At 40.3% G+C, this 72,089-nt stretch overlaps 1 protein-coding gene across 2 annotated transcripts; it reads left to right on the forward strand.

Annotated features, from left to right (window-relative positions):
• Nucleotides 1-16,907: 16,907 nt before the first annotated feature.
• On the forward strand, nt 16,908-60,076 carry ITGB1 (integrin subunit beta 1). Of its 2 annotated transcripts, XM_082285216.1 has the most exons (17): nt 16,908-17,085; nt 36,537-36,606; nt 36,869-36,954; nt 38,419-38,641; nt 40,662-40,832; nt 41,147-41,385; nt 42,581-42,736; nt 43,752-43,847; nt 44,670-44,759; nt 45,414-45,554; nt 45,674-45,876; nt 46,852-47,090; nt 48,554-48,776; nt 49,570-49,802; nt 51,964-52,130; nt 52,869-52,949; nt 58,852-60,076. In XM_082285216.1, the coding sequence occupies exons 1-16, from the start codon at nt 17,077-17,079 to the stop codon at nt 52,941-52,943; spliced, it is 2,421 nt and encodes an 806-aa protein (XP_082141342.1). In that variant the 5' UTR covers nt 16,908-17,076; the 3' UTR covers nt 52,944-52,949; nt 58,852-60,076. The 2 variants fall into 2 exon arrangements, with proteins under 2 accessions (XP_082141342.1, XP_082141343.1); XM_082285217.1 differs by lacking the exon at nt 52,869-52,949.
• Nucleotides 60,077-72,089: the final 12,013 nt, after the last annotated feature.

Below are 72,089 nucleotides of genomic sequence, written 5' to 3' on the forward strand. Positions count from 1 at the left end.
GCCAGTTCAGATCATTTTTCATTTAACACTAGTTACAGCAGTAAGCAAAAGACAGACATACTCAGAATAGCTGGTGATGAAAACCAAAATAATTCTGAATAAAATAATTGTGAGCTGAAAGAAAGAACAGTACACGTTCAACAGGAAAATTGTTATAAGTCTTATTTAAAATATTTGTTAAAGATTTAGAAGAGGGACAAACACTACATTTTGAAAGGAAAATTATACTGATTTAAAATGTGTTGCATATCTACAGCTCATATAAAACTCCATTTATTTCTGGAATGTAAAAAATATTTCAAGCAGAAATATTTACTCTCACAATCCACTCTGAGAACTCAAGTTCTTATCTTGTTTACTGGAGTAAACTTCAGTTCAAAGGTTACTTCTTGATGTCCTCCAAAAATAAGCATATTATACACATCCTTTTTGGTGTAGGCTAGCTTCATGGGGTTTTGTGTTTGTCCTGATCATTAACAGTAGGGATAAAGGCCAAAGTCCTCAGTTCAGCAAGGCAGAAGCTAGGAAAAAGCAGAAGAGGAATGGCCCCAGTTCAGGCTAGATTTGAAGCATGCACATTCTTTCTCCCTTCACCACATTCTTTTCCCCTCTTGCCGATAATGCCACACCATTTCATGAGTAAGAGCTTCCTTTTTGTTTCTGCACCCTCATTTCCTGCTGCTTCCATCCTGTAAGCCTCCTTCAGGATTTTCGAAATATTCTTCCACTCATGCTGGGAGAGTGCACTGAACTGAGCAGATGATGCAGGAACCATGATGATGTGCAAGAAAAACAGAAAAGGAAGCAAGAAAGAAAGAGATGTGAAGATATGGAAAAAGGGAAGAAAATATGTCCCTCTGTATGCAGAAATTCTAAGGTGGGTTTAATGAATAACTAAGGAGTACAACTGTGAGTGCAGGTTTTGAGAAAGCTTCATTTGATACAATTTCATGTCTTTAAAATAGACTATTTTATGGTGTGGCTGCATTTCCAACACTGTGTGCATTTATGATCCCTCAGCAAAAAAAATTCAGTGATTGCCTGTACTAAAATTCATGTAACACTGCCTCAGAAAGCAGTACAGAGATTGCTACTGATCTCATATCTTCATCACAAGAGTGCAGACTTCATAGAACTTCAAATATGTTCCCTGAGTAAGTTATAGGGTTGAGATATTCCAGTTACAATTTTTAAAAATAGAAAGCAAATATTTTTTGTACATGAGAAAGTAAATGTCCAAAACTAAAATAATGTGCTCCCAAGCAGTTTTCTGTAGGGTTTCTGTACATAAGTCCCATAACAAGACAACAAACATAGGTTTGGGGCTTGTTTTGTGTGGTCCTATAATCATCCAGTCTGCAAAAGCTTCTCATTTTCCTAAAGAGGGACTAAGAGGCCAAGCCACAAAAACACCTTCAAGAGCCAACCATTTTCAGACAAGTTACTTGAAAAAATTAAGGGGAAGGGCAGTTTCTTCTCTACTCACACAGCAGGTTAGTCAGACAGACAAGTCCATTCTAGTATCATGTAAGGATGTCTGAACATGCACCAGCAACTTGTGTACCTGATCCTGGGCTGGAGAGCACTCTTTGAAACTGCTGGGACTCTCTTTTACCAGCATTTAAAGAGGGTAGCATCTCTGCCACTTTAGAACAGGACAAAGGCATCAAATGGGAGAGTTGAAGCAGATGGGTGATTCCCATCAGCAATTAAGTTTCCCAGAGCTCCAGATCAAACACCTGAACACCCAGGATGGTGCTACCTGCACACTTAGTGGATACAAGCTGAAATTGGGTCTCTTGACACAGATCTGACTCTGCAGCCAGGTATATGGCTCTGCAGAGCCCTCCAGGCACTGGAATTCCACAGTCCCATGTCTCCAGGGTTCATCTCTACAGATCCAGTTGCAGCTCAGAGCTTTCCTCCGCACTTCTCTCAGGGCATGCGTGAACCTTTCCCTTTAGTCTTATTTTCTGTCTGTAGACTGCCATCACTTAAATGACACCAATAACAAGTTTATTTCTTCCTAGAGAACTTCAGTCATGACTCTTGGGTCACCTTTTCCATCCTTCTACTGCATGCTTCCATCCACAGAATTCCAGAGAACTTTATAAATTATGAGACAAAAGGGTTTTATTTCTGGAGTCTCTTCCACAAAGCAGTAAAGCTGGGAGGTTGTTTCCTTGTGCTTGTCCAAAAATACATTTTTGCTCTGGTTTTAGTTATTCTTGAGTCTAGTATAAGGTCTTGGATACTCCTAACAAATTCCTCTCCTTCCTTGATGTCATTGTCCTCTGAATACTTGTAGAGGTTAATCCTTCTCCCTCCATTTGCCTACCAAATTCTGCATATTCAGATTGTTTAATTTTCTTACATAGATTTGAAAGAAAACTCAGCAGAGAGACAGAAATCTCTTTAGAGAATTAGGTGCCTATAAAAATGTGCAGAGGAGAGAAATCTGTCAAATGTCCTCACAGAGACAAAGGCTGCAAGATCAGCTGATGTCCTTGTAAGCAGCAGAAAATGTATCTGGAAGCAAGTCTACAGGAAGAGGGAATACTTTATTGCTCAATATCAGAAGAGGTTTCAGTAAGGCTTGCACACCTTGTACACTAAAAAAGTAACAATGATCATAGCACAGCCACTTGATCTATTTTGTGTCTCCAGCAATGATCAATAGCCTTGGGAAGAACCAGAGCAAGCAGGCACCGCCACTTCCCTCAAAGTCCTGCTCCAGAGCCATCTGGCCCAGGGTCACAGTTCCTGTTCTTAATCCTGCCAGGGAAAGGATGCTAGCAAGTTCCAGCAAGCTGATACCTGCATCACAAATTTTATGAAGTCTCAGAAGAGTGAAACTCTGCTTACAAGCTACATTAAAATTATTATTTAAGCTAAAACTAGTCCAAGGTCACACTAAAAGATAGTATCTCCTATCTCTGTGCTTGGTGCCACAGCAAAAGATAAGCCAGAGCTATTTACAAGATCACTTCTGCAACCAAGTTTTGTCAGAAAAAATCTGCATTGTTGAATGTGAAATGGTCTATCTGGAATATCTCTTACTTGGCAGACCTTCAGCAGAGCGGGAGTTTCTGATGAAGCCCAGCGGATGTGGGCTGGACACCAGAGGCAGCAGAACTTTACAGCCCTGTGATCAGCTCTGAGCTAGGAGACAGGCAGGTCCAGCAGCTTCTGGTTCACCAAAATGTTTTCAGATTAAGCTGAGGAAACAGAAAGCTGCCTTTTTTTTTTTCTTTTTTTTTTTTTTATTATAGATGCATTGCAAATGGGAAGTCTTCTTTTTAATAAGTTGCAGTAAACTCAGTCGGTGCTCAGTCCTGATGTACATCTCTCCACTCCTGTACTCAATTTGGTGCAGCAATGAAGATGAATACTAGAGTTTCAGGTCTGTTGGCACTGTTTCCATTTTCAGAAAACTATGAGAGAAACATCTTTCCTTTCTTCTTGCTCAAGAAAACAAGAGACAGAAGGACAGCCCACTGCTAGCCATGCTTTTTACCCACTCTCCAGTGGAGGATTAGTGTCTCTGTATACTAAACTCAACTACTTGTAATTCTCTTCAAAAAGTTGCTGCCTTTTTTTCCTAATTATTTGTGTGTGACAAAGTCTGACCTGTTTTAATGAAATCCAGTTTTAAAAAGATTTTGGCAATATTCAGTGGGAAAAGAAATAATAATGCAACAACTCTTTTAAGAGTCTTAAAATGAGACAATCCCACATGAAGCAACGCTGCCCTGCCTTGCAGAATCATTACCCAGAGGAAAAGCACACCACACCTATTGTACAGTTTCTATCTTCAGAAGCCTCTGCCAGGACCTTCAGGGTATTATTTTCTCTCACTGTCTATAGAACTGAGGAACATAAAAAATAAGAAACTAGTTCTGTATTATGAAAACAAAAACTCAAAACAAAACAGAACATCGAATAATGTATTTAAGGTAGCAGAAAAAAATTGAGTTTGTCATGTGAAATAGAATTGTTCTAAAGTCCTCACATTTCCCTTTTTTTTCTTTATGTAGCTATTATATTAAATACATACTCTGACTAAGATACCAAACCTCATAGGGAACTCTAGATTTAGGAGCTCAGAATAAAATGAGCCCATCATTTGCAAAAAGAGCTGCACAGGATATCTTGCAAAAATCAAAACCATGCTTGATTTTGACTAATTTCCCTTTTTAGTATGGTAATTTAAGTGAGTCTGTGAGGCCAATGGGCTCTAGATTAACAGGTTTACCAAACGATTGCAACCAAATTGGTAATTACTGACAGTATCCCTTCTGGATAAAGTTCATGGACTTGTAAAAGACCTAACAAAAATTGTCCACCCAGTAGAAATGTGAAGGAAAAGACTTGGAAGTCTGTCAAGGAGGAAACCACAAGATTTACACTTTAATAGATCCAGTGGTTACAATAGAGATGTGGATGAGGACAACAGATGGAAACAGAGCTGACAACTCCACAGTTTCCATGGAGTTTCCACCACGTCCTATTATTTATTCAGAAGCTATTTTCCAGGAAAACAGCCAGCCAGCTCACAAAAGTGTTTTCAATAAAATAATTTTCAAAGGATGGTGGAACAACAGAATAAGCAGGCCACAGAGAACAGGTGGCTAGGCCTTTCTTTTGGGCTACCCAATTTGCATGTTTGAATAATAATTTCAAGCTGGTGGTAGTATATTAGATAGTAGTATATATGCAGTTTCTCAACTTTGTACAGCCAAATTATATTTTTACACTACTGGCTCATTTTTTGGCCCAGTTAACATGGAAACATGAGAGGGTTTTTCATCACACTAGGACCAGGTGTATCTATGTGTGCCCCGTAGTGTGTGGACTCCATTAGTGGATCTCTAGCAAATGCAGAAAGAGCTGAGACATAAATATTTTTGGTTGCCTGAGAAATATTTTTAACAGAAGAATGTATTTTCAACTGGAGTTGGCCAGCAGCAGCAGTAGCCAAAAGTACTGCAGCAGCTGAGCAGCTGGAAAAACACTCAAGGACAGGCCCAACATTTAGAGCAGGACCAAGGCTGACAGCAGCAGCCTGGGGTGAGGGTTTGTGGGGAGGCTGACCTGAGGTGGGGACTTGGGGCACCGGTAGAAAAAGGGCTGTGAAACAAAAAGCTTTGGCAGTTAACATGGGACACTTCCTTGCTGAGATAACTCGAACCAGGGGCCTAATACGAAGCAAATTGCATAAGCCCAGGGCTGCTGAGCCATGCCAGCAGCACAGCACTATCCTTCATGCTGTCAGAAACAGGGTGCAGCAACCATAAGTATTGCAGTCTGCATGCTGCTGCCCAAACACCCCACAGGAGAAGGGAAGAACAGTTTAGCTGCACAATAAATTTTGATATCAATTGAAATGTTGCCACAGCTCATTTAAAAAGCAAGGAAACCATAAAGATACAAGCACTTAGCAGAAGAGGTTCACTAGTTTCTCACAAAGTCACGTGCTCACTAAGGTTCATGTTTTCCCTAGAAAAATCATGAGCAGCAGTGGCACCTCAGGGTCATACAGCAGGCTATTATCTACCCAATTATCTATCCAAAATGAAGAGTGACAAATATTACTTATTTCTAGAACAAATAGGTATACCAGTGGGGGTATGAAACATGTGAACTTAAATGTTAATATGAAACTTGTCACTCTTCTCAGAGAATATTGTAACAACACTGCTAAAGAAATCAAAAGCGGAACTATTTTTGTCCTGAATTTAGCCCATACAATTTAGCCCATAAAGTTTTAAGAAATCAGTAAATAGCTACTTCATCTAGATGAGTTATTTAAATGTTCTGAATCAGTTTACAAAACCAGACAGTACAGTACAGTTTAAAAAAAGATTTTTAGTGCAGAAGAGAAAAACCTTTATAAATCACATACATGCACACATATGTATATGCATCTACGTGTATGCATATATATGTACAGACATAAATAGATCAAGACTCAGATTCCACTCAGACAATAATTAATCCATCTCTTTCACTTCAAGAAATGTAACATAAATTTTTGTCTTTTATTTACTAGTACTGGAAAGAAAGGAAGATGACAGTGGGGGCGACATCTAAAATTTAAGGAGCCAGACACAAGAATTCACATTTCTTCCTCAGCCAGGAGAGTGCTCTGTGTCATTGAGGGGACACTCTATCCCTGAATATAAGCTTAAGGATATGAAACCCTAAATACCACATGAGAGTGCCATGAGAAATTAACTGCATATTGTGTAGTTGGTGGATGAGATCTCCTCTGACATACAGCAAGATATTTAATACAATCATTCTGGGATTTTCTTTGAGACATAAATTATAACTGAGCATTTCTTTTAGTAGGTGATTCAATGATTTACGTGAGAAGATAAAATTATTAAAATGACCTAGTGAAAAAAAAGGTATCTTTTACATTAGCTCACTTTCCTGTATTCCAGGAAAAAAGCTTATTTCCAGAAATACCACAGTGCTCTTAAGACAGTAAGTCCAGTAAGATAAAGAAAGTAAGGTGATACAAGTAGCTCAGTATATGGATTTATCAGTGGTGTGTCATTTGGTTTTACTTCAATATGTGAATAAGAGCAAAGGACAAACCTTCCACAGACACAAGCAAGTCTACACCTTTTCCCACAAGTGACTCAAGTTCCTGTTTGCACTTGGAAGTCAAGGCTGAGAGTATGACTAAAACAAAAATGTCCAGATAACAAAAATTACAACCTTCATTTTCACTTCAGTCCCATCCTTTCCCAACACAAAATAAGAAAGCCTCCAAACAAAAGTGACACCACTTATATTCAGCTTACCTCCACTAAAAGGATGAGGTGTAGCAGGTAAAATTGTTACAGAAATACCCAAGGCCTGCCTGGTATAAAATTAAATTTTAAATAAGGAAGAATAAACAAGTCACTTGAAAGCCTTAAACATGTTGTATAAATAACCTGTGATGCTATCCAGAATCAGCTGAGTTGTAGGCATCATCTGCCCCAACCATGAGTCAGCTTGAGTCAGTCCACTGTACTTTTATGGTACTTTCAAAGTCAGAAAATACATCTCCTGGCAGCATGAGAGAAATCTCTGAAATGTGAAACAAGTATTTGGCGGGAAGGTATTCTCTACTGTAAGATGGCAGTGAAATTAGTGGAATAAATAAAATACCAGTATACTTAACATTTCTGTCTCCTTATTTTTAGCCCAAACAGAGGACTGAAATCAAAGTATAAAATGGAAAGCAAAGCATGTGCTCTTGAGGCCAAACTATTTTAAACTCTTCATGAACTGCTCCTTCTGCACAGCAATTCTCCAACTCCGCAAAGCAGCGCTATGGCAATGTAGATTCAGTAAACAGGGAATGCTTCCAGCTGTTTGCATCCCTCCCACTCCCAGTATGCATAGCATCCTGGCTGGTAGAAGCTATATTTGTGTTTAAACATGATAAGGCTGATTTACATTAGAGGAATGTTTCTGATCAATCATTTGTGCTGAATAGCCAGTGACTAAGTGGAAATGTTTCACAGAGAGTACTGAGAATTGAATAAGAACTGAGTAAGAAGTTTATGAAACTTCAGGACGTGGTTACAGTCTCTAATCTACTTAGCAGAGAGCTCACAGCTTCCTGCAACTGCTTGCACTGGGCACGCACACATTTCTCCGATACTCAGATCCAGTATCCACAACTGTGGAACATAAAGGGGAGGGAGGGCTCTCCACACTTCACTTCGCCCATGGAAAGTTAAGTGCCAAGTACAAACTGGTTGTTACAGTCAAGAAAGAGAGATGCAAGACTTTTCAAGCACTTCAGGCAGCATGAATCACTCTGTCCACTGGCTGCTATCAGCCCAGGATCTAATGAGCTGCCTCTGGCTGAGACAGATCTCAGGGAAGGTTTGGTGCTGGCTGCTTGCAGAATGGATCACGGGCTGGGGTTCTTTGTCAATAGCAATGGGTCCGGTGGAGCTATGGAAACCAGCCGAGGTGAAGAGTAGCTCTTAACTTTACCAAGTTGAGAATCCAGTGGCTGAGTATAGCAGATCTGTTGTGGAGGACTCCTTGAAGAACAGTTTTATAATGCACAAATAGATATTTACACCAGTAAAACATTTCTGCTTTGATATTTGAAAAATAATAAAAGAAAGTAAATTAATTTAAAATAAAGTGTTAGCCTTTTATGATGTTTTCATTAAAAAAAAAACCCCAACACTAAAAGGAGGGGGGTTTGGACAAAAATGCTACATTTTTTTTAAAAAGACTTATGCTGTCAAAAGATAAACTATCAAAATGGACATGTTTCAAAGCTAACTTAATATATACTATTGATCATGGCTTTTAAACTTACTCTGATCTGCTTAGACAACAAAATGACAGCACAGACCAATTTTAATTTAGGATTTATATGTTATTTCAGAGCTATGTCATCTATGAGAAATATTTAAATTGAACAGCATCTTCTTTTCATTTTACAGCTTTTTACAAAGCTCAGTTCTAAGATATTTATTAATATGACTCCAGCAATATCCCTGCAAACCTACAAAACTAATGTGTAAGTATTACTGCCTTCAGGCAAGGCCAAATTTCTGTTCCATAAGCTCATTTTATCTATTATACAGCTTTGCTACACTTATGCATCAGGCTAAAGACATGTAAGAAAATAATTTTCCTGAAGTTGTGGGTTTTCCTTTGGAAAATAAACAGACCTGCCATTTTCAATGGTGTAAAACTAAGATACAAAAAATTAAGTTAAAGTAATTCCTGCAACCTCCCATCCTCAGGGCAAAGGTCTTAAAGCCATTAGAGGCATGCCTGACCTTTCTTATGACATAGCTTGGTAAATTGGGCAACTTTATGAGACTGGACACATATATTTGATAGAAACTAGGATTTGACATTTTCCAAAGCTTTGTTTATAGCATGCAGACTCCAATCTGGAAAGTAGCTTGGCGGAGCTTTCTTGGAACCTGCATGTTCATTTTCAAAGGACAAGATGTGACTCGACAGCTCTTGGAATTCATCTTTTCTGAATGGGAATTGGGGACAGACCAATGCAGCAGGAATGTGCAAGCACAAGGGTGTAGGTGCTACTGGCAAAAGGAACAGCCCTGAGCCCACACTGCAGACCAGAAAAAGAGTACTGTTCAAAGCAGATGAGAAGATTTGAAGGATCACAGATGAAAATGGGGATAATAAAAAGGAAGGACAGGGTATGATGGAGGATGGATCATATATGGTACAAGATTTTTTGTGATACAGATACCAGACAAGCAAAGAGAATTAAGATTCATGTTTACTAGTCTGAAGACAGTTTAATTTTAGCTAAACCTCAGCTACAGCAGAAAGCCAATGCCACATACTCAAGTATGTGGTTACAGAAAATACCACAGATCCTGAGTAAGCTGAGGCAAAAGGCTGAAAGCCAAATGCCTTTCTACTACCTGAGCAATGGGACATCCAGGATGGCCTACATGAGCATCAGAATCATAATAACTTTAAAATACATTTTTAACCTGTACTAGAGCGATCAACTCACGTCCTTGCAATGTTCAACCTTGTTCTTTTTGAGCTTTTCTCAAAATTGCTTGAGAATCTCTCTGTTGTATATAAGTTCATCAACAACTATCTTTTCACTTCCACTCCTTCTTGGTTCATTACACCCAGCTAAAATCAGGACTTTGTTTTATTAAATACAATGTCAGCTGTGGCCAGAATATCCTACTGCCAAGGATGCTAGCAAACTACAATACTCCCTGCCAGATGATGAATTTCATTTAAGAGCCTGCATCTGTAGACTGACAAACTCAATTCTTTGCTTGCTTGAGTCCTGTGAGTTACACAGCTTACTGCTGCAAAATAACTGCAACTGCTGCCAGAACCATAAAGAAGGGAAGAAAAGCTGGTTGAACAGACAACAGAAAGTCAGAATTGCTTTGTATTAGACTCTGCATAGAAGACAAGGTAGTGGGATAAATCAATACTCAATCAAAACTGCTATTAACGTCCAGACATAACCTCTTAAGAAAACAAGAATTGATGACACTTGTTCTAGAAAGATGGCATCATATGGGGATCATTGGGAGTGCACAAGAGAAAGATTTAGGCTGTAAATCTCTGGCATCTTCATCCAAACATCATTACTGCCAAAGCATTTTAGATATGAGCCTAAGAAAAAAAAATTTTTTAAAAGCCAATGAAACAAATTATTTGAAAAAACACAATTATGAAAATAATTCTCAGGTGTGTACTAATGGGGAGGATAAATCTAGGGTTTCAAAACAATCTCAATATAGGACTCTTCTACTTGACAGAAATAGTTTTAGAAAAATATTCTGTTCTGCCTTTTTTGCCATTGTTTTCTACTAGAACAGCCAATCACCTTATACAATCATCATTCTATTTGTCCAAATCTCATTTCCCAGTGGTACCAATACTATTTATTTCCTTCAGACTATTTTTGTCCTTTTTCTTGCCTACTGGTCTTGCTTAAAATATTCTGTTTTCCACATAGCTCCTCTTTCCCCTACATATCAATGAATACGAAATCTGTCCTTGCTCCCGCTCTCATGACAGACTCTCATTACTAGTAGACCGTGACCATCTCCTACTTTTTCTGTAGCTGATGATATCAAAATCCTCCTTTCTCATTTCTATCCTTCCTCTCCTCTGCAAAAGTCTAAATTTCAGGAATTTTATAACTACTGCATTGAGCTTAAAATGTTGCAGGATGTCCCTCTGGGCAAAACCGAAGCAGAAGAATTCTTCAAAGAAAGCTCTTGCAATCTTCCTTGCACATTTCTTTGGGGGCAGTGGAATTCATTTTTTCCCCCAAATGAGCATAAGCTGCTTGTCTAAACAGTGGGAATCCCCTGAGAAGGAGGGAACAGAATATGTAGGCATGTGATCTCAAGAGTCTCACAGAATAGAAGCAGCACATGGTAAGAATTAACTAAGTGCTGAATCTCAGAAACTTATTGTGCATTCAGAATTATCATCCTTTGGGGATATTTTTAATCTCCCACAGGCACCTTTTCTTGGGTAATTAAACACTAAAATATCTTCAAACCTGAAGTTTTTAATCTAGTTCTCTAGAAAACATGCTTCATTACAAGCAACATAAGGAGCTGGTGCAGAAGTTCTCTGCTCTGTGTTATCATGAGCATGAGTGTTTGAACATAAATCTCAAAGACTTTATTCTCTTCATTTAACTCCTGCTCGCTTCCTTACTTTGGAACACTGGGGGAACCTGTGGTTCATTCCGAAGGATGAAAAAACATTCCTGCCTTGCTTATTGAGAACCAAAGTATCTTATAGAATTTCTGCACTGTGAGAAATGAGACAACTCTTAAAAAGATTAATTTATTGAAAACAGAAAAAATTGAAAAATTACAGAAATCAGAAAAATATAAAAATTTGGGATCCTATGGCTCGGTAGATGGTATGCCCCAGGAGCGCAGGGATTTGAGATCTTCTGGCTGAGACAGCACTAGACCTCAGGTAGAGAAAAAAACTTGCAGTGCTGGGTTGACTTAAAAAAATTACTAAAAGCCCCTTAAAAGGGGTAAGGCTTTTAATGCCCAGCACCAATGTCTCCCACAGCTAGTCTGGAGAGAGCAAGAGGGGAAGAGAGAAGAGAGCCCGCCTCTCGGCTTCGTCCTTTTTATAGTTTTTGCTCCGCCCCCAATCTGCCCACAGCCCGCCCCTTCTGTCCAAGGCGATTGGTGCTTTCCCTTTGATGGATCATCTCTGTCCACCAATGGCTCATCGTTGTCAAGGGGGGGGTGGTATCAGTTAGAGATAAGGGAATACAATGCCTTCATTAAAATTCAGGTATTCAGGTTGCCATGGGACTTGCCTGCAGAGTAATGGCTCTGTAGCTAAACATAGCTGCTGGCTATTAAGACTGGGTGGGGGGGTTTTGGCCTTGGAATCAAAATGCAAGTGAAACACCTACAAAAAGTATTAAAATACATCCAACACACCTCAGAACACTTGTAAAAGTATACAGTAAACACAGGAAAGGTAACTCTTATGGTGTACCAGTGGTTTGTAGCTTGAAAAGGGGCAAGTTTGTGATTTTTTACTGGGAAAAATTTTAACTGGGAAGGGTGCAACTCTATTAATAAACTTTAAACAAATAGAAACACTGATAATGGAACTGGATTTTTGTACCTGGGCTGATGGGTTAATTGTAACATTCAATTTAAAAATAATTAACTCAAAATTAATTATTTAAAGCACTTAATATGCAAAGACCAAGCACAAATAGGGATTTCATGTATGACATGCACAAAACAAATGATCTTCACAACGACATAGAAGCCCCACAAAAGTGCTTTGGAAGATACAAATCCATGTGACAAACAAGAAGGAATGTGTATGCTAATGGCAGCAGGGATTGCAACAGCAACAGCTCAGCCTATCCGATCATATGCACAGAGGAGAGAGCAGCTCCTCAGCTAAAGGAAGTGCAGAAAGAGTCAGAGGAAAGATCAGAAGGCACAGTGCAGCTGTAACAAAAGCTGTCCCCCAGCCCCTCTACCCCAGCCTCTGTGCCTGTGCCAGCAAGGGCACAGTCCCACCAGAAGGGCCATATGCTCTGGTGACCTTTCCTTTCTCCTTGACTGACTGCCAAAAGAGGACAAGCTGCATTTTAAACACTGGTGAGCTGAAGGAAGGGCTTGCTGGACTCTGACCTTTTCAGGCTCATGTTAGACACAGGACTGTTGATTGAACAAAGCAGAGATCTAAGCGTTGATCATAAACCAGGTGTTAATATATCAGCTTTATTGCGCCTGAGTGCCGCACATTGCTCCCGCGAACAGCAGGCAGACAATCCTGTAGAGCAAACCTTTGCCCGCAGGATACAATCTACAGCAATCTCCCGGCTGAACATTTGTGACTCACTTCACTCCTTGTGTGGGGCAGAACCTGGCTCCAGCATAAACACAGCAAGCACTCCGTATCATGGGCACACTGTACATGGCTGACAAACTGCCGGACTTGCTCCCTGCCTGTCTCCAGAGAAGTGTTGCTCATTCCTCATGAGGGGACAAAGAGAGGCTGTTATCAAAAGCAATTACCACAACCATTTAGCACCATCACTTCCTGTTCTAAGTGACCCTTCTAATAATACTTTCTGTATTAATCTTGGGTCCAAGCCCTAACATCTCCTCCATCCTCCACACTGGAAGCCAGAGCCCAGTGCTGACCAGCTGCCAGAGAGGTCTCAGTGCTTACTGTGCCCCTTGGCGACTGCACAGCTGCTGCTGGAATAAAACAGCAGCTGCAGCTGCTGCTGCTCTGCTCCAAGGTCAGGCCAGGAAAACTGGGTGCTCTCGCAGTCAGCTCAACCCAGGTGGCTGCAGCCTGATGTGTTCCCAGGAGATCTGCTTTCTTTTCCTGGCTCCATTGCTATCCTTGGGAAAATAATTTTGACTTTGTTTTCTCTCCCATCCTTTATCTATCTTTTGTGATTAGACCATGATTTTTTACCTCAGGTTTATAGTTTGGTTTCCTTTAGTTTGGAAAGGAAAAATATCTTAAGTAGGGTAGGAGCATTTTGAAGAGGTGGGGAAAGAAGAGAGGTGGAAAGGGAAAGTACTCTGCTGTCAGTAACCAAGTTTGTTGGGAAAGTGGAGCAGTACAGACAAATTACCACTCCCTGGGGCAGGGGTGGATGAGATATCTAGTACAGTATGAAGAAGTAAAGGTGGAAGGGTTAATCGCTGGTCAGATACGAAGTTGCTTAATGGATGCCCTGATGGGAGGCATTTGCATTTGGGGATTGAAGTGCAAACCATGGCACTCCTGTGTTTGTTATCACTGAGGCCCCAGTTGAAAAATATCAACCTCTAAACCCTCTGCAAGCTGCAGGAGTGGAGTAGATGCTGGAGAAAAGGGTGAGAGTTCCCCAGCTGTGTGAGCTTTAGCAACTCAGAGTTCAGCGGCTTGGCAGCAACATGTGGCAAATGGGAAACTGCAGCCAAGGAAATACCCTGATAACTGGTTAGGAGCTGCTGCAGCTTCTCCTACCATCCAGTTCCTGCTTCTCTGGAGGCAGTGGCTCCTGAGGCACACCAATGACCCCTCACCCCAGAGGTTTCCAGCCAGGAACTGGGAGGTGTTGCAGTATAGCTGCCTGGCACAGGGATACTCAGCCCCAGCCCTGGAGCTGCAGCTGGACACCCCTGAGTTACAGAGCTGGCTTCTTTACACGGGCAACACTGGATACACCAAGACCTGGTTTGGATTTTTTTTTGATGTTCCTGTAAAAGTTGTAATAAAACTGCATCTGCAAGGTAAGCTAACAGTGAACCAAGCACTTCCCAGCTTCCCATTCAGTCCAAGAAAACCCTGTCTTTTCTTGAGCCCTCTTGTGCAAAACTGTTTACTCACACTCCCAGATGTCATGTACACTGCAGCATAGAGACACTACATTAAACATTTTGACAATTGTGTCTACTGGCTCAGACACCTCCATCACTTTTTTTTCTGACATCTTTAGTACTTCAGAAGCGTTGGAAAATAACAAATGGTTTTCATACCCATCTGTGTTCTCCATGGGAGTCCAGAAAACAGACAAATAATGCAGTGATTTTTTTTTTTTTTTTCAGTCATTTGGGAGACTTTTTCCTGCCGATTTCCTAATGCTCAGTATAGCCAGCCACTGGCTGTTGCAGTGGTTGAGTCCACCACGGGATTGGCCAGGGAGCCTCAGGACCCCAAAACAGTGGGGGTCCACTGGTGGGCAGGCTCAGAAGTCTAAGACCACCCCCTTTTACCCCTTTTAAATCCATGTTCTAGATAATTCTCCTTTCCTTAATACCCCACTGGTTCCCGGTCCCCTTGTTCCACCCCTCGCCTTCCCCAGTGGTCACTATCCTGTCACCCCACGTCCTCTCCACCCCCTGCCCCCCAGATGATAGGTTCCTGATGTTCTGCCTGCCCTCGGTGCTGCTGCAGATAAAACCCCGGACCCCTCAGTGTTCTGTGTTCTTTGTCCCTGGATCCCTTCGAGCGGGGACCCCAATAAACCCCTCAGAACTCCATACAAAGGACCCCTCCCGCCTCTTTGTCCCCGGCGACGCTGCAGGAGCTGTCCGGCTCCGTGTGTGTGTGGGTGGCTGCGAGTATCCACCAGCTCCAGGTGCCAGGGTGTGTCCGAGTGCGTTTGGGGGGCACCCCCGGAGCTGCTCCGGCAAGGACGCGAGCGGGAGGGACGCAACGCTCTTTCCACCGCCCTCACTCACATCGTGTCAACTGGCTACTCGACACAGTAAGATCTGAGCACAGCACTGGGTAGTACTTGAACCAGTCTGTTGAGCACTTTTATTTACTCCTCAGAGCCCCAGTAATCTCGGTCGCGCATTTTTGCCACCACTTCTTTGTGGACGGCTGCTCACTATTTGCATATTCTGGGAAAATCACAGAATCACAGAGTTACGAGGAAACCACAAGGATCATCGAGTCCGTTTTTAAACTGAATAGCCCATACAGAGATCAAGTCCACAACTTCGTCGTAATTAGCACCAGATGTACTATTTTTCCCCTTCAATAAAGAAGCAGAGAAGAATATCTTGGATAAATATAATTTTTATCTTCCAATACTTACACTTCCCACATTTTTGGCAGATCACTATCCCTCCGGCATTTGCTTTTACTTTGCATAGCATTAATTTTTACCATTTTTTAAACTTTGGCTTTCTGGTGGCTTTCTTATTTCCTGGCAGTATTAGTATTATATATTGAATTACCTGTTGAAATACATAGTCCCTGCTGTCCTTATCTCTGAATGTCAATGTTATTTATCTACCATTTCATTTGTCCAGTGGTTGCTTTTGATGCAGCTGCTTGGAGCAGCGGTCTGTCATTTCAATCTAATTTTCCAACACCACTAAAGCAGTTTTGCAATTACAGCTGTACCAGCATTAAAAGCTTCTGCTAACACAGCTGTCACGAGACTGCACCCTAAACCACTGCACTGCCCAAGTGGAACACGGGGTTGAATCACAGGCCACGCTTCAGTAAAGTAGAAATATCATTCCTTTTTTATTTCAAAATGCAGCTAGAAAGCAAGCAGGAGAAAAGTGATTAAAATTATTAACAAGCTGCAGCATTGCTTATGTAGTTAACCATACAAAAACAAGAACTGACACAAGCTCCAGTAGCCACACATAAAGGCACAGTGCTTAGAGCTCTGAGCTGTGAGTTCATAGCTTGTGCTTCCCAACACGCTACCTTCAAAAAGGTGTCGAATGGCACGTTTTAAAAAATTTTTAACTCGGTAATTTCCCAAGCACCTGCTTTAAGGGGCACTTTAAAATACCAAAGGCATGCTCCCACCACCATCAGGCTCCGGCCGAGGGACTTGGGTCAACCCACTTTTTAGCTTAGAGCGTGCGTTAGCACCACGATAAGCCCACCCATCGCTTTTAGTGACTTCCACCGCTTTTGGAAACAGCTGCCAGCAAGAGGGACGGGCGATCCCCCTCTGCCCAGATCCCCTGCTGTCTCGGTGCGTGGAACCGGGCAGCTGCTCCCCTCCAGTGACAGGAACAGGACAAGGCGCAGCTCTGGAAAAGGGCTCGAGCAGCCTTTCGCTACCGGCGGGAGCGAGGCGGCCGAGGCCGAAGCCCGAAGCCCCAGCGCCCGGCCCCAGCGCCCGGCCCGGCCCCGAGGCTGCGGCGCTGGTGCCCGGCGGCCGGGGCGCTGGCAAACCCCGCCAAATAAGGCGCTGGCGGGCGGCACGGATGGAAGCGGGAGAAAAGTGGGCACCGAGCCCCGCCTCGAGCACAGCTCCCCCGTCCCTGCCGCCGCGCCGCAGACGCCTCCCCGGCCCGCTTGACGGCAGCGGGGAGGAATGTGTTTCCGGGGCGGGTAAAGCGCCGGAGTGCGGACCTCCCCTCCCCTCCCCCGCGGGCCGGGCTCCCGCAGCAGCTCGAAGCAGGCGGCGGCGGGCAGCCAGCGAGGAGTGAGCCCGGGCGTCCCGCCGCGCCCAGCCCAGCCCAGCCCAGGACGCCGGGGCAGAGGGAGCCGCAGCGAGCCGGGCGGGCCGGAGCGCGCCCGCTGCCCGCAGCCATGGCCGAGGTAACGGGAGGACGGGCGGGGGTCGCAGCTGGCCGGGAGCGAGACGAGCGGTGCCTGTGGCCGCCCCGGGGCTTAGTGCTTCGGGCGGGCTCCGGCGGGTGGTGCGGGGCTGCGAGCGCCGCTTCCCGCGGCCGCCCGCGCCGGGCGCTGCCGCCGCCCCGCGTGCGGGTCCCTCGGCGCCGGTCCCGGTCGGAGGAGGGGGCGCCGCCGTGCCCGCCCGGCGCTGTGGGCGGGAAGGTGTCGGGCCCAGCCTGCGGCTTCCTGTGGCGGCGGGACGGCGGCCTCGGGCCTCCCGTGCCGCCGGGTCCGGCCGGGCCTTTGTCCGCTCGGGGCCGGGCAGCGCCCCGAGCCCTCCTTTCCGAGAGGGACGGAGCCCGTGCCGGTGCTGTGCCGTGTGCCGGCCGCCGCCTCCCGCCGGCGGTGCCCGGGAAAGGGGCAGCACTCGGCTGGGAAAGTTTCGGGCGGCTTCCTGGGAGTGCGGGCGAGGGTGGGCGTCCGGAGGGGAAGGTGCCTTCCGCGGAAAGCGGGCGTTGGAGTTACAGGAATGGGAAGGAAAGGAGTGAGGCAGTGCAGGAACTTGAGTACCCAGGGTTTTGACCTGCACATGTCTGGAGAAAGAGGGCACTGAGGGGGGGGTATGTGCGGTTTGAATGACGGGATGGTCGCAGTGCAGCGTTTGACTGCTTGATCCGTCCAAACTGGCTCTGAGCCTCTATAGCTAGCTATAAACTTGTGTCGCGATGGAAGTGAGAATGTGAGGCCTCTCTGCCATGTCCCGCATGGGGACTTCTGAAAAATCTTACAGCAGTAGCTCTGTGCTTTGTCTCCTGTTACTGCCTTCATATACTGGTGGTTAGAAGGAAACATGAAGCGATGGGAAATTCATTCTGACTCACTGTTTAGGCCCATGTCAGATGTCTTTATCTTATGGAATAAGTATCTGACTGCCTGTTAGACTCATCAGGTAGTCTTTGTGACTATTTATGAAAAAAAGTTGAAAAGCATTTATGTTTGCATCTTCATTTGTCCTTAATTGAATACAACAGTCCATTCGTGCCAACACATGTGCGCATAGCTGTTGGGTGAAAATGTTGATTTTTCTGGTAGATTTGCCATTGCTGCTACAGTCCTGTTCGTGCCAAGATACACAAACCTTTAGGAGTAAGGATTGTCTCCATTTAGATTAGTGGAACCACTCATGGCTAATGTTACTTGTGTGCTAAGGTGTTGAAATGAAGCAGGACTTTATCTATGTGGAAATAGATTTAAATAACTTGTACTCCTGGCGCACAGGTCATTTGGTAGGTGATGGTGGTAGCATAGGAAAAAGTAGTTTTGAGAAATGAGACAACTTGGTAGTGAGGGGGTTTTGTTGTTCTTGGTTGTTTGTATGGGGTTTTTTTAAGAAGTATTACACTACTAGAAAGATGTAAATTAGACTAAAACAAGACTAAGAGTAGCAAAGACATTCATTGTCCACATCCATCCCAGTGATGAAACCAATGATTCATTCTCCTGTCACAAAAAATACTACTTGCCTCTGGCAAATGATTAAGTAGCATTTTGCAAGCTTGCCTAAGGCTGTATTTATAAGGGTTACAAAAACAGTGAGCCATCGGCAATACGTTGGCAAGACAAGACAAGTTTAAGATGTGAACACCTTCAACTTTTGTCCTTTTCAAAGATGTTTCAGCTGAAAGGTGAAAAGCTGACAGGCATGCACAATCTTACCTTAATCAAAGTTGGAGCTGGTAAGTGGTGTATCTGTTTGCCAGCCACAGGATAAATGAACCATATTTATTTCAAAATGAAATGTCAGCAGGTAAAGCTCTGGTGTTCTTTGTGGGTGCAACCAGGGAGCTCGTTCTGCTCTCTGTGTTCGGTTGTCTGATCTGTGCCATGTTCCCAGTAAAGCCTACCCTTGTGAAGGACTGATTTGGAGGGATGCTTGTTTCTCTAAGAATATGCATGAATTTCTGATGGGAGTGCAGAATTTTAGTGTTTTGTCTTGAGTGTTTTAAATGACTCAAGTTCTTAGCCTTATACCACTTCCTTTGGGAAGTGATTCCCCAAGCTGAAAAAAAACTGTCTGAGAACTTTTCCTGCTGTTCTTTTTTCCTGATTCATTATTTCATTCCTCTCTCTAAACCATCTTCTCTATAGCTCTAGTTGGGTAGCTCTGCTATAGTTCAGATTTGAAAAAAAGCTTGTTTGCTATAACAGCAGCTCAGGAAGTAGATAACTTGAGTAGCAGAAAGGCAAACGTGGGGAGAGCCGTGCACACATGGGGTGGACACGTGCTGTGGCCTCCCTTGCCCTGAATATTATTCCCTCGCTGCTGCTGGTATGAGTGCCCATCAGTTTTTTGTAGATTGTTGTCCTGCCTGCCTTTCCGCCCAGTCTTGATTTAGTTGAGTGATGTGATGCACACCTAGCTTGTGGTTCTCCCAGCCTCTCATCAGTCTGCTACAGCCTTGGTGGTTGGCTGCGGCTCTTGGTACTGCTGCCTTCAGAAACAAGGTACTTCGGTTGTGATTGCTCAACAGGCTATTAAGTACCTTCTCTTGATGGGACCCTTTTAGTAAGCCATCAGCAAGGGCTGTAGTTCTGCAACGGGCTCCTTTTCCAGTGGACAGACATGCGGATTCCCTGTTGTTCCCCTCCTGCACGTGGTCCCGCGGCCTGGGTTTCTTCAGTGTGGACCTGCTCGTGGTGCCTCGTGCAGCATTTGCTTGCACTGTTGCAGGGGAGGTGGATGTGTGAGCTGTGCTACCTTCTCTGGTAGGTCTCCCTGCATGGTGTGGGGAGTGGGTTTTGTGAAGGAAGGCTGGATGCAGCTTGCTGGCCATTGGTACAGCTGACCTTCCTCTTCCTCCTCATTCATTTTCAAATGTGTTTAGTAAGACAGACTATTGTAATCAGTGAGACATTGCACAAATGAAGTTAAATCAGTATTAATCACTAGCTTTAAAATTGCTCATGCCACCTTACGTGGCACTTGGAAAATATATTGATTAGATAGATCCAGAAAAAACAGAACCCGTGCTTTAGAGTAGCAGAGCCTATTCCGTCTCCTTTGCTTTTCTGGAACTTCAAGTGATTTATTTTTTCTAACTTTTTTTTTAGGATGGCCAATCCCCTTGGCATCCTTTTAATTCTTAGGAGCTGCCGTCAGGCCTCTGAGAGGGAATCCTTGTTGGGAGTGCCTTTTTTTTCTTCTTTTTATTTTTTTCTTTGCCTTTTAAGCTGCTTCTATTGATAGAACTCATAAAGCAATTACATAAATTAAATCAATCTTAAAAATGTAATTAAGGCAATATGTAGTTAGATTTATTTTGGAAGTGTCATTAAAAAGTACTTGCCAGTATGTGTACTATTCCCCTATGACTAGATTTTTAAGTCAGCTGCTATACTGTGTGCCCAGTAGAAAATTTCCTGTCTCCCAGCAGCAGAAAACTCAGAGTTCAGTTTGTTTTCCTGCCTCTCATCGCCCATCTGTCTTTATATTGCTGATTCTACAAATTGTTTCACTTGCCCCACTCATGTTGCTTTGAATATGTTCTAAAAGCCACGTTCTCGCTGTCAGTTCTAGTGTTGCTGGTTAGAGACTCAAGATTTCTCAGGCTTCTGCTCTGGCGTAGGTGTGCAGGGATGTTTTTTAGACAAACACATCTCAAAGCTGTACACGACAATAAGTTTTTGTTGTAGGGGAGAGTTAGCTGTTTTTTCTGAAGAGGATGTTTGTTTGCTTTTCAAGAGGGAGGTGGTATCACAGATCTGTGAACAAATGAATAGATGAACAAATTCTGCGGCTCTGTCTCCTGGACAGATACTGACAATATCTGTGTCTGATTTAATGCTCCTTTTGTGTCAGAAAACTAAAATTTGTTGTATTGTTCTAATGCTGATGAATATTGTTATTTATGGTGGCAGATGCGTTCTCCTTTTTTCTGTGTAGTTCCTCCTTGCTCTTCTCTGCTCTGTGGTGTATTGCGTTGCCAACTTTCTAAAAAGGATGATGTTTCTTGTCATTCAGTAACCACAGGGGACCACAATATTGACCAGTATCTGTCAGTTTTTGTGGTTGTGGAGTTTCTGGGGTAGCCTACAAAGCCATTTTTGTGTTTACCCACAAATGGGAAGACAAATTCTACTTCTTTTTTTTTCCTTTTCTTTTCTAATTTGTCCTGCATAGGTGTGGTCCAGTAACTTAAACTCCTAAAACCGTAAGTCAGAATAAATTTATGAGAAGACTTTTTCTCTGAACTTTTTTCTCTCCCACCATGTGGATTATTAGTGTAAGTACCAGTAAAAAGTATATACAGTTTCACTGTAAGAAATTGTTGTATGCTTTAGCTGCGTGAGTTTGTAGCCCAATTCAAGATACATGTAAGCTTGCTGAACAGCTTCTATTGGGAATGTTACACAGAAAATGAAAATTCTGACTTCTGTGAATGAAAAATGAGACATTAGGCACCTTATTCATCACTAAATAATATGATTGCTTTTTTCAGAACTAAGGGTTCTCTCTTTAGCAGATTGTTGTTATTAAACATCCTGTATTTTTGTAATAACCACCTTATCTTACTTTTCTATTCACAGACTAATCAGAACGTTTAGTGGGATTCCTGGGCTATTGTATTCCCCCATTAATGGACTGGATATGTTCAGAGAGATGGTAAAGTCTCTCTAACAAAATTTGCGCGTAACCAAGCACGTGGAAGGGGAATTAGCTTGATGAGACTATAATATTAATGTTTTCTTTTGCAAATGGTGGTAGAATTCCTACGTGTAGTTCTCTTTGGGGTGTCACTGAGCAGAGACTATTAAATATATTAGTGATTTTTTTTTTGCTATATCTTTCTCATTTCTCTTTACAGTCAGCTGCAAAGTGGGTTATGAAACATACTTTCTGTCTTAAAAGCAGTTTCATGTGCCTTTTTTCTTTTCCAACAGCAAAAACAAATACCATTAGTATTCTTGTGGTTTTATTAGAGGGGAAAGTTTTGAGTAACAAAGCTGAGACTGGAATCTTAACTTTTGTTATTGCTAGTAAGAACTAAGAAAATACTGGTCTTTTCTCACCATCTTTTTCATTCCTTTCTTTCTACCGCAGAAGAACGTTTTGCAAATCTTTGTTAAATTAATGCATTTCTCACATTTTGTCAGCAAATCATTAGACTATAAAAGTCGCTTTCTCTAAAATTTTAATCTGTAATACCACGTTTAAGTGCAGATTCATCTTTATAACGCTCATAAACTACAACATATACAATATCTAATGCCGTTATTTTCTCCCCCAAATGATTGGCATCATATTGGCAATTCTCTTATTTCTCCTTCGTGTTTTGTATGAGATCACTTACTTATGCTTAACTTAGTCCTGATTTTTACTCACTTAGTTTTAACTTCTGCTCTTGATACATTCTAGTGCAAAAGCAGGAAGAAGGGCTGTTGTTTGTATGAATTCTTGTTGGTTTAAACTATTAATTTCTCTGCAGTATTTACACTACAAAGAAGTACTTGCATGTAGTTAATTTTGTGTTATAGCTATTCATAAAAATTTTTTTAACTTTATAGATGTACAAGTAGAAGCACTTTTGATGTGGAAGCTGAATGGAAAAAGAGAAATCTTTCTTCTTTTCTCATCCTTTGTGGTGGTATGAAAAACAGTAATTATATATTGGGCTGAACCGAAACACTGAATTTATCTTCATTCAAAGATGACTGATTTGTGGTTATTTAAAAGAGAAGAAAAATAATTGTATTAGATTAATTTAGGAGGAGTCAGTATTTCACTTAAGAAATGGTGATGAGTCAAAGGTAGTATCTTGGATATTAATGCATACTTGGTCTCTGAAAAAGAAACCTGAGACTGGGATGTGTAGTTTGGCATAATCTTGCCCTTGAAATAAATACTGAGATAAGGACATGTCCATTCTGCAAGGGGGAAAGGGGGATAAGCTGTCATTCTGGTGTTTCTTAATTTTCTTTGGTGGAATTGTAGTTTAATGTGTTTTAACATGGTACTAACCTTGGGCAGTGGCACCAGGAGTCACATCTGCCCCTTGTGCAGGAAGCTGCTCTACGAGGCCATCTCATCTGTCCTCATCTGCTCTTGTAGGGCTGGGTCCTTGTAGGCTGGCAAGACCTGCTGGGAATGATCTTCCACAAAGCAGAAGATGCTCTCCCAGTGAGCTGCAGGGTAACCAGTGTCCACGACCGTATTGGGGACCACAGGAGGTCATTTGAAGGACCTGGCATTCTAGTAGCTTGGCCAGCATCCTGTGCAAATTCAGCTGCTTAAGAATTAAATTGGCAACATCCAAGCTCTGCCTAGACCTTCAGCTGTCTGGTTTTCCAGATCTCGGGTAAAGAGGTTTTGTAAAAAGATGAGTACAACAAAAAGGAAGGCCTGTTTCTGAAGTGTAGATCAATACAAAGTACATAATCTTTTTGGTATTAAATAAAAGCATTCTCCCAGGTGTCAAAAGATGACATATTTTACTAGTTGGTTATCGATAACTTTGGAATAAATTTTGTATGGGGGTGACTTCTCATACTTCTACCACATCTTTGACAGTGGAGTGGCTGAAGGCTTTGTGCTTGTCCAGTCAGCAAGTGAAATGCTCCCTCTTCTGTTAATGAAAAAGAGAAATGAGGAAATCTTTGCTATCATCATCTGCAAGGTTGGCCAGGGTAAGCAAGGTTGATGTGCTGCCAGTGTTCTGGCCAGGCTTTTTTCTTCTTACATTGATGTTTTATTTTCTTGTGTATTAGGAAATTAGTGGGCTTAGGATAAAGTCAGGAATTACCTTCTCAGAGGTTCCTTTTGTGCTTTTGCAAGATTGTATTTTTTGTATGCTATTGTGCTCACTTTGTGATGCTAGGTGGTGATTGTCTCAAAGCTGAAAGGCATGCTATAGTCCATCTGCATAAAATACAAGGCTTGACAGTTTTTGAATTATCAGTTTGCTTGTTTTGTGTCAGAATAGATTAGAAATCTGTCTTTCGGTTACATATGAATATAACTTATATACATTTCCAAAACATCTGAAAGTGTAACATTTTAGAAGATAACATTTGTTCTTTGCTTTTACTGTGCAGTTCAAAAATGGGGAGTGATTTTTTGTGTTGTTTTTGTCACTTCTATGCAAATACAAATCAATGTGAGAAATAAGTGTACAAGAACATCAGTGTAATTTTTCCTGGGTGTGGACTTCAGCATAAAAAAGGAAACAGCAAATTTCCTTTTTTGGAAGAACATGCTGTGCATATCAGCTATAGGTTGTTAAAAATGCATAATAAAATCAATAAACAGCAATAACTATTTTTTCCTATGTATGTGTTATCTCCCTCCACTACACATGTTGTTTACATAACTTCAAAGGCTAGACTAAAATGTTATACAGCCATGTTACAGATATCTCATTTCAGTGAAAAACTCAACTTCAGCTTTAAGGAGTAACTATACTGTGTAAGATTGCTGCCAGCATTTTTACCACTGCCAGCTGACCAGTTTGGAGAGTGTTTGGATAGTAATAAAAGAGTTTGCACAGATACTCCCTCTTTTTGGTGCATAATTCACAATGCAGTTTCACTTTCTAGATTAATAATATCTGTATTTAAGATGATTAACCTTTGCTTGTAGCTGCAAGCAATTTTAATGCTGTCTTTGCAGAGTTGAAAAAAAAAAAGCTCACTCATTAGTGATAACTCAAAACTCTGCAGCAGACAATTGATTTTCAAATTTACCTGAATTTCATATTTTGTAAAATGTTCCAGTGGCTTTTGAACCATGAATTCAACTAAAATTGTGTTTAATTTTCATAGGAATGTGGCTCTGCAGCAATTTATACCAGCTGTAGGTCTCAACTGTCCCTCCTGCTTGTAGCTGTGCTGTTTTGCCATTCTCCTTGCATCAGCAATGGAAGTTAAAGGGCTGTACATTGAGTTATTGAAATAACTGTTCTGGTTGAGAAGTAGCTTGGCAAAAAATGAATTTTCAGCTAGATCAGCTGTTGCAGCTGGGAGACCACATGCATTGCAAAGGACATGCTTTAGAGCCCGAGGAGCAACGGGAAAATGTGCAACTCATACCAAGAGCGTGTGGCACTGTGGTAGTCCGGAGGTAAGTTGGCATAAACTGCTGTGGAGCCTCACAGCATCTGCTCGTGCCTGCTTCAGTGCTCTTCTGACTTGAGTAATCCATCTCAACTTGCTAGATCAGGTGAGAAATCACTCAGGAAGGTGTTACTGCTCAGCTTGTTCCACTGGCTCAGTTAAGCGGTGAAAGTATCATCCACAGTTGGCACCAGAAAAATGAAGGGTGCAAAGTGGGGAATTTAAGGGTCTGGAGAAGTTGAGCTGTCTCCTGGGCTCACTAGTAGCAAACTGGTAGATGTACTTGGCTACTATGAGAAACCTCATCTTTTATTATCTTTTGCAGTGCTTTTAGAAGCAGCCTGCGGACTCCACGTTTAAAATCCTGCTCTGGAAAGCAGCAGAAGTGTATGAATAGGCAGATTGTTCAGGCCAGGAGTGCTTTTTAGGAAGTACTTTGTGATGAGTCTGGGTGGTTTTGATTTTTGTTTTTTTAAGTCTTTTAAGGCTGAAGTTATTTTTTTCCCCGAGATTGGTGAGCTTTTTGCAAGTACTCGAACTTGTGTCAAAATCTGGATGAAGTCCACTGTTTGTTTCAGTTTGTGCTTCTGCCTAGCCAGTAACACTGCCATTGAATTAATAATCATCATTAGTTATGTACACAAAAATGTATAACAAACGTATGAAAGATTAAATATATATAGAATTAAAGTATATTCAAGATCTCATCAATACAGATTTACAAGGCTGTATGTAGTTCTGTGGGATGACCAGTTTTTTATTATTTCTGCATGATCATTTTTCTGGACACTTACCTGGCATTAAAAGAATGTTGAGGACGAGATTTGTTTCAGTACAAGTCTCATTCTAAATTGTGTTTGAATAGTGAATATATAGTGAATGTTTTTTAAAACTTGATGTTAAATATTTGAATACTATCTGTAAACATTATTTTATGTGCTTGCCATTCAAATTCTGAATTAAAATATGAACAAACAACAACAGACCTAAAATCCTTCAGTATTTTGTTCTTTGCTTGTGTTAATTTTTTTGGCCAACTAATTTATTCTGATAACCTGTAAAAATAAAATCAGAATAGTTCTTCAAACTGGCTAGCTGTGTTATAGAGCATTTATAAACAATTTGTCCAAGATCAGCTTAGGATGATTGGCCCATGACAGCCTGAATTCAGGCTGGCTTAGCAGCAGAGAGCCCAGTGTAGTTTTGAAGGGCAGTCAGTTCATCAGCCACCTGCCCCTTCTTAGAAGCTGTTTCTTCAGCACTCGTCTGTCCTTGTGGAGGTCTGGTTTTCACTGAGGCTTACAGAAAGTGGCTTTTGACATGGAGGGGAAAGGGATATCTCAGGCTCCAAGCGGAGCTGACTTGGGATAGAGGTTGGGGAGGTCCCTGAGGGGTAGAGCAGGATCAGAGGTTGCTTTTTTGGAGATGCTGCAGCACTGCTGATCCTTTCAGCTTTCATCTGGGTTTTGGCTGCTGAAACTGTACCCTGAGTGTTAATGATAGCTCCTGGTGGGTGAACTCTGCCATGTAATGACTGACGAGTTTCCGCTGAGTTTGCTCTTTGCGGTGTGCCAGCTGCTGGCTTCCTGCAGTACCTGCGGCAATAGCCAGCAACACATTTGCAATTGTTTTTTCTTAAAGAAATAGATGAGTGAGACATTGTATTAACTGACATTCTCTAGCTTTTTACTTAAGAACATACTTGCCTCTGTTCTGCTTTTCTTTTAATAGAAAAGCTTGGATTAAAGTAAGTTTATCCAGATGTTGTGACAGTCATGGAGGCAATACAGCCTCGGAAGCATCATTTACAGTCAGCTGTGTAAGAGCTATATTTATATGCTTAACTAAACTTTCTATTTCCCCGTGTGGATAAACGTGAGGTTTAAGTTGCACAAAATTAAATCGTCTCTTTATGGGAGTAGTAAGCGGTGCAGAGTGTGCAGGAATTTAATACTACCCTATGGAACAGACCCCCATGCTTTCTAGAATGGCTTAAATCGTTATGTGGCATTCCTAATTGTCATCTGTCTGTGATGGAAATGCTAAACTTAGCCAAGAAGTCTTGTAGACTGGAAAGAACTATGTAAGCAAGTTAAATATTCAGTTCACACTTTCTCCCACCAAAAAAAAAAAAAAAATGGTGTTACATTTAGACTAGAGAAGAAATTAAGTTATGGCAAAAACAACTGATGGTTCTAAAAGCATTTGAAAAGTACTGAAACAACAGATTTTTAAAATTCTGTTTAACTCACATTTGTGTGAAGAGATGCTTGTAATAATGAAAATACTGAAATATTTGTTACAGAAAAATGCTTACTGATAACAGTGAGATTGGGTACAGTGATAATTCTTACACATTTCTGGAGACAACATGCTTTGAGTCAGTAAGGTTGTGGTGTACTTGAACTATTGGAAACTTATGTCTGAAGGAGCATAGAAAAGGGATATTTTTGACAGTGACAGTTTTAAGGGAAAAAAATTACTTTTTTTATTGACACATGTCCACATTGTACATTTATCCTTAAAGAGGAAGCTTTCTAGGTGTGCATGTACAGAGGTGCTGTAGATGCAGCAAACACTTTCAACCATGGTATCGGTAGCAATGGCCTTGGTGGGTTAGTGGTTTAGGCTTGGAGAGGTGCTGCCTCTGCAGGGTGCTTGCACACCAACATAAGCTGCACAGGAACAGGTTTTATTGTTTTGTCCTTTTCTAAAGTTCAAAGAGCTTCATAATGTCCTTGTAGGAATCCCAGGTTTCTGTGGGCAGGATGCACCAACATGGGATTTTATAAGCACAACAGTTGGAGAAGTGTAGAATTTAGAGCAGGAAGTAGGTATAAACTGGATTTTCAGAGAAAGGTGTAAATGTTCTCGTTTAAACTAGGTGCTAATCAATACTTAAAGCACATTGCTGATGTTTTAATGAGATATAGCTGCAAGCCTCTCAGTGTTCTGCTGGAGAACATGCAGAGTTGTATTTCTCTCCTGATTTAGTGTTGAACATTAAGCACAATACACCTGTTTGTTAGCCTAGTTTTCCAAAACAGTTATCCGAGTTGACACTATAAATTGCAGTTTGTGGATAACTGCCTGGGAAAAATATTGACATGAAAAGGAACATTTTCATGAGAAAGGGCAGCTGACTTGTCTCTTAAACAGTTTCCTATATGTGGTCATCATGCACAGGTTGCTTGTTCTTGTGAGCTGTGTCTCAGTACTACCTGCCTTTCAAGCATTCAGATGCTTTCCAAATCAACTCCTAAACTGTGGAATCTTGGCTTCAAATTATGATTCAACAGGTCAAGAAGATGTTATACAAATAGTCTCTTCGTGTGCGTTATAACCGAGCCAGGGACAAGGATCAGTAATACAGCAAAGTAGTGTTCTCAAATGAATAATGACCTGTGGTATGGTAGTACTGTGAAGATCTAGTCATGAATTACAGACTGACTGTGCACAGCAGCGTGTACACACACTGGTTGAAAAAAGGTCCTTACTTCAAAATGGTGCTGACTAACCAGTGTTAGTCCTGCCTGCACCACAGTGCTCTCCAGAAGCATGAGAACAAAGGGAAGATTGATCAAGGTTGCACTTGGGGTTTCCTGACTAGAAAGGTGAAGGCTCTTTGTCAATAGCTGTATTGTCAAGTTGCCCCTGTGCATCTTTTTCCTATTTTTTCACCTTCTGTCACCGTCGTCAGCATGAAATTTGGACGTGTGTGGGTTCTGAAATAGAAATATTTTTTGAAAAGACAAATCATGGTGTGTTTCTTGGACTGTCCTGTGCAGGGCCAGGAGCTGGACTTCAGTGATCCATGTGTGTCCGTTCCATCTCAGAATATTCTGTGAATAAATTGAGTGGGCTTTAGCAGCACTAGCCTTCTTTACAGTTTGCTATGGCACTTGTTTTTGCAAGTGATGGGTATTATTTCAGTGTGCAGGCGATTGCAGAAGTTTGTCATTAAGAGAAATTATAAATAGATTTTTCTAGTGAAAACACTTAGAGAAATACAGTGAAACACATACATGAATACAATGAAGTAAGGCATGGTATGTAATTTATCCTGCCTTAATAAGTTTGCTATGTTCCATAAAAGTCTACATTCCTTAGGCTTTTCCTGGCTTTCCAGAAGCTCCCTGGCTGCCTTTAGTTCCTTGTATTTAGGTCCTTGTATTCACTTTTAACTTGAGTCCCTCAAGAAGTCTGTATAGTTCAGATTGGTAAGGTCTGCAGTTAGAGAGGGATTTCAGCCCAGTGGGCACTGGTCAGAGTCATCATCCACGACACAGGAGGTTTGCAGTCAAGGCTCTCTTGTGTGTCTGTGAATATACATGTTCCCCTTCAGGGTAGAGCATTTGGTGAGAAAGAAATAATGGTCCTACTCCAAATCATGAACCCAGGTCTCTGGTTTTTCTCATGGACAATACGCTGTAAATATTACAGACAATAGTATCTGGAATCCCACATACCTTTTTATCTACCTCCTGCCATATGAGTCCTTCAGTGGGTAAGCTAGAGACAAAACTGTGCCTTTTGTTCTGTGTAGCAGCTTTGGCTTAATTAAAGCTCTTACTAGTATATCCTATAGGATGATAGAGCATTCCTAGGAGATGGGAATGCAAACCCTTTGGGGCTGAGGAGGGACTGGAGCCCAGTTATCTTACTTCCTGTGTATGCCACAGTACTGTAAAATATCTGGGATCCATTACCACCTTCTGTCATGTCCCAACTGGTTCTACTGCATTTTGTCTTTCTCAGTGTGGAGAGATGTCAGATAACAGAAAACCTTATCATCTGCAGTTGTTCTGAAATCACTACCTGTATTTTTTCTGGTTATAGAGGAAAAGTATGTCTTCCATCAAGAAAAATCTTCCCCATCCCAATGCTCTGCAGCCAGGCACCCAGCTTGGGCAGATTTGTTTCCATTCCATAATTCAAATCAAAACCAAAAATACTTTGCATTAAAAAATACACAGTTGCTTTTCATTCCATTGTTTAGAACTGTCAGTAAATTGAGAGCTCCTGTGAAACCCAGGAACAAATATCAGTAAATTCTATATAAAAGCAATAATACGGTCAAACCATGTGAGTCCTTGTGACGTTAGTGGTTCAGTCTTGAAGCAGCTGTGTCCTGTAGAAACTAACAAACACCCCATACTCTGGGGACACAAGATCATACCATGAACAGCCTTCCAGCTCTGTTCTCATGGGCTGTGGCCTCAGCCTGCTCATACTTGTACATGAACATTTTCATGTATTCAGCTGACAAGGCCATGTGATGTAGGTCCGCATGCTGGGATTTCAGCAAAAGACACAAGGTTAATTTAGAACCTAACACCTACTGATTTTTCCTACTGCATTCAGTCCTTTTTGGTGAATTTTAAGCGATTTGATTTCTTGGGAAATTTCTTAGAACTGTATGAATAAACTGTGGGTAGTAATGTAGTGTAACTCAGAGTCTTAGCAGTTGCGTTACTCTTCATGTTTGTCTACCTTACTGGGCATGGGAGCGGGGTGCAGTAATTTCCATGCCAGACTTGCAGAATTGTGATATCTTTTCTCATGTTTCGGACATGCAGAAATGTGTATTCTCATGTCTTTGTGGACTCCCAACCCTGCAGGGGAATCTTCTGAACCAAGAGTGACATACACTAATTGTGGCAGGTAACCTTACAGAAACATACTGGAATGGAGGAGCTGGTCTCCCTAACCTAAGCAGAAAATCAGTTTCCTAGATTTTCTTGTAATTGAAACTTAAGTCTTAACTGGTTTATGATATATTATTTTAATATGTGATGTCCTGCAATTCTCATGAGTATTTGGAAGCTTGTTTTTACTTAACTTAGAAATAAGTGACAAATTAAATCCAATGAGAAATACTGTTGATTCTTCTATGCTGTAGCATCAGGGTAGCTGAAGTGGTTATGCCTTAAAGTTTTCTCAGGAAACATTTTGAGTAAGCAGTCTTGATGTGCTGAACTTCTTGTGTACAAGTTATTTCAGTGCTAAAGAATTTTTTATTTTGCACTTCAGTCTGGGATAACATCCCATTCTTTCTTTATTACTGCACGCAGTTCAAAACTTGCTGCGTTAATGTCTGTGAAGTTGCCAGGGGCAGAAGGAACATCATGGTCTTGAGCCATGCTGTTGATAGATGTGTAGATAGATAGGCTGTTGAAGGAAGGCTTACTTCTGGCATTCCCATTTGGACTGGTGTGCTGCAAAGTCCTGCTCTTGGGACTGCACTTCTGTCGTCCATCTTGACTTTTCCCATGAAATGCACTTTCCCTACATGAGGATGCTTTGCTAGCTCATCCCTGATGATGCAAGGTCAGGAGCTGGGCCTCTGTGATGGGCAGCCATCACAGGGCTGGTCTGCATCCAGGGAACAAATAGTTTTGTAGGGCTGAGTTAAGGATTGGGTTCTTTGATTAAAATTTTTCTGGCAATTCAACCACCACTGTTTACCCCAAATCTCTGCTTGTTTAATGAGGAATGCATCATGTAGTTTCTTAATGGTGGTCCTGGAATTTATTGTGCAGTGTATTCCAACTGTACTTCAGTATCACATTAACACTGATTAAGTAAATAAGATAGCTGTGAAGGTCATAAATGAAGAATTACCAATTTAAGACTTGTGGGAAAATCTATACCACAGACATGGAAGTTTTAATCAAAAGTAACTCCTTTGTGTAAAACTTTTTTTGTATTGGTGTCTTATTCAGCAGTATGCTTCTCTCAACATAGAACAGTAAGATACCATTTTACCACTTTCATTTATAGTGAATTGCTTTTTTACAGTGAATAGTTGTATAAGCAGATATGTTTAGAGTTGTTGCATATCCAGCTAAATTGGGGATTGTAATTAATGACATCTGTTGTGTGAGTTTTGCTGTCAAGAGTATTTGCAGGTCATTGCTAGAGGTTTGTAATGTCTGTGTAATTGCTGTCCCATGTCACAAAGGTTGTTTGGTTTCTTCAGTCCCTTCTTTTCCCCCCACTTTTTTTTCAGAAATGTCAATGGGATTCATTTTGCTAGTCCATAAAATACATGCTGAAAAGTATGGCCCTCAGCTAATGCCAGGAAACCTTCTGGAGGGAGGGAAGAAGGAACTGTTTTAGCAGGGTAGCCATCAAGTCCTGAAACAGGCGTCTCCAGAGACTATTTCATTCTGCTTATTTTAGAAACGTGTCTCTTCCTGCTCCTTTTTTAACCAGAGCCTTCATGCCTGCGGGTGGGGGCTTGGCTGTGTGACCAGTGTAGTCCAGCACACAACCATGGGCTGTGTCTGAGCAGCAGGAGCTTTTGCTTCCTTGCCCCCTCCAAGTTCTCTTTTTCTCCATCCTCATCTCACCACTTCTGCCACGCCAGGATAAGCTGTTTTGTACCCAGGTAGAAGAAACAAGACCCTTTCTGTGTTGGATTAGTTTCAGACAGACCTTTTCTTGCTCCAGCTCTCCTGGTGGCTACAGTAACACTGGTATCAATCAAAAAGGAAATGAGTAAGAATAATCAGCCAGGAGGTTGATTAACAAGAGCAAATAATCAACAAGGAGCATGGGGCAGCTCTTTTAAGTGACTGTCCATCCTTGCACTGCATGAAAGTGGCTGTAAACATCAGCTCTAGGAGGAATCAATTCCATCCAGCATTTCTGAACCAAGATTTAAACCCATGAAAGCACAGCTCATGCAGAGGTGTCAGGCTGTGGGAAGCGTGAACACAAGTCCGAAAGTGTGAGCTGCATATTCATTTCCAGGTTTATAAGTGCAATTAGAGTGGTGTGTGGGGATATGAGTAAGTTGGCTGTCTGGATACTGCCTCAAAAAGTGGCGTGTGCACAACAGGTCAGCTCTTACTGCACACTGAAATGTTTCCCCTGTGGTCATTGTGTGTTTCAGTGGAAAGCTTTGCAGCAAGGCACAGTTCAGAATGCAGTAGGGGCAGATGCCATGCAGTGTTTTCCTTTGCTTGCCATCAGCTTGGTGGATACTGGATTACTGGGTCAGATGAGAAGCAGCTCAGTTGAGGGGCATAATACTGCAGCAACCTAACACGTTGTTGTTAATATTGTTTTAATATCTTTTTTCCTTGATCCCATTTGCCTGGTTAATTTTCTGCAGAGATGCTATTGCCATTCCAATAAATAAATCTATAAAGGCTTGAGTACTGTGGAGTGGTTAATTTCTAAATATCTTGATGATTAGCAGAATGTGAAGGTTCTAAATACTTAATTTGCAAATTCAAAATTCTATGGAAAAATAACCCTTTTTTCAATTGTCAGTTAATGAGTCTCTCATTTCAAAGTAAAAGCTCCAGAAATTTCCATCAAAGCTGATTTGATAAATAAAAAATTTTCTTCAAGCATTGCTGTTTGTCGAGACAGTTAGCAAAAAAAAACAACTTGGAAAGCATTGAATCCAAACATTCAAGGTTATGTCCATGTTTGTTTTCCTAAAATATTTAACAAAACTAGAGTATAGTTCACAAATATGCAGAAATAATTTTAAAATGAGTTTTTCAACAGCGCACCATTTGCAGCCTTTTTAAAAGGATCCAAATGGTGATTAAAAAAATATTAAAGAGATTTTGGTCTCTTGGCTTTGAGCTGCTTTTTTACAGGAGAAAAAAACCCACCTTTTCAAGGATTCTGGAATATTTTTCAAGGATTTAGAAAGGGGAGAACAGGTATAATAGAAAATAGTTAAATGTTGCATAAAAATATTAATTTATTTCTTGTAACAATTGCGGTTTTTTTCTGTTGCAGTCATCTGTGGTTGAACACTGACACGACATGTAGTTGTAGCTCCACCAAGGGTTTCCAAAGGCTTGCTTTGGCCATCTAGTGTACTCGGGAATTACTTGTTTGGGTTTATGCCCTCGGTGGAAAACCTGCGAGAGGGCAGTTCCCGGTGATGCCTGGGGACTTGCAGGGGAGTGCGTTTGTCGCTGCAGCGGCCGGCAGGAGGGTTGGAGGCTGAGGGTGTGTGCATGGCTTTGCTTGCATTGGACAGCAGTCAGAACTGAATCCAAACTAGCAGCTCTCTGCTCGTGTTTTCCCAGCCCTCGGCAGCTGGGAAAGCTGTTAAGCTGTGGAGGTGAAGGAAGCGAGCTGAGCTGAGCTGAGCTGAGCTGAGTGCGTAGGAGGGCAGGCCTCGCTCCGGGAGAGGCATTGGCGCAGCCATATATGGAAAAGGACATTTTCCTTGTTAACTTTACCGGGAGGCTGTGCCCAGAGCTGCCTTCATCGTGCGGATGCATTTCCACTGGAACGTTTGTCTTCCAAGTGGTCTTAATCATAGCTTTAGCACTGTGTCACATCTTTGCTGACTTATTTATATAGTCCGTGAGGACTTGCTGTGCATCCACTCTCAGTCTGCCCTAAAAAGGTGAACTGTTTATAATTTTCTCATCTAGGCTGGCAGAAAAGATGGTATTCAACTGGTGCCAGTAGCTTGGCTTTTTTCTTACTGAAAAACCCACCCTGTTCTGGGCTGTACTAAAAGCAAAACTGCTTCTCAGGTAACAAAATACCCTTTCACTTGAGGGAAGCAAGGTTTACTGAACACTACATACCATAAAACCAGGAGAGAAGGAACCTAGAAGTTGAGCAGTCTGGTAAGACCTTGCTGTCCAGACTCCTACTTTGGTAGGTGAGCTCCTAACCATGTAACCACTGCCTTTCCAAGCCTTGGTTCAGTCCCTTCATCTGTCTTCCACTTGCTCGCGTTCCTTGGGTCACCATTCCCCTCTGATCACGGTTTGTGGTTGCACAGAATGAACTTAAGTGATCACTTATAGAGGGGCTTAATAAAAGAGTGTTTCTGGAAGAGAGTTTTTGTGAGTGAAGGACTGGTCACTTGCAGCAATGTGCAGAGAGAAATTGGAGTTGCATATATGCAATAAGTAGTGTTCAAAAATTAAGTAAGATATGATTCACAGTTGAATTTTTCCTCTTTTTTAACCAGTAATTTCTTATATGCTTATGCATAACATCTATTAAAGTATTTCAACAGCATATTCTCTTAATTCTCCTGTGTCTAAACTCCACTGCCTGTCCTCTCACCACAGCATCCACTGAAGAGTGAGCCAAAATGATTTATCAGAAAAATATGAGCCATATAATACTGTTGTTGGATACAATTTGTTAGCAAAGGGTTGGCTTCTGTTTGAAACTTTCCCCATAAGATTTTGGAGTAGCCATCCCTTCTCTGATAATTCTGGCTGGATGTGCAAACTAACAACTGTGTTTCAACCCCAGATCAGTGTGCAAAACCCAAAGCTCAACTGCTGTACTAATTTGAGCATTGCTTACTTTGTTGATCATTTATGCAAAAAATAGTACATCTTCTAGAAAAATAACATGTTCGTTTTAGGAAATTCTGCCAAATTCACTTGTCCTTAGCTGTACTGCAAGATATTTGTTAGAACAAAAAGTTAGAAAGAATACTTTTGTTTCCAGGATGACTTAAAAGGCTTTAATTAGCAACAACATTTTAGGATGTCAAGGAAAACTGGCCATTATCATCTAAGTTCTCAGAATTCTTATAATGAATAAAAAATACAATTTAAAATAGTATCAAAATTTAAAAGATGTGACAACTGACTCAGGCTGACTACCTGCTATTAAAGTAGAAAAAAATTAGAAAAATTTAGCCTTTTAATTAATATTTTTAAAGCTTTTTCTTTGATATAAGTGATATCCATTAATTTTTTGTGGTCTAAAGAAGAAAAAATAGGGGCAGAGTTTATATCAAGGATGGTTTATGGTGCATATTTTGAGAGGAAATTTCTAGTTTGCTGTATAAAGTGCAGAGTAAGTCTGTAAAATGCCCTTTGAAGATTCCAAAAAAAATGTTTTGTGAACGGCCTTGGTGTTTATCTTGAAACAGAGGTGTGAGTATAGAAGCTCTGTTTCCGTCCTGTACTGCTGTGGTATCTTTATTTAGAAGTCTCTCTCCGATAACATTCAGAGCATGAATATTTTTTATAAGGTGTTAAAAAGCTTGGTTTGGGTTCTTCCCCCCAAGTGAGCAGCATTCTCAGATTTCTCATAGCTTGCTGGTTTACCTAGCAGAAGAGCATTTCAAAATAATTTGAGAAGCTACCCTGTTTGATGTCTTCTAAATACAGTGTAGCCCACAAACATGGTTTGTATTGGAGCAAAACTGTCCAGCTGGTGCAACTAAGATAATTTGATTTGCATTTGTTCCGTGTTCCTTGTCTCCTCTGAAACACAGTTATATGTCCACAGCTTCATGAATTTTTTTTTCCCGCTTACTCATTACAACAAATCATCCAATTTGGTTTTTTGGTTTTGTCTTCCAGGCTAATTTCAAATGGCTCACATGTGCTGGCATTCTCTGTTGCTTGATATGGCATGGATTTGCTCAGCAAGGTAAGGCACTATCTGATTGCACTGCGGTACTTCAATGCTGCTTTAAAATTGTGTCTGTTCAGCAGTTACTTAGGTGGATAAATACATCCTCACTAGACAAGTGCTAATGGCAGTAGGTCAGTCATATCTCATGTTAATGACCTGTTTGTAGTTGGAACTTAATTTACAAAGCCATAATGAAACAAAGTGAAATGCTGTTGTTGTAAACACCTTTTTATAAATGAAGTGACGGATTTGTGTTCCTCTTTGTGTTCCTGGCAAGGTGGAAGTGACTGCATAAAAGCTAATGCAAAGTCATGTGGAGAATGTATACAAGCAGGACCGAACTGTGGCTGGTGTAAAAAAACAGTAAGTGTTGCAAAATTCTTTTTATGGCTCGGTTTTTTCCCTTGGTTTCAAACTTCTGTATAGAAATGTCTGTTTTCATTAATAGTAGTTTCCTCTAGTTCTTCAATTCAATACTTACTTGTACTTAAAAAATCAAATACTGTGATTTTCTGGTTTGAGTATAGATGTTTTTCACAATGTGTTTACTTCTCCTTTTCTGAATCCTAAGTGTATACAGAACCTATAGGCCGTCTCATAGTTACTTAAAATGGCTCCAACGTGGAATCTGTCTGGGTATGCTTAATTATATTCTTCTAGTGAGATTAGAGTAAGAGCTAATTTTAGACAGATGTAGGTGGAGTAGGGAAAGAGATTGAAGGGGGTTTTTCTTCTAAAAGAAAGATTTTCAAATTTTAGTTTTCTATTGTTGGTAGATTTGAGGAGTAGGAGATAGGTTTGTGTGAGTGGGTGGTTTGTTTCATTATGAAACAAAAAGTATTTTCTTAAGAAAAATTAAGTTCAGGAAACTACAAAATATAAGGTACAAGCAGTATATGCTGATGTATCTTCTTCGGGTTAGAAAGAGAAGAAAATGTTTTCTGTAGCTCTTCTTTGGTTTGTTATTGGAAACTGAGAAATTGTGTTTCTTGCTAGGAGATGATAATGTATCTTTATTTCTATATACTGCCTACTTACTATTCACCAAACCAGCTTATAAATTTGCAACATTTAATTAAACTGACGAATTTTATAATTTGGCCTTGAGCTGTCAGATTTCTTGTAGGTCTGTGTCATCAAAAACCAACAAGCTTTAGTATACATTTATTTATATGCATATTTTGGGGATGGGGGCAGAAACAGAATTGTCAAGTTTCTCAAGTAGAAGCCTTATTTATTTATATTTGAGGTTAAAGCTTTCTTAAGGTTTGAGGTAAGGATAATTTGTTCTGAACAAAGTTAAGGATTGGTCTTGCTTATGGGTGTTGCTTTCAGATGGAATTTCCCCGAAATAAGAGTTGTCTGTCTTTGCCCTGCTATGTCAGCATATAGCTATTACTTTGTTGTGGAGTACCAAAGTACATTTGCATAAGCTTAATTAAAAAGGAAAGAATGTTAAACGCAGGCTATATAAGTAGGTTCACATTATTGGCAACTATGTGAAAATGTTTTTCCACTTCCAGTCGCTTTTAGAGTAGCCAATTTAAACAGATGTCCCACTTCTGATGGAGGTGACATTGGGCTTTATTTTTTTTTTTTCATCTTACTTTTATCTTATACACAGATAAGTAGATGCAAACTCCTGGAGTAAATAGTAGGCACTGAATGTATTTAGTATAATTTAATATATTTCAAGACTATGTGTTTTATTACTGAACTTGGGAAAAAAAAAAAAGATGGAATCATTGTAGGAAGAGCAGTTGTGGGAAGAATATAACAATTTGCACATAGCTGTAAACTTAGTACTCTTTTGCTTGTGTTTTCTAGGACTTTTTGCAAGAAGGAGAGCCAACATCTGCCCGGTGTGATGACTTGGCAGCACTGAAGAGTAAAGGCTGCCCTATGGAAGATATAGAAAATCCCAGAGGCAGCAAACAGGTGCTCGAAAATAGAGAAGTAACGAATCGTAAGAAAGGTGCTGCAGAGAAACTGAAACCAGAAGCCATTACACAGATCCAGCCACAGAAATTAGCACTGCATCTAAGAGTCGGTAAGGACAGTTTTGTCCCACTTTTGGGATGGTTTTTCTGTCACCACCGCATCTGCATGTTTTGATTTGAATGTGTAACCATTTTGTTACAGAAATGACTGTTGTTCAGATAGTGTGAATGATAGCAGAGCCATTGAGTTCAGCTCCAGGTGTTTAGATACTCCAAATACTGTTTGATTTTTAAGAAAGATTAGATATTATCACTTGTTCTATTTTTACAATAGAACTTAGGAGAAAATTGATACAACATGGAATGATAGATATATCAGAAATGTAAAATTGTTTTGTTTTCAGTATTTTGTAGTTGATTTTCTACACTGTGCTTCATAGGATGAAAGTAGAGGAGTCAGCAAAAACTTAAAGTTAAATGATGAGAGCATTTCCTTTTGCTTGAAGTGCTGCTGTTACATGAAGTCTGTGTGTCTGAACAAAGTGGTTTTGTAGTTATGCAGCACAATTTTCGGATTGCTACATAAAATACCTTCCAGAGGCTAAAGATGTGGACACAGGACCACAGTAATGAAAAAAACAAAGTAGTTATGTACCATTTCTAGCCCCTAAAGAGAACTTTATCTTGTGATAAAGTGAGGGGGACAGGGGAGGAACAAGGCTAGTGGCTCACTTGAGCACAATGGAGATTGTCCTTAAGGAGAGTTCTTGGGTACTGTAGACTCGTTGAACAGCTGCCTTGTATTTTCCTGGAAGCAGAACTTGTATTTGGGATCAGCTGCTCAGTGGTGGTTGCAGTAATAATTGGAAGGTGATGTTAAGCAGGCTCAGTGTGATGCAGAGAGGAAAGTAATGAAAATTATTTTGCAATTTTGATATGGCTCCTATTTATTTCTAATGTGACCTTTTTTGCTTCAAACCAAATTATTGTTCTTCTGTTGACACAGAGGTTTCTTGATCAGAACATAGCAGAGACCTGGGCAACCAGAATCTAATTACCCAAATGATTGTTACTCTGTTTATAAGCACTTTTCTTGGTGTAAGTTCTCTGAGGGACCATGTGCTTGCAGAGGGGGACACTTGCTTTCTGTACAGGGTTTTCGAAATATTAGCTAAGGAAAATCTAAACAGATTTTTGTGGTTGTTTTTTGTACTATGGCTTTTTTTTTCCCCCTTTGTTTTGTTGGGGTTTTTTTTGTGAAAACCATATTATATAGCTGTATGATCCATATGGTGTTCACTTGCCCATTTAATGGTTTTCTCACTTTTCTGATTTTGCTGATGTTTAGCAAATGTTTCCTTATTATTAAGCAAACTTAAGCAGCAGCAATACTACCATTTAAGTTCAATGACTGAGGGGAGCAGGAAATCCTATTGATTCTATTCGTTATTTCATATATATAATAGGCAAAAGAATATTGTTCCATTTTCTGGGAAAGGGGGTGTGTGGTATGTGTGTGTAATTCTTCTGCACTGTCTCTCAGCATCAGAGTGAGACTACATTCTTCTATGGGCAAAATGCAGGGTCTGGGCTCACAATCACAGCACATAGTAACTTGCCATTCTCTCGCTGCCATTTCTGTGCTCTGAGCTTGGTAGATGCAAAGCAACTTGCAATATTTCATCCAGAACTAATTTTTCTTTTATAAACCTGTTGAAACAATGTGGTTTGTTAACTTCTGAGAATTACTGAAGTCATTTTGGATGAAAATAGATGTTGAAAATTTGTGCTATTAGGTCTTACCAGAACCTTGTTAGAATGACTGCAAGTTTTAAGATTTGAAATTGCAGCAACTACAAGAAGCTTGTTTTTTGACAGGCTAATATTTTCTGTGGGGAGATAAAGTACCTCAGAAATATGAAGTTGAACATTTGAAAGAAACACTCATTGACATTTTTTTCATCCTAATTCGATGTTAAGTATTTCAATTAACAGGAGAAAAAAATCACTTGCCTCTAATTCAAAACCTTCATAAATATTTACAAACCTTTCCTTAGAAAGGCATTTTTATTGCCAGTGCAGTTGTGGAATTTTTAATGGTTTCTATTTGTTGTTTAATCTCTGGAACAGGGGAACCCCAAACATTTTCATTAAAGTTCAAGAGAGCTGAAGACTATCCTATTGACCTTTATTATCTTATGGACCTCTCCTATTCTATGAAAGATGATTTAGAGAATGTGAAAAGTCTTGGAACAGCTCTGATGTTAGAGATGGAAAAAATAACTTCAGACTTTCGGATTGGTAAGAAAGATTTGCCTATTCTAGAAAAACAATAAGTAAACTCTCAAAGTTTCCTTCCTGATGTTTTTCACATGACTGTATATGAAGAGTAATTTTTTTTCTCAGTTTAGCAGTATTATGGCAGATGTTCTAATACACAGAACCTGTTGAACAGCATAAAAGTATTTGGTGTTGATGGAGAAGGTGAGACATAAACAAGTATAAGAGCTATTTTTGATGTCAGTTCAGCTATATTGCATTTGAATTCTGTTGTGTCATAATACAAATTAGACTTCCATTCTTCAACTTACAGGGATTTTATTGTTCTGTCTTAGGTTTTGGCTCTTTTGTGGAGAAAACTGTGATGCCTTATATAAGTACAACACCAGCCAAACTCAGAAATCCTTGTACAGGGGACCAGAACTGTACAAGTCCATTTAGCTATAAAAATGTGCTTAGCCTTACCAGTGAAGGAAACAAATTCAATGAACTTGTAGGTAAACAGCACATTTCTGGAAACTTAGATTCTCCTGAAGGTGGATTTGATGCAATCATGCAGGTTGCAGTTTGTGGGGTAAGTGTGTATTACTCTTTTTTTACTGCTCTATTAGACAAAATTGTTTGAATGCAGCCTTAGTGTTTTATGGTGGTTGGCATTTGATTATGTCACCTCCTGCAAGCAAGACTGGGTAGGTGAGGAAGAGCTCTAGTGAGTGAATGAAACTGGGAAATGCGAAAGTGCCAAATAGAGCTCGTGATCACAGCACACAGAGACAAAGATTTTTAAGTTTGCTGTAGAGTAAGAGTCAGGTTCTGCTTAAAAGTGTATGAAATCCTGAGTAAGCAGTTGTTCTCAGATTACTTTAAAGGTCTGTAAGCTCCTTGTAATTGTGGTTGCAGAAATCTGGTGTATTGTGACTTCTACTAGTTTCTCAGACAGAAGTAGATGGAAAACTGTTATTTATTTTTGGAGGCCTAAGGATTCTTTGTTTCTGTCATTTTGAGAGACTATTCTATGCACCTGTACAAAATGGATTCCCAAAAAAGCGATATCCAAGTTTATTTCTTTGTTACCACATTATTTTTGCTGTTGATCAATGGATTCAAGACTTTCTGAAATGATCTGGATTCTTAATTTAAAAGTGCAGTGTTAATCATGAGCCTTCTAGGGTTTTTTTGGTGGCAACTGGTATTATATTACACTTTTACATGGTCTTCTCTCCTGAAATTAGCTAGGGCTTCAGCCCCATGGAAAAAATTTTAAAAATAGGAAAGCTTACATAATTAGGCCCTGCAGTTGTGGGCCAGGATGCTCATGGGCCAGTCCTCTGGCAAGCACTGTGCTGGGTGCAGATCTGCACTAGGTGGGCAAAGCCTGATGATTCTTCAGAGCCTAATGCTGGGCAGTTCAGTACTGTAGCGACACTGCACACCAGTGTCCTGGGGCTGCCTGGTCATGGCATGGCAGTGGACTTGGCACTGAAGAGCTGGGCTGATGGGCCTGATTTCTAAAACCTCTTCAGATACTCTAATGAGAACTGAGCAGGGTCTGTCCCAAAAAGAATCTTTCTTGCCTTTGATGAAAAACCTGCAGCAGATGCAAGTGCTTCCAAGGTTTGCATGAATCAGTGTTTTCCATGGTGACACTGCAGTGTGGCTTCTCCTAAATCTGTCTACTTTTTCCATGCATTTCTCTCTCAAGTGTTGGTCCCCAATGCTTTAAAATAAATTGGTACAAAATACTAAAATCTGGTTTTGTTTTTCCCAAGGAACAAATTGGCTGGAGGAATGTTACAAGGCTATTAGTGTTTTCCACGGATGCTGGATTCCACTTTGCAGGAGATGGTAAACTTGGTGGAATTGTTCTACCAAATGATGGGAAATGTCATCTGGAAAATAATGTGTACACAATGAGCCACTATTACGTAAGTCTTTATATCATCTTCTAGGGAAATGAATATTTTATGATGCTTAAGCTCAAAAGATCTCATTGGGTCATCAGATAAAATTTCAGACCATTATGTTTCAGAAAATGTATCTGTTTCCATCAAGTGACTTTAGCTTAACTAAAGAATTGAAGTGCAAGAATTAATCCAGTCTTAACTGGAAAATTTCAAGAAATGGCAACTTTCATACTATGATTATGTGTTGTTGGATTTTAACCTTTTTGATAACTAATACTCCTGCATATCACACAGAATCACAGAATATTCTGAGTTGGAAGGGATGCATAAGGGTCATAGTCGAACTCTTAAGTGAATGGCCTGTATGTCCACTGGAAAACTGTGGTGGCTGTCCCATTATTTTATAATTTCACCAGTCTTCATGTTCATAATAGTTTACTAGTGTGAAAAATACTATCAAATATCTCCTTGAATAGTTTTTTAAGACTGAAATCTTATGATGCAAAGTTCCTGGTACACGTATGGTTAACATTGCCTTCATGGTTTATTGAAAGGGAGATTAGGCAAAAAGTGGAAAGAGAAACATTTACCAGATGGGGGTAACCACAATAAGCTTTACCAAGTTTGTGTGTTCATAATATTCCTAACTTTGAGTGAAAATTGTTCAATAAAAACCTAAAATTAATTCAGTTTTATTTCATCATTTCTTTATGAAACACTGCAAGAAGTAGTGGTTTTGAGGGACTGAAGAGAATTTTCTGAGAATATTAAGATCAAGGATTTAACTTTATATATGACATGGAATGTGATAATGTCTATGAAGAAACACCTGTCTTCATGGGGCATTCATGAAATCTTACCAATGCCTGTTTGTTTTCAGAGGTTGTTTTGCTTTAGAATTGTGATGTGAGCTGGGTAGGTAGGAGTTGTATGTATGTTTCTTAAGATTATTTGTATTTATGATGTCAGAGTCTTTCTGCTTATTTTCTAGAAGTGTGTCTCAAATTTGAATTTAATTTTATGCTTGATTTTTTAGGATTATCCCTCTATTGCTCATCTGGTACAGAAACTTAGTGAGAACAATATTCAGACAATCTTTGCTGTTACTGAAGAGTTTCAGGCAGTCTATAAGGTAAAGAAATTACTCTAAAGTCATTAAAATTGCCTTATTTGAAATTAAAATAATTGTGAAAATAAGTGATCATGGAAGTAATATTTTGCTACCCACATACATTATTATTAAGCTTTTTTACTTGTTCAAATCAGAACTGACTGTGTGTGTAATTTCCAATGAGAAAGTGCCCCTTCTCCTTACTGCTCTTCATAGGTATGAGGGAGTGGAGAACACATTTGCAGTTCTAATTTTTGTGAACATTTTTACAGCAAAATTGCTGAGTGGGGTGTGGACAGTGAATCAGGGGACATACTTATGAAAGAACATATTTTGTCTCTTGTGCTCTATTTATATACCCCATGTTTAAAATTAACTAAACTGCTGGATGTGATTGTGCAATAGGAAATGACTGTGTAAAGGACATGCATATTTTTCCTTCTTTTAATCTGTTTTTTTGGTTTTGGGGTTCTTTTTTAAACTGTATTCAAATTGGTTTTTCTTTTTTGTTGGAAAAAGATGCCTGCCTATTTTTAATGTATTCTAAGTGTGGTTGAAGAGAGATTGTGTGTGGTCAACTTGTACAAGAGAAGGGCTTAGTATTCTGTTGCCAAATGCAGAGTGAAAATGCAAAGGAGAAGAAAAGGCTGCATGTTTGTGCTAGTAGGGCTGTGTATAACCTCAAAAATTGTGATCATTTCTGGCAACACAGCTTTATTTTCTGAAGTACTTGATCTTGACTAGTTAATCCACTAACGCATTTTATCACCATTTATATTATAAATTATACTTTGTTTGCTCATAAGATGGTAATTTTCCTTCTGTTTTTGTAAATATTGAAAGGAACTGAAAAATCTGATACCAAAATCAGCAGTGGGAACATTGTCTTCAAATTCCAGCAACGTGATTCAGCTGATCATTGATGCATACAATGTAAGTTCACACTTTATTCGGGATGTATTAATTTTTCTTGCTCCTAAGTTTTTCAAGCAGAGATCCCAAGGTGGATTAGTTAGTATAGTACACTATAAATATACTCCATTGCTGTAAAACCACACTAAACATTCAGACTCTATGGCAATAAGAGGTTAGACGAGTAAAAAGATACGCTCTTAAAGCCATTTAAAATGGCATTACAAAGTAGAGTTATCATCCACGTTTTCCATTTCAAAAAATAAAATTCACAACCAAAACCCACACTGTTTCTTTAGTATCTCCACTTTTATCTTCTTTCCAAGTGTTAGCAAAAAAGGCCATTTTGCTGGGTTGATCCCAAAATATTTTCTTCATTGCTGCATTGTGTATAAATGAGCCTCACTTCTCCTTTGGGGTAGATGAGGTAAACAAGTGCCTCCAACATCTGTGGAAAGCTGCCCTGACCCTGTAACAGGTTCAGACATGAGAAGGGGTCACCACGGCATGACTTTGGGCAGCTCTGGGCTGGTGTTTCTCAGCACATTGGAACTTAAATAATTCCAGTGTGCCTGTGGGGTTGGTGCTTAGACTGGACGTAGCTGTATAATGTCTGTTCTTTAGCAAAATGCTTCTGCAAGTCAGTTTGAAGTTAGGTAATAACTGTTGTTTCAGTCCCTTTCTTCAGAGGTTATCCTGGAAAATACTAAGCTACCAAAAGGAGTGACAATCAGTTACAAGTCTTTCTGCAAGAATGGAGTGAATGACACACAAGAAGATGGAAGGAAGTGCTCTAACATTTCAATTGGAGATGAGGTAACTCAGAGTATATGTGCTGCTACTCAAATACAAAATGCATTTAAAGTGTCCAACACAGCATTTGTATAGACAAAACTCCTCTTAGTAACATGGTACTCCACGTCTTTTTTTTGCAGGTTAGATTTGAGATTAATATAACAGCTAATGAATGTCCAAAGAAAGAACAAAATGAAACAATTAAAATTAAACCACTGGGATTCACTGAAGAAGTGGAAATTAATCTCCAGTTCATCTGTGAGTGTCAGTGTCAAAGTGAAGGAGAACCTAACAGTCCAGCCTGCCATGCAGGAAATGGAACATTTGAATGTGGTGCATGCAGGTAAATAAAAAGATACTTTCTTTATTTTTCTAAAAGAGAAATATGAGCAAGATCTTTGTTTCCTTAATTAGGGTTTACTTGGGTTTACTTGTTTTTTAGTGAAAGGACAATAATTGCTGTTACAGGCCTGTTTCTTTTAGGATATTTTGAAATACTGCCATATCTCTGCAAATAATCCCTATGCTTAAATATTGATCATTCGATCAGCATTATTGTATGAGTCAGAATTCAAATTTGGCCTTGAGTCAGCACTTTAAAGGATATAGGTCAGTTTTTGATGTTCCTTTTTAAATAAGGATACCAGATTTTCCCATCTATGTGTAGAAAGACTTCTCATACTTGGTGTCACTGTCACTGGTGTCCACTTGGTTTCCTGTGGGCAAAAACTGGCCTGTGGGTAAGCACAGCCTTCTGTTTTTGTAAATGCAGCAGTTTCCCAGTGATCTATTGTCTCTGATGGACACCACATAACATTTTGTCAATCACTGATGGGAACAAGAGCAACCTCCATTTGCTCATCAATATCTTACCCTTGATAATGAGAAGTGCTGGTCCCTGAAGATCTCAGCTCAGCAGCTCTGAAGATCATCTACTCTCCTGCTTAATTCATAGGAAATCTTTTCATTGAAGTATGACAACAGCTACAGTGAACAGTTGCTGTCACTTGAGAAATAATTATTGTTCTGTCACATGAGAGAGGGATTAATGATTATATGTCAGTTTAGTTAGAGGGAGTGACACATAGTTTCTCACCTGGAATATCAGGTAAAATAATCAGAATAAGAGCAGCTTAGTCCAGTTTGTTTCAGTGCCTTGGTACGTAGGTGTCAGCTGGAAACCTCATTTGAAGTTTAAGTTGTAACATCCCTTGAGAGTGTAGCCACTTTTACTCCTGTTCTTTGTGCTATTCTTGTGGCCTTTTTTTGTGTGACTTTCAATTAAGATTACATTTTCAGTCATGTTTTTACCTTGCAGATGTAATGAAGGACGTATTGGAAGACTATGTGAATGTAGCACAGATGAAGTAAATAGTGAGGACATGGATGCTTACTGCAGGAGAGAGAACAGTACAGAAATCTGCAGTAACAATGGAGAATGCATTTGTGGACAATGTGTGTGCAAGAAAAGGGAAAACACCAATGAGGTGTATTCTGGCAAATACTGTGAATGTGACAACTTCAACTGTGATCGATCAAATGGTTTAATCTGTGGAGGTGAGAGATGCTTCAGCTTTCTGCAGGCAAAGCTGGTCAGCAGTTTATAGGTCTATCTTCTCTACCCAGTGAAGTAGGGATACTTAGCTAAAAGATCATAGCCACTTGATACCAGAGATGAGAGTATCCACAGATTTAGTGATTGCAAACACTTGTCTATTAATTAAACAGCCCTCTGAACATGTAGTCTGTTAATGCACATTTCACCTTCCTTGAATCACAGGTCCAAGAAGGGTGTAAAGTGAACTTGACTTCTGCTGTTTATTGCAGAGTTACCCTCAGGTATTACAGTAAAGCAGGCTGAGACAGCTGTCCTGAGATTGTAATGTTATACTGGCTCAGTGTAACCACTGTGTCAATAGAAAGAGAGAATGCCCTCAGCTTGCTTTTAATAGTGAGTGCTTGACTTTGGTGCTTGACAGGATACCAGTGAACTGCTTGACACTGTTCTGAAAGGTAAGTGAAGACTAGAATGTGCAAAATCCAGAAAAACCCCTTAAGCTCTTGAAGCAAGACTTTGATGATAGTTAATTCCTGAAATCAAAAGCAATTTAAATAACCATTCAGCAGCTAATGTCTAAATTATTTTGCTGTTTTGCATGTGGAAGTATCCAGTAGGAGCATAACTACTACCTCAGTGTTGTCTGTGATACAAAAATAAAACAGAGAAGCTGCTAAGATCTGAGTGATGAGAATACCTCATTTGTCTGATTTGCTTAGAATCCACTATTGCCCACCAGTTCCACAAGGGATGGGAGCAAAGGTTCTGGTGCTCCAGAATATACAGGAAATAAACAAAATACATAGGTGACAGGAAAGTGTTGACTGAAACACTTTATTCTCAGTGGAGAAGGAGGGGTGTAGCCAAAGATCTTTCTTTGTTATCCAGACCAAGATAAAGGCATCTTGTTTCCTGTATTGGGAGTGTAAGGAGCATGAAGTTGGGTTGGGTGTGTGAGGTCAGAAGTACAGCAGCTGAACATTGGTGTCTTCTGGAGGCAAAGCTGTTTCATTTTTCTGTGTTTTGAATACTCAGTGCATTCCTCATCTTTTTAAGTCTTGATTTATACGTTTGTATAGTGATAGATAACAAAGACAGGAGCAGTCAATTTATCTGTATGCATGCAAAATTGTGAATTGAAGCAGTGCTGTAATGTTCTCTACCAGGGGATATGGTCATCACATTATACTGTTCTTGATCTGATTTCCCAAGTCTTGTTATTTTGTTTATGAAAGGAAATCCAAATGTAGGAGAATGGGAAAAGGGGAGAAATGCCTGCAAGTAGGTTTTCAAGGAGCTGAAATTTATTTTGTACCTCTTAATTCATTAGTCTTCATTATCTCTCCACCATGGTTTCTTTTTCATTTATCTACCCTGAGGTGGTAAAATTTATTTCTCACTGTCACAGATTTTATGTTTTGTACTAGACCTGATTTCATTGCAATACCTTTTGGCTGCACAGGAAACGGGATCTGCAAGTGCAGAGTGTGCGAGTGTTTCCCCAACTTCACTGGCAGCGCCTGCGATTGTTCCTTGGATACTACACCATGTATGGCATCTAATGGGCAGATTTGCAATGGAAGAGGAACCTGTGAATGTGGCACCTGTAACTGTACAGATCCCAAATTCCAAGGCCCCACATGTGAAATGTGTCAGACTTGCCTTGGTGTCTGTGCAGAGCACAAGTACGTACCTAAAAAACCAAGTCCCAGCATCTGTGCATTGGAGTTAGTGATGTTTATATGTGAGGATTTTCAAAACAAAGCTTTTGATAGTTAAAACTACAGCTAAGCTTTTTGATTAAAACTTTTATTCTGAAATACTATTAAAAAAGACTAACCTGACTGTCAAAAACTAAACCTAGTCCTGTGTGAGCCAGTGAAATTTGCATCCCTCCCTTTGGAAATCCAGGTTTTTAGAAACCTAGCATTTTCTGTATGAAAACTTTGAAATAAGTTTAGGATTAGTGGCTGAGCTGATTCCTGTGCAACTGACTTAGTGCTGAGGAAAAACCTTGGTCTTTCTAGTATAAAAGTCCTGTTCAATCTACTTTTTTCAATTAATTTTTCAGTGATAGCCCACTGTAAAGCTTGTCACTCAGTTTGTTCTTTTTAACCTGTGTCTCAGACACTGTTCCACTGTAAATACCCTGTTCTTACAGTGCCTTTTCTGATAGTATTCATTTTCCAGGTAGAGGTGTTGAAAAAGTTTGGGGTTTTTTCTGTCCTTGAAGCTTGTAGGTCATTCAGGGAAAGAGGAATTTGTGAAAAGGGCTTTTGTTAATCTCAAGGTACATAAATGTTCTGACTGATAAAAAGCCGTCTCTTGATTTATTTTTTCCTAACCTTTATGGCAAAAGGGTTGGTTTTTCTTGGGCTTTTTTCCTTACATTTTCTCCTTAACATTTCTTTAGATTAAATGCAAGAAATCCTCCATGAACACATTCAAAAGCACTGCTTCTGTTTTGTCCTTCCCCAGGGACTGTGTTCAGTGCAGAGCTTTCGATAAGGGAGAGAAGAAGGAAACGTGTTCCCAGGAATGTATGCATTTCAACATGACGCGGGTGGAGAGCCGGGACAAGCTGCCGCAGCCCGGCCAGCCCGATCCCCTGTCCCACTGCAAAGAGAAGGATGTTGATGACTGCTGGTTCTACTTCACTTACTCTGTCAACTCAAATGGTGAAGCCAATGTCCACGTGGTGGAGACCCCAGGTAGGAACATGATGTTGCCTGTTCCTCCTTTGTTGTTAATTTGTGCAGTTGTTGGGTGCTACAAAGTACCTCTGGTTGATTGGGGTGAGTTGAAAGCATTCAGAAACAGATACCTGTTCCCTGAGTGATAGTTGTGCATGTCTGAGTGGCTTTAGAAAAATGTAAGTCTGCTAGATCTAGATTTTTCAAACCCTTGGGCTGACAGAAACAGATTCTGTTTTTTAAAAGCAGAAAGTCAATCAGTCATGTATATTTGTTGAAACATTTCCTGTTTGCACTTGATGTACCTTCAGGCTTATTTTATCTCTCCTGTAGCAAGTCCTATTTAGATGAAGGTTGATAATTTTTTTTTTACTAGGCTTGTGCTACAGGTTATAAACAATGGTGTCTGTGGGGTTTTGTTGCTTTTTTCTTTCCCTTTTCTGAATAATTTGGGATCAGTCCACATAAAATTGTGTACCATGTTGCAAACTGCTTGAATTATTTTATGCTGGCAACCTTTGCTTTTACTTAACTGAGGTATCTTAAATAATAGATCCCAAAAGCATTTTGCTTAGTTAATCCTTAATAGATCAATCTTCTAATAGAAAAAAAAGTGAAAACAATTCTATAGCTCCATCAGTAATTTACCATTTATTTACCAAGAGTATTGTTAGTTTGAATCACTGGATGTTGCATCTAACAGTACAAAATTTATGGTTTTGTACATTAGCAGTTTGTGGTCTCCTGATTTTTATAAGCCTGATAGAAAATACACACCTTAGAGATTTAGTGCTGTATTATATGCTTGAGGAATTTTCAGAGTTGATAATTTTGATGATCATCACTTAACACAGGCCAGTGGCCAGGGGCTTTTAGAAATAAATACTGCTTCAATTCAGAATGTTTTAAATTCTTTACAAATGTAGTCCATAGTATAGGGGAGAAACTTGAGCACTGTCTCCTAGGACAAGCCATACATGTCCTATGCTTTTGAGGCCTAATCTTTTCTTCATGTATAAACTTCTGTTGCCTTAGCTCAGAGGTGAATCAAGCCCATCATGTACGAGGAGGCACCTTAATTTTGTGCCATACAAGTGCTGAAGGAACAAGCTCTGGCCAGTAGAGCTGTATTCTGTGGAGCAGACACTTGTTCCTTAACTCCCAAGGAATTCCTTGTCGTGTCCCTTCCCACTTCCCTCACTCTTGCAGAGGCAGCTATGAAGATAAGGAGTCTGCAATGTGGGGGAAGCTGTGCTTTGTTGACAGTTGTTCTATTGCACAGGAATTGCATTAATTTGCTTCTGACTCCTTAAGTCTGTGCACTGAGCTCCACAAAAACCTTTCTTCAGTTTGTGACTATTGGGAATTTTATATTAATAGTGGAGTTGGCTTTTAATTTGAAGGATTATTATTTCTGTATCAGCCACTTTAAATCACTTTGCATCTCATCACAGTCTACAGCTTCCTCATGAGGGGAAGAGGAAGGGCAGGCACTGATCTCTTCTCTCTGATGACAAGTGACAGGACACAAGGGAATGGCCTGAAGTTGTGTCAGGGGAGGTTTAGGTTAGGGTATTAGGAAAAGATTCTTCACCCAGAGGGTGGTTGGGCACTGGAACAGGCTCCCCAGGGCAGTGGTTGCAGTACCAAGCCTGACAGAGTTCAGGAAGCATTTGGACAATGCTCTCAGGTACAGGGTGTGACTCTTGGGGCTGTCCCATGCAGGGACAGGAGTTGGACTTGATGATCCTTGTGGGTCATTTTCAACTAAGAGTATTCTGTGTTGCTGTATGTGGGGCCTGTTCTGCTGATCAGCATTTGTGCTCCAGATGCCACTGCCTTTGACTTGGAGCTCTTAAATGTTTAAAATACAACTGCCAGTTATTTTACTCTTAATATGTAGATAAATAGCTTAAAGGGTTAGCAGTGTATCGACTTTATCATCAGAACAGAAGTTGTTCTGTTGCTAAGATCAAACACAAATTAGAAGGATAAAAATAAGCTGGAATGTTACAGGATGTACATACTCCAAAAATTTTCTTATTTGAAAGAAAAGTAGTATTGGCATATCTGATATTCAAAATACTAGCTTCAGTACAAAATCAAATGTTAAAAGCTTCTGGATATCCATTACCTTTACTAATTTGTAAAATTCTGTTTCCTTTGTTTTGTTCCCTAGAGTGCCCCAGCGGTCCTGACATCATTCCCATTGTAGCTGGTGTGGTTGCTGGAATTGTTCTTATTGGACTTGCATTGTTATTGATTTGGAAACTACTAATGATCATTCACGACAGAAGAGAATTTGCTAAATTTGAAAAGGAGAAGATGAATGCCAAGTGGGATACGGTGAGTCAAGCTTTCCTATATATAAAAACTGCAGTAGTGGAGGGAAAACAAGATTTTTGTTCATGTGCTTCTAAGTGTTTCAGATTGTAACCAGTCCTCTTAGAGAAGTACTTCTCGAGGCAGAAAAGAGAGTAGTAACTCGGATTTAAATAACATGTCAGAGAGAAAATGTAATGGTGTCAGAACAGCTCAGCTTTACAGTTCTATCACGCTTTACAACATATGATTAAAACATTTATTACAAAGATGAGTCATTTCTGTAGAAGGCAAAGAAGAAAACTTTGTGCTCATTGAGGAGATCTTACAAATACACAGGGTTACTTGGGAGACTTCCATAAAGTCACAAAATCATGGCTGGTGCTGGTTTGTTGAAATCTTCCCAGCTCTTTGCCAACAGAAAAATGTGCAAGAAAAACAAGCCTATGGTCTATAGGCTTTCATAGGCTACGGAGTCACTCACTGCCTCTGGGCAGTGTCAGGAGTCTGCTAATGAAGAAACCCTTCACTACACTTCTGTAGAAGTCAATGCCCCCATCTGCTTGATAAGAATAATATTTTTTTTAATTGTCCTAGGAAGCCTTTTGGTTTTATTTAAGAAAATTAATTAATCTTGTACTGGGGAAAAATTTACTAACACTTTTCTTTATATATAGCATGATTTCTTCTCAGTGATAGTTGAGAATGTTGCTTTTCTTTTCCTGTTGAATTATTCGACATTGACCATTTCTTTCACTTCAGCAAGAAAATCCAATATACAAGAGCCCTATTAACAATTTCAAGAATCCAAACTATGGACGTAAAGCTGGTCTCTAAGTCTCAGTTTGTATCTCCTTTCATTTTCTTTCCTTTTTTTCCCCTTTGCATGTTACTTCAAACTCACTGTGTGTCAGTCAGTTAATCACAGTTTGAGTCTTGCTCAGTGTATCTACTGCTGCTTTGATTGTGGAGTTTCAAGAATGCAGCTTGAAAATTTTTAACTGCTTTTGACAGCAAGATTGCTTACTTACTAATACTGCCAGTACTGGCTTAAACTATTCAACAAGTGATTTTTAAAATTTTTTGTAAATGTGCGGATACATAATAGAACAGCTCTTAGGACTGAAGAATATCTTTGGATTGCAGAGAGAGACATGGGAGGCTTTGTCTTCTATTTCCTCAAATCAGCAGTCAGTTTGCTTAAAATCAATATATTTGCTAAGCTAGATTAGATACTCCTAAAATATCCCAGCCTATAAATATCACTGTTTTTATTAGAATAGCTCTGTGAACATGCAGAGTAGCATTACTTGTTTTTTTGTAAACTGCTTCTAGTATAGAACTTGCCTGTAATTAAAGAATGAAAAGCATATACTCTACTAATTTTATAATTAAACATGCATCTTACTTTTTTCATCCTTATTTCTATTGAAACTGGCAGTAGCAAAAAAGAAGTGCAGAGATCAGAGTAGAGGGAGGGGAATGAAGAAGTTGGGAAGGCAGCACATCCATTAAACATCCATGGAGTTTTTTTCAGAAGCCAGTGGAAGGGAAGGATCTATATCTCTAATTTTACACTGTCTGCTGTCTCCCTTTTTCAGTGTTGCACTCAAAAAGGGGAGAAAGCAGAAACTGAGAGTACTTAAGCTCTTATGTGCTCTCACGGTGACAACAGTTCCAAATATTTTGTGTAGCATTCTGAGCCCTTCCTGATGAAATACATTTTCCTTTTCTCTTTGCAATCATTTCACTTTCCAGCGTGCCTAAAATGGAATGTAAAAATGTTCTTTTTGCCTGCTACATCGACCACATTCACCTCCTTTTCATTTTTCTTCCCAGAGTCAATTATTCTGGGGAGGAAATTGAGCTTTTGGTCCTTTCTAACATTTCACATACTCCATCTGGTTAAATTTCTTGTTACCTCTTCTTCTGCTATTCACTTAATTGTGTACTTTCTGTTGCATGCAGGACAAGCACCTAACAAGCCATACGGTGTGTAACTTCCATTCTGTGCTCTTCTTCCCTACCCTGTGACTCTTCAGGTTGTAATGTTCTTGGTGCTGCCATTTCTCCTCAAAATGTAGTTCCTGCAAAACACTTTCCTCTGGTGTAAATGAAGGGATTGACTTCTGCCTTTTTGGTTCACTCAGATGTGAAGGTTAAAAGTGTGAAAGGGTGTGTTTTGGGTTTTTTTTAAACATGACTTTATAATTTTTGGTATTCATAGAAATATTAGAACTCTGGGGAGAGAGGGAGGTGGGTTTATCCTTATATACAACTGGAAAGGAGGAGGTCAGCATTGTCAGAATAGGTGAGCCCTGAGACATAAAACAAGGTCTTCCTTTTCCCTATAGATCAGATTTTCTGGTGGTTTTAGATTATTACCGTAGCCTCTCATTTAGATGAAGACTTGCCTTGTAATGTCAAGGCATCTGAAATCCCATTATAAGAAAATTACGCCCTAGTGGAGTCCCTCCAAGTGTGTGCATACACAGTTAAATTAACTCTGTGCAGTTTGTGTGACCCTTCCCCTGTCCCACAGCTATCGTCCACACGTGGGCTGGGGCTCTGTGGTGAGGGAACTGCAGCACCATGGAGTTTGTCATGGAGCAGGTTCCCAAATAGTTCCCTGGTGCTGGCCCACAATGGTGCAGATGATGCCACGGCATCTTGGCGGTCAGTGCTCAAGGCAGCTGGGTCAAACCCAGTTCTGTTTGCCTGTGTTCTACCCCAATCCAGCCATAAAAGCTTTGGTGCAATCATGCTTGTAACAAGTCTAAGGATGAATTTCTTATGGACTGAAAAGCTGCATCACTAATTTAGAACACAAAGCTGCTGTTTGTAGTGAATGCCATTACCACTCCTGCATGGGGATAGCTTCTGCATTGCTAAGCATCTTCAAACAGACTCCACATTCAGTCATCTTGAATTTCACAGGTGATAAACACATTTATATTAGACACTAAAGCTGTAGAAATTTGGTTAGCCCTATTAGCAGCTGCTCATTAAAATGGAAAAAACCCACAAACAGTTCAAAGCACTCAAAATCGCAGGGACTTGTTTTTCTCCTGACTTGGATTTTATGGCTGTAACTTACCTTGCTGCTGAGTGATGAACGTGCTCTGGGAGCAGAGGTGCCATGTTTTCAGTCCCTTTCATATAAATGACTGTGTTCAGTGAACGCTGGTTTGTGGCTCTGAGGATGGATGGAAATGGGATTAGTGGTGCTTTCTGGCGGCCGCCCAGGCCGGACCGTGGCCTTGCTTTGTCCATCCCTGGAGCGGCCGCCGCGGGCCCAGGACGGACACAGCCCCGTGTTCCTGAGAAATAGCGCTGGACATCAGCAGGGGCTGGAAATAGTCACAACCAGCTCTTGAACAATGTACGTGCATGAGTTTTAATTCTGTTTCTTACAGTGGGTCTTAAACCCGCTATGGAAGTATCTTAAGTGAGTGTTGAAACAGTGAGTCCCTGGAGCAAAAGGAATAAGGAGGTTAATTGAACATCCTGTGTAATAGTTTCATCTTTATGCAACACTGGACTGAACTGTTGTCCTCTGAACAGCCCACTCTAGTTCAAAGTGAACATTGTTGCAAGAACACAGCTCTTTATTCTCAACTGAAGGTACTTTTAAAAAGTACCGCCATCTTTTTTTTACTCAGTATTTCACTCAGTCTTGTATGTAGTTACTGTTTGTTAATTTTAATTTTGGTGTACATGTGCATGGAGTTTTCAGTTGTAGGGGCATGTGGCAAATGTGTTTTCCCTAATTCTGCATGCTTAAACCAGTGTATTCTCTGCAGTGGCATAAAGAAAAAGGGGTATTAAAAACCATAGTATTTGTCTAAGACAGCAAGTTTGGAATCCCATGTTTTAGTGGCCAAATAAAAAACTGGAATTCTTCTTATGTCTGAAAATGTATACCCTCTGCCAGCTGTGAGGGGCCCTGAGCAAGGTGAGCACCATGTTTGATTAGTGGATATTTATTTTAATGAAGAGCTGTCTGCAGGAGACCCCGCCGAGCCAGGGCCAAGATGGCTTGGTGGGGTATGGCTGGAACAGGCAGGGCTGTTACCAGAAGAGAGAAGGGAAGGAACTGCAGATCCATCAGGTGCCTGTGTAGTAATTATAGGCAGCAGAGCCTCAGGAGCCATTTAGCTGATCAAATGTCTAGTTGGGTTAAGCTGAATAGGTGTGAATATTGACTAAATCTCCATTATTTGCAGTGGGAACTGAGACACTCACCTGACATGGGGAGACAGCTAGGCAAGTGCTTTATCCAGTGACCTAAATCCCCCTGTCTGCTTCTGAAAAGTGCAAGTACAAGGGAAGGCAGGACAGGGTTTCAATATCCTTGTAGGGCTTATGCTAAACCAAGAATATGAAAATTTGAATTCTAACTTCTTCAAAAAGTGGTGTAGTAAAAAATTTGCAATCTTATTATGCAAATTGTATTTTAAGCCTGATTTCAGGTCCAAATCAGTTGTATGAGTAGCACCTAGCAAATTTCCAAGTCGTAGTCCTAACCTTTGGACCCATTTCTAGACTATCTGGTAGAAGTTACCTCTCTTCTACAAACTAGAAGATGTAAGTGTATACCCCCTGTATGTACTGGGGGAAGTCTGTTGTGTAAAATGTTGGAGGCTAACAGCACAGTGTAACAACTATTGCATAATGCCTTGCCATGGGAGGGCTGGGCAATAACTTCTGCTCTGTCTATGATGCAGCCTCTGAAGCTTACGGACTTCCTCTGCATCATAAACTTTATTGGTTTATATTTACATTTTTAAGAATTCTCCATTAAAACTTTTCAAGGAAATAACATACATTCCCAAGAACTTTGAGGCATTAAGAGATACTTCAGTACCAGATTAAATCACTCATCCCTGGATGTTTTTCCCGTTTCATTTGCATATTACTATTGCAAACCCTTTGCTAAAAATACTGGGGAAGGTCATAATTTGTCTTGGTTAATGTCTGAGAACTAGCCGCATCACACAATTTCCGTGATTTAAAATTTAAAAACTGCCAGCCAAATGTTACTCCTCATCCCTTCCCAGACCAGTAGGTGATACACTTTTAATCAAGACAGCATTTGCCTGGGAACTGATAGAAGGGGGAAGGGTCTTTTGCTGTTACTCTGTATTTGTGAAGTACAGCCAGCACTGAACACCCAGCTCCTCCTTCAACTCTGTCCAGGTGACAGTGACTTCAATCTTGAGAAGACTGAACAGAGAACTTTGACTTCCATTGTCTGGCAATCCAAGTTCTGGCTGGACAGGTCTCTTGGATCAAGGCAAGACTGGATCTGCCATCTTGCTCTTTGCATGTTAGAGAAGCTGGCTTTGAGGAGAAATACACTTTTCCTGTGAAAGGAACCACAACAGCAGCTACATGGTCTCCCTCAGCAGCAGCCACTGTTGTTGGGGTAGACCAGTTACTCGTCCTATAGTGGGCTTTGCAAACAAGGCAACAAACTTCCCTGGGACCGTGATACAAAAATTTCACACCAAGTGAGGTGCTTGCTTGCCTTGTCACTTTTGGCACGTTCTGTGGTATTCCTAGCTGATTTTCCAGGTTTATGACCCTGAAAAATAGACACCTGATGTTTGTGCATCCTTTATTGAGTGTAGGAAAAACAGATTTAACCTGAAATATTGTAAATAGAGTTGAATATTAACAGAGTTGAATTAATACGTTGATACAGAGACCATCTCAGAGTGGGGGGAGCTTTGAAGGGACAGAGATTGCCTTACTGCTGCTGAAGGCCAGGTTCAGCCCTGGCCAGAAAAGCACTCAGGCTGACATCTGCACTGAGCTGGATTTTCTCAGGAATCAGTTGTGTATGCACAGCAGAGCTTCGTGCTGGCAGGCAACATTCATTTAGATTGAGGTTCAGGCTGTGATAAGAGCTCAGAGCTGCAGCTCCAGGCCATTCCAGCAGTGGTCTTTTCTCCTGTGAAGATTTATCTGTTAATTTTGAGTTCAAGCTGTTCGAGGTGTGCAAGGATGTCATAAATGGAGTAAGATTTACTGAGATAGAAGGAAACCTGGGAAAAAAGGAAGCTTAAAATAAGTTTAATTTAGGGGTTTTTAAATCTCAGCAAGTGAAATGTAAGCAATTGTTCTGTAGGCTTGTCTCATATCAGTAGAAATAATATTTTTATTACAGCATCTGCACCAGTACAGAAGGTTCTTTGTTTTATCTGTACATTTTGCCCTTATGGGGGGTGGGGAGGCCTGCAGGAATAAAATGAGAATGATGAATCCTGAATGTTCACTATAAATCTTGACTGTGTATTAGCAAAATACTAGAAGTCTTTCCATTTTGTTTCTAGAATTAAATTACAATGTAAGATAAGCTATTTAAATGTCTATTGTAGCCAGATTTGGTCTGTGGTCAGTCCTGGTGTCAAACAATGTTGTTTACAATTCTATTGTTTATAAAATGCCCTGGGCTGCAGAGCCCTGGGTGATGGCTCAGCCACAATGAGCCTGTGAGGTTCAACTGCCTCCAAGGAATTCTGTGGTGCAAATGGAACAGGATCCTGCTAACCCTTTGCTTTATTTATTAGCTGTGCATGCCTTTGTTCAAGTTGCTAGAAGGAAAACTAGTTTGACTTAAGTTGTGTGTACAAACAAAGAATTAATGGGTAATTTCTTATGCTAATTTTTATGCTTTTTGCAAACACATTTCTTATTTCGTATCTTTAAATGTTAATATAATGTTTTTTTCGTTTTCTAGGGTGAAAATCCTATTTACAAGAGTGCAGTGACGACTGTGGTCAATCCTAAATATGAGGGAAAATGAACACTGCTTGTATAACTTCACAACACTGTATGCAGCATAGCAATTTTTGTAGTCACAATAAGATAGATTTAGGGCAAACTGCAGTGATTTTACTAATTCATTACATATAGGTTTGTTTTCCTGTGTGAAAATGTACCATATGTAAATTTTTTTTTTTTTTTTTTTTTTTTTTTTTTCCAAATGAGAGTGATTGGTGCCAGAGGTTGGACGACAAACAAAACTTGAGACTGTGTAGCCTAGTCAGCCCAGGTCACATGGTGCCTTTCTGACCTTTCCCATTCCCGTGCTGTGAATCCAGGTCTTCTGCAGGGTGTGATGCTGCATGGCGTGACTGGGAGGGAAGGGGTTAAAGCAATCAGCATGAGGGCTCTGCCTAGCCATTTAGTATTAAACTTCTTAGCTTTACAGGGAAATCAGGGCTTGAGTTTGCAGATATAATTAAACTCATGTAGCATGGAGGTGGAGGTTAATTGGTCTTTGACTTGCTAGATGTATGATTAAGTGTTTGGTAAGTTGAGTAAGCTGGAAGGGAGCAGTGTTAAAGACTGAAAAGTGTGTGCATACTTATCTTTGATTTTCAAATTGCATATTGCCAGGTTATGGTTAAAATGAAAGGGTTTGAGAAGAATGTTTGGAAGGAAAAAATAGCTTTAAAACATGTGCCATTACTGAAGAAGTTGCTGACTGGTAACTTGCTTAGATTTTCTTTGTAAATTCAAGCCCTGGGTGGCAGTATCATGAAGTACCTTACCAAGACATCCTCAGATCACCTAAGGGCCTTACGTGATGCTGTGTCTTTATTGTGTAATGTTTCTTTGGTTTAAAGCCTGGTGCTTTGTCACCTTCTAATCTTTTTAACGTATTTGGTTGCGATTCTTTTTGTAATGTTTTTGTATCAACACAAGCTTTTTTTTCCTTTTTTTTTTTTTTTGAGCAGTCTTAGCTGTAAATTTGCCTTTACCCTGTAGCTAAGATTGCATAGTTTGTCATGTGATGAGTCTCACATCATTCTTGACATGTGCCATGTATATTTGCCTCTGACCATTCAAACTGCATCATAGTCATATTCTTGTTTTAAGTGCCTTTTTATTTTAACAGATGTTCACTTTTTACAGTGCTATTACTGAAGTTATTTATTAAATAAAAGTACCTTAAAATACTTGATCTCATGTCTTTATCTTGTAGAAGTTGATACTATTCAGAAAACCTGAGAATTGCATCTCTGCAAGGTAATAATTGTTGTAAAAACACCAAATGTGCTGTGAAAGTAGTTAAGTTGATCTTGGGTAACAAACATGAGCTGTTGTAAACCTGTTTGTGTTTCCCAGTGCTGTGTCCTGTATGTGTGCTCTGTGTGTGCACAGATGTTCTCTGTGTGTGCACTGCCTGCAGAGCCTTGCTGTGAATGCACACTCCAGCTCACCTTGTGATGGACCTGGGGACACAGAGCTGCTGCAGTCTGGCTGCTTGTGGGCTCCTGGCTGTGGCAACAGGAGCATTTTCTGGTGGTTGGTGCCAATGAGAGCAAACTCACAGATGAGAAAAAGCTGTGCAATAATTTAGGCTGCAGTGTTTCATGACAGAGTCCCACCTCAGGGAACCAAACAGCCTGAGAACCATCCAACCTGGCCATGAGATTAGATACAAGAGGCAGCTCCACCTGGATCTGCAGCTCACATTGTCTGTTCCTCTTGATACTGACTTTACAGAAATGTCTCCACAATGGATGAGATTTTATTTGGGACATTTGAGAACTTGCCTCCCTTCCTAATGCTTTGGTCACTTCCCCAACAATACTGAGGATTTTCCCCATAGGAAAAGATACAGAAATTTCTTCTAAACATGTTCTGTATTACTTGTCCATGGAAACTGAGACAAAGCAGTTTGAGTTGAAAGGATAGTTTCTGACCTTCATGGTTGTTGATTTGTCAACATTCTAGAAAGATTAATCCCAAATTTCTGGTTTGGACTGTATCAAAGTCCCCTTCAGAGATCTGTCTTTTTACCTCTCCATCTTTCCCAGACTGCAGAGATATTCTGAACTATGCAGAATTAATGTCACACAGAAAACTGACCTTTAGGAACACTGACCCCTATACAGCACTACCAGTGCTCCCAAATTAGGCATATATTTAATTACATGTACATTAGCCTGGTTGTGTTCACTCATTATGTTACATGTTCTGCAGTTTCCTTAACAAGTCTGGTTTCAAAATGCTTTTGTGGATTGGTAGGCTGCTTTTTCACGGAGATGCTTAAGGCTTTGAATTTAAGAGGCCCATTAAGAGAGCTTTTTTAAACCCTTGTTTGAACTGGGTTTCCAGTAGCCGCTTCCAGGCAGATGGAAGCTGCTTAATATCTCCAAGTGAACAGTTGCTTAAATGAGAGAGAACAGCTGCCATCCTACAGGATCAGATTCAAGATCAGAGTGTGGGATTTGCTTTAAAGCAGGACTGAATGATCCATCTAAGAGAGAAGGTGTAGTTCAAATACGATAAAATTTAGGTGCTGGGAACCAGAAGTAGTTGTTGAATCCTTCTTGGTTTGTAAATACTGTCCTCAGGTCCTTACCTGAATTCTGCCAGTTGGCAAAGCAGTGAACTCTTACAGTCAGTAGTAGTGCATTGAGTCAGGAGACTGTGATCCTACACCCGACAAATATAAGATCCCAACAGTTTATCTGTTTTAAAATAATTACAGTTAATACACCCGTAGTCTCACTATCCTTAATCCATTCATTCCCCCAGTTCCTGTCTAGTAACTAAAGAGCTAAACTAGAGTTGTTTTATGGCAGTTGTACTAATCCGGGTTTCTTATCCTGGATTGAAACTAATGACAAAATACAAGTCAGCTAAAGAAAATAATTCCCTGTAATCATGTAGTTTATTAAGTAACATCCATGAACTAATTTCGCCATAGTATGTTGAGCCTCCTGCCTTAAACTACCTCTAGGCTGCTTGGAAAGTAGTCTTAGCACAGTCTTGAGCACCTACACATGAGGAAATCTGGACTGATAAATATATGATGCCCTTGGGATGCTGATGGGTTTTTTTTCCTTTTCTGCAAAATCTACAATATGTTTTCCATAACAAATAAAAATTCATTCTCAGAGGAGCATAGAATGCGAGTAGAAAAAAAAGGAGAAGCTTTTAGTTAAGTAAAATACTGATGAAGTAGAAATGGTTGAGTATGTTCTAGCTGAACAATTCTATTCAGAGGGTGTTTTGCAAGCGCTTCTGGTTTTCGTTTTGAAAAATTAGTTGCTTCCAAAGTATTTATCTAGCAGAAAGAAAATATTTATTAGCAGCTATGAATACAACTCCCAGAGCACAGATTGCTGCAACGTAATTCCAGTGAATGTTCATTAATGATAAATACATTAACCCCATCTCAATAAAATGGATAAACTGCAGATAGAAAAAAAAAAAAAAAGCACTCTAGGACGTACTTGAGAATGTTTTTAATGAGGGTGCTGACACAGCATAATATCAGAATAGTTATAATAAAATCAGAATAATACCAGAAACTAAAAATATGACAGTTGTTAGGATATTATTGCAAGACTGATAAAGTCAAACCATCTACTACAGTAATGCCTAATTGCAAAATGGGAAAACAAAAATTAATTCAAGGAGGTATCTATAAGTATGTTTGAGTGGAACCACCAAATTTTTCTTGTGCACCAGAGAACCTGTTCAAGGAAGACTTTAGAAAGATCACACAAACAGAAGGATGGACTAAACAGGCAGTAAAAGCAGCTGATCAAAGTAAGATGTCCTTGAAAAAGCCGAAAATAAAAAATAGAAATTTAAACATTTAGAAGTATGCTAAAGAGGATTTAGTGCCTCATGAAAGGCACAAGAAATAATAAATACACTGGAACAAGAAGTCTGACACCGAGATTAAGAAGGCCAGTTGGAATAAAGAAATGGCAAAATATGTAAACTCATTCTTTGCTTATATATTTATTATGGAAGAGTTTCGTGAGATAGCCAACCTAACATTCCCCAGCAGAGGGCAAATACTAGAGAAATTATTCAAAATGGATTGTCAACAAAATCATCTAGAGAGGAATCAACAGAAGGAATAGCAGCACACTGCCAAAAGCCAATGCTAATCATTTGAGAAGGCTTAAGGAACTCAAGGATGAGTACCAGGTCTCATTGCCGTATGAATGGAAAATGACTAACATACATAGTCTCCATTTTTAAGAGGCTTTCTGGGACTTAAAAAAATATAGAAGAGTTACCCAGATGTTTCTACCACTATGTGGTAGAAATTACAAGTGGACACATCAGTAAGTGTGACGTACTGTGGAAGAATCAGCATGGGCAAAGGGATCTCATATCTCACAAATGTCCACTTTTTTCAGGGAATCAGCAGCATGCAATTCATGCAATTCATACAACTGGACCTCCAAAGCCGCCTAACGATGCTTTGCATTAAGGAGCGTTGCAGAAACTTTCAGGGGATGTGAAGAAAGTCTTAAAAATAAATAGCTATGAAAGACAGAAGATTTAAATAAACACAGCACAGGAAATCAGTTACCAGTTCTCTAATCTGAGAGGGGCCATTGAGTCTTTGACCTGCTGGCAACACCCCTCTCAGTGCAGTCCAGGACACCACTGGCCACCTCTGCACGAGGGCACTAAGTCACTGTCTTGTCGTTGTGTTGTCACCAGGACCAGCAGGGTCCTGCAGGGCTGCTTTCCACACACTGGACCCAGTGTGTGCTGGTGCTTGGGGTTATTCCTCCCCAGGGACCGGTCTTGGCACTTCCCTTTACTGAGTATCACAAGGCTTCTTCCATTCCCAGTTTCTTTCCATTCCCAGTCTGCCGAGGTCCCCCTGCAGCACCAACCTCGAAGTGAACCAGCCTCTCCTCCCAGTTTTGATCATCTGTGAAGGTGCTAAGGGTGTGCCCCACTCTTCTGGTTATTCTAGGGGATGTTAAACTGGGAGGGGCCTCTGACTGTGCCACCTATCACAGCCCCCTCATCCCAGGCATTTCAGCCACTTTTCAACCCACCTCACTGTCCACTTACCTGACGTGAACCCCACCACCTTGTCTGCAATGATGTTACGGCAAACAGCCTCAAAAGCTTTACTGAAGTGGAGATAACATCCACTGCTGTCCCCTTAGAAAACCATAACCCTGCATTTAAACCATGCTAAAAGGGTACAAGTCAATCATTATCTGTATTTATCCAGTGATAAATTTCCTGAGTTGCCTACTCAGGAAATAAGATACAGACCGTCAGTGTAATGCTCAGTAGCAGTCAATAAAACACAGAGAATAACTAGGGATTACTAGAAAAAGAGTAGAAAAAGAGTAAAAAGCAAAAGACAAAACAGTATTTTTAAATTTTTAAAGGACTGGTGTGACTAAATCTTGAGTATCACTTTGGTCTCAGCCTGCTTGGCAAAGATAAAGTAAAACAAGAAAAGATAGAGAGGAGGATGACAAAACAAAAGTTGCATAAACATTTCTATAGAGGGAATTACTAAATACAAAGGGATTTTCAGCCTGAAAAAGACAACAAGGATACCATAGTGACCTATCATGAGAGGCAGTGGAGAAAATGAGTAAGGGAAGACCAAAGAGTTATCAGACAAAGATAGCCCCAAGAAATAAATGTCAGGTACTTCTTCCCATAACCCATAAGTTATAAAATACTCTGACATACTGTCGGTACTAGGTATTTAAAATGAGCAGATGAATTCACAAAAGAGGAATTCATAGTGGGATATTAGCTACAGAACCTAGCAAACATGACTTAGTTTGAAATTGGAGATTATGGTGGGAAGAATCATAGTCTGTCTCTACACATTTGCTTTTGAACACAGATGGAGAGAGGGCACTGGAACCCTTAAACTGACCCAGGAAGATCAGAAACCTTTATGTTCTTTGATATTTACCATTCATGTCACAACACTGGCCAGCTCTAAGAGCCCCAGCTTCTTGCAGACCGTTTGATTCCAAGCTTGTAAGCAAAAGCTTTCTGTTACCTCCTGCACGTTCCTTTCTATCACAAGAGAAATACTTTGCAGCAATAATGAGAAGTAAATTACATTTACTATTTTAAAATATGAATCAAAATAAATAATACTTATTTCAGTAAGGCTGTCTGCCCTGCTCCTTTGTGTCACACTAATGGGCTCATCAAAACATCCCTCCCAGAACAGAAAACAACAAATTCTTTTAATTTCCAGACTCTCCACTGATGTACAACTAGAGCACTTTCCCATAACTCTCTCAAACAGCAATAGGATGCCGTGTATATTAAGAGAACTGGGAGCTGTTGTGGAAGAGATTCCTGGCAGTAAGAGACACTTTATTCTGATACATCAGAAAAAAATACCCTGGCTGTTACACCAGTACCTGACTAAGGAGACACCACCAGCCCGGTCCCTCATGTTCAATTCTTTCACATGGTGCCTGAATTCTACTACCAGAAGAGAAAATGCAGCCATTTCGATGCAGGTTACACACTCTGGAGTTTTCAAAGCCACCTCTAACTTGGAAGTGTCCAAATACATCTACATTTCTCTAACAACTGGTGTTTTAGTGCAATGATCCAAGTGCCAATTAATTTAATCCCCAGACTGAAATATGATCATTCTCTGCTGCTGTTTAAAATACTATCTACAGTCAGCAAACAAAACATTTTAAATGAAATTTTATGTCAATTACTTCCTTTCACTGGTACCTTCATCCATACAGGCTCCAGAGCACTGAGCCCTCCCCGGGTGTGGGCAAACATAATACAGTTCAGTGGTTGGAGAACACCACAGAGTAAGAGTTTTATTGGATTCCATTCCTTGTTGAAACTGCATCACTGTGCAGTCAGAAACACGGAAATCCTTTGGAAAGTTGAAAACCAGGAAGGCATGTTACTCTATAAAAAGGTAATTATTTAACATGCTCAGCTTTTGCTGGACTGCTGTCCCTGACTTGGGCAACTCAGTTTTTTATGAAACATCCTGCCTTAAGTGCCTGAGCAGGTAAGGACTGACCTTTGCACTGAATTCAGGCTCCTGCATAACACTGGTCATCAGGTTTTCCTCAATTAATTCCTTTTGAGGTAGAAAATTAAAATGAAAATAACAACCTATTTTAATTTTACATTGGCAAGGAATGCACCACAAAGCTGACAAGTATTTAGCTGGAATACACTTGGCAGAACAGTTAATTCCATATTTACCTAATTTTGTAATAAAAATATCTTTCTGCAAAACTCTACTAACTTGCAGATCTCAGCTATGCCAGTATTATAACTGCTATTAATAATTTCGACACTGCTCAAAAAAAGAAAAAAATTAAGTTGGTTTGCATCTTATCTTCCATAAAATAAGAATGAGTGACATCAGCTATGTTTCCTGCCCTTAGTTTTCTCTTAATATTGCCCTGATAAATGAGTCTATCCAGTATCAAACTGATACTGTCCCCTATGTTCTTTTAAAACACTAGCACAAACATAGCACAACCATTTTAAAACACTAACACAACAGTAGCTCCATTACAGCTTTCTGGAAACTTTCCACTGTTTCAAGAATGACAAATTATCTGTCCAAGCAGCTCCTTGATCAGCTCATTTGTCTCAGTACTTTTCTAAGACAATCTTCAGCTCACAAATAATGATGTGCATGATCATGCACATGCAGGCTTGAACACTACCCGTGCCCTTGGAGTACAACATTTGCAGTGTAACAAGTTTAATATTTCTTTCCTGTTATCTGAAACATGCCATCAGTTTCATTATTTTAATAAAACTAGAAAACTGGACAGAAATTAGTACCAAAGTTTTCTGAACCAAGCTTTTTCTGCTCTTGGAAAATATTTCAAAGATTTATTATTTATTTCACTAATTCCCAAATAGATTCTCAGAATTTATAGTCTATCAACAGTTTTATACCAAAACCGCTTCTTATAACTACAATATTTTATCATCAAATTTTCATATTAAGTTCATATATTAAAATGTCACTAGCCACATAACAATGGCAGAGAGTAATTAAGAGTTATAGATATAAAACATGTCCTAGCCAACACCTAAATCATAGCACAGTTTTTCAAAGGCTTGCAGAAGCAAGGCAGCTGCAGCTGAGCAGAGAAGATGAATACAGCCCATAAGGGTTCTGCAGCTTCAGGAGAAGTACAGGGACACAAGACAGCAATGACTGCAGTGAAAAGAACACAAAGTAAAAGTCTACATAAATTAGCTCTGCCTCCTGTGCTTTAGAACACAGATCTTCAAGAAACTTGGTTGCAACATTACAAAATCATATTTCAAAACTCATTGAGGACTTCCGGGTAAATTTGATTAATGTTAAAAATATTTCAGTATGTATTTGTATTATTAACTATATTTTTCTGTTCTATTAATTAAGTACTGAATTAGAAAGAAAAATATTGAGGCATCTATCAAAAAAAAAGAATTCACAATCCCCTGACTTGTTTTCCCATCTTGATAGGGCAAAAGACTCCTAAGGCTAATTATCTTTTATAGATAATTACTTGCATAGATCAGTTTAGAATATTCACATTTCATCTAACATACTCCAAATCAGACACAAATTTTCATAATATGTATTTTCAGTTAAAATAAAATTTAAAAATAAAAGCTACTTTAACCATCCATGCTAGGACTGTCTACCAAAGCCATAATTTTTACTGACTGTACATGCAGATGAATGCCCATAGAGGGTCTCACCCTCTGACCCATGTACACTTGGCTGACCTGCTACAGAATTCTCCACTTGCCACAGGTCTCTTTCAATTTTGCTTTCAGACTTGCAGCTAAAATTCTTTTCAGCTCATATCCATTCTTCACTATAGGAAATGACAGATATATTACTCAATTTAAAGTTTTACAAGCTTTTGTAATGTAAGATTTTAAGCTAGAGTGCTTACTGTTGAAAAGTTGCCTTTGCATTCTCACAGTAAATACAGTATACTATATATTGGACACAGTAAATACTAATATTAAAAATATTTAAAGTGAAGGTTAAAACAATTTTATAAACTGAAATGCACCAGGACAAAGATACAATGCAAGTGTGTAACATGGTCTCTGTACAGGGTAGAGAATAAAAGCAAGTAATGCCTACCTGCTGAAATTTATGCCTTTGATAACATTTTCCACTTAGAGTGACAATCTAGTATTACAGACATAGATCAGAAGTATATTTTTATGTATCTTCAACTAATATGCTCCTAAATTATCAGTCTTTTAAAATGTTTTTTCTTTAAAAATGCTTAAGTAGCTCTCAGACAATCTAAAATATCATTTCCCCATGTCAGAAGTTCAGTCAATGACCATTTTCACCTATGTGAAAATAGGTATTATCTTCTTTTCTTCACATCTCAAATGAAGGAATTCTAAACACTAAAAATTGCTAAAAATAATTTCCATGTTTATAAAAAGCCAGCCCTGCACTCTTACTCCTGAGAGATATGAATGTCTCCATGATTCTACTCCATGGACGCACATGAATAAATAATACAGCATCAGACTGCAGCTGTGTGTTACTATTTGAGCTTGGCTGCCTGCCAGACCCAGAGTTTCCTGCAGGTCTTTCAGATTTTATTCCAAAACTGCAAGAAGCCTTCCCTGGTTTGATAGCTCCTCTAGTTGGAAAACTACATTCATATTTTTCTTTAAAAATTGAGTCCTAACAAATGGATCTTGATCTTGAAATTTATTTTATGTTGGGAATAGCATCCATGATGAATTATTAGCCTATACAGTGAGTAATGTTTAAAAAGAAATTTCTAAGCCTTGAAAAGAAAGCTCACATTTAAACAATACCAAAATTTAGAAGTGCACAGGGAATGGAAAACAATAGCATTTCTATTATCTTGTTAACTCTTCCCTCCTGAATGTGTTGTATTTTATATTTAAGCCCTTCAAAACACACATTATCTTATTTGTATCATAGTTGTCTTGGGGTGACTTTATGATGTGTATCCCATATCGCTGCCCTATGCCCAGAAATTAATTCTTGTGCCTTTCTATGCCTCTAAACTGAGCCTCAGAGGGGGAAGGAAAAACTGAGCAAAACTTTTTCAAAGCAGTTTGCAGCTTGTTCAAGGTCACACAGAGATAGTGACTTTTTTTCCAGCTGGGGCAGGGGAGCAAGGAAGCACCCAGCTGGTGGCTGCCTGATCAGTTTTTGGCCAGTGGTTCAGCTTCTTTTTCTCCAGAAGAGACTGAGAGTTGAACTTTTTTTCCTTCTCTGGAATTTCGGACTTTCTCCCTTTTCCACTGGATTGCTTTAACATCAGAGCACATCTGGAGAACTTTCCACCAGGCACAGAGGGCCTGGCCCTGGGCCAAGCCCCAGCTCCGAGGAGACCAAAGGGAGGACTTGAACACTTTTTCCCAGGTTTTTTTCTCCACAGCGAGAGATTTTATTATTTAGCATTATTTTCCTTTTCCCGTGTGTTTGTTAAATAAATAGTTTTATCTCCTTCGCTTTCCTTTGAGGAAAATTTATTTTTTCCGAACCTGATGGGGGAGGGGTGGTGACCTGCCTTCTCTCAGAGGATGTATTTCTAAATTTGGCCAAACCAGCACAATAGTGTAGCTGTGGTTCTCATTCCAGCCTCTAGATCATAATACTTATTTTCCCACCTTACACATTAAAATAGCAAGAAGGAATTACAGTCAGACACAGGCCTGGGGATGAGTTCCTGACTTAATTAAACCAATCACAAAATTCTCATTAACTGTGCCAGAGTCCACCACAAGTCACTAAATACAATTAATTACCTGAGTGCAGCCTGCTCCCCCTGCCAGGGGCTGAGCTGCCCAGGGTCAAGGCCGGCTCTGGAATGATGCAGCTGGGGAGAAAGCTGAGGAAAGAGCTGTGCCAGAGTCGGTGTGAGAGGAGGGTCCCTTCTCCCCACTGAGGGAGCTCTGTGAGTCCCCAACCTTGCCTGGGCTCTGCTGTGGGCTTGCCTTTGCCTGTCCATGGCCTCAGTGACCTCGGCCTGCTGTCTCCCTGCCATGGCTCTGGGCTTGCCTCATCACGACACTTTTGCCTGACAAGCAAAACTGAACATCAGCCAGCCCTGATTCTGACTTGACCTCAGGTTATGTTTCATCATTTTGGACCTGCCTTGTCATCTGGACTGTTTGGTGACCCCAACTACCATAAACTGACCAGCTCTGGTTGCCTTGCCCAGCTACTGTGGGACTGTGCCCCTGTCAGTGCTTCCAACCATCTTGCTGTCATTGTCCTCTCCCAGATGGCCTCCCCTTGTGGAAAAGCCTGCTCCTGCTGCTCCTTGACATGCATAATCTCCCCATCCTTCATCCCCGTATTTTCTTTCTCTTACCTTCTTCCAATTTTTGATGCCATTGATCATTCTTGCCTTCCTGGCATTTTTCACCCACTAGACTTGAAGACTGGTTTTTTTTTGCTCCAGCTCTTTTCAAGACTTCTTGTAGCTGATCTTTTGATGAGTCTTTCTGCTCTTTCCCCACTCTCATTATTCCCCAGGGCAGTGTCTATAGCCTTTTGCTCATCTTACATTATGTTCTCTCTCCAAGCAATTTCATCAGCTGACACATCCTCAGTTATCACCTCCATGCTGATGACTAACAAATCAAGCTCAGCAATTAATTGTTCTTGAGCAGTATTCTCCATCTGTCCTTCTCTCAAATGACATCATTTCAAGGTTTTATCAGCTTTAACAGAACTTGAGAAAAAGAGCTACTATCTTTCTTCCCAAAAACTTGCTATACCTTTACTTTCTGGACACTCAGGTCCATGTTCTCAGGATACTTTCAAAGTTTTTTTCCTCACATTGCTCTTATAAAATCCACATGCCATTTTGGGATTGAGGTGGTTTGACGCTGGTTAAGCACCTAGCACCACAAAAACCATTCACTTACTTGCCTCTGCTACAGGTAAGCAGAGAAGAGGAAATTGAAACTTCATTTTTATAAGGTGAAATAGGATTATTGAGGAAAAACAGAAAAACTTCAAGGCAAAACAGGTCCAAACTTACAGTATAAAGTAAATTTATTACTAACAGAATTAAAACAAATAATGAGAAACCAAAGCAAACTTCCAGAACACCTTTCTCTTACAGTATTTCCCTCTTTCCACCAACCTGTATAAGGGAAACAAACATGGGGTGTTGGTCACTGTTTCATTTCTTAAGAGTCTTTCTTCAGTATGCTATAGGAAAAGAGTTTCTTGTGCTGTGCCGTGGGATTCCTCCCACGGAAGATAGTTCCCTGCGAACTTCTTTAGCATGGTTTCAAACTTTTACAAACAACAGTCCGCCCGAAATCTACTGCAGTGAAAAAAAAATATGCTTCCCATGAATCTTGCAGTCTTCCCCCACTGTCATCATGTGTCGTAACAGCCATGAGGTTGAGTCTTTTAAGGATGAGCTATTCCAGCCTGAAAGCAAAGGCTCTCTTCTCAATCTCTAAAAGCCTTTCACAGCATCCGTATGCTCTGGCTTAAGTACTTCTTCTCCACAGGCTGCACGTGGATTTCTGCACCCCGCCATGTACTTCGTTTCATGAATTACAGGGAAAACAAATTGCTGTATTATAGTCCTCACCATGGCTTGCAAGGAGAATTTCAGTTCCGGCGCTGGAAGCGCCTCCACTCTCTTTCCCTTCCCCCAATAACCTTGGCGCTGCCATGTTGGCCTCTTCTCACGTGAACTCACTTTTCCTTTCTCTCTCACTTAGAACAAGTTGGTATCTGTTAAGTTGATCTCGTCTGTGCTCTGCATCGGGGAAAATACTTGCCATGTTTCTCATTGCCAGCTACGCGGAGCCGTGTGGGCTGCGGGGAGGCCGCGCCGGCCTCAGATGGACTCTCAGCCGCGCGGCCCCGGCTCAGCCGGGCGCTTTCCGGCCCCGCGGCCGCTCGCGGCTCTGGGCGGCCTTCCCGGCGGCCTTCCCGGCGGCCTTCCCGGCGGCCTTCCCGGCGGCCTTCCCGGCGGCCTGGCCTCGCGCTGCCGGGCGCGCTCCGGGACGAGGCCCAGAATCCGCCCCTTCGCCACCCCTCGAAGGGGAAGCGGGAAAAAAAGTCTTCCCGCCTTTCCTCATTCTTTAAATATGTACATCGCAGAGGCGTTACCAGCTTTTCTCATTGGTTTAGTAACCGGCCCATCAAGGCGAGTTTTAAACTACCGCAGG

Source organism: Coloeus monedula, assembly GCF_965178545.1.
Source record: "Coloeus monedula genome assembly, chromosome: 1".
NCBI lineage: Eukaryota > Metazoa > Chordata > Aves > Passeriformes > Corvidae > Coloeus > Coloeus monedula.

Excerpts from the sequence above, each read along its gene's own strand:
- ITGB1 (XM_082285216.1), top strand. Across the intron at positions 38,642-40,661 it reads AGCACTGCATCTAAGAGTCG|GGGAACCCCAAACATTTTCA; the intron begins GTAAGGACAGTT and ends TCTCTGGAACAG. Across the intron at positions 41,386-42,580 it reads TGCAGGTTGCAGTTTGTGGG|GAACAAATTGGCTGGAGGAA; the intron begins GTAAGTGTGTAT and ends GTTTTTCCCAAG.